General features: G+C 45.8%; 1 protein-coding gene across 1 annotated transcript; it reads right to left on the bottom strand.

Moving 5' to 3' along the window:
• Positions 1 to 32,944: 32,944 nt before the first annotated feature.
• On the bottom strand, positions 32,945 to 56,433 carry LOC123441545 (protein trichome birefringence-like 38). The gene is made up of 5 exons (XM_045117933.1): positions 56,218 to 56,433; positions 35,519 to 36,205; positions 34,141 to 34,316; positions 33,874 to 34,032; positions 32,945 to 33,534 (listed from the first exon to the last, which is right to left on the bottom strand). The coding sequence occupies exons 1-5, from the start codon at positions 56,431 to 56,433 to the stop codon at positions 33,231 to 33,233; spliced, it is 1,542 nt and encodes a 513-aa protein (XP_044973868.1). The 3' UTR covers positions 32,945 to 33,230.
• Positions 56,434 to 72,089: the final 15,656 nt, after the last annotated feature.

Here is a 72,089-nt window from a genome sequence, read left to right as displayed (position 1 = left end):
TGGTTATTATCATATTTCCTTGTTCATGATAATCGTCTATTATTCATGCTATAATTGTATTAACAGGAAACAGTAATACATGTTTGAATAAATAGATCACAATGTGTCCCTAGCAAGCCTTTAGTTGGCTAGCTCGTTAGTCAATAGATGATCATGGTTTCCTGGTCATGGGCATTAGATGTCATTGATAACGGGATCACATCATTGGGAGAATGATGTGATGGACAAGACCCAATCCTAAGCGTAGCACTAGATCGTATTGTTCGTATGCTAAAGCTTTTCTAATGTCAAGTGTCTTTTCCTTCGATCGTGAGATTGTGCAACTCCCGGATAACGTAGGAGTGCTTTGGGTGTATCAAACGTCACAACGTAACTGGGTGACTATAAAGGTGCACTACGGGTACCTCTGAAAGTATCTGTTGGGTTGGTACAAATCGAGATCGGGATTTGTCACTCCGTGTGACGGAGAGGCATCTCTGGGCCCACTCGGTAGAACATCATCATGAGCTCAATGTGACTAAGGAGTTAGTCACACGATGACGTGCTACGGAACGAATAAACAGACTTACCGGTAACGAAATTGAACAAGGTATAGTTATACCGACGATTGAATCTTGGGCAAGTCTATACCGACGGACAAAGGGAATTGTATACGGGATTGATTGAATCCTTGACATCGTGGTTCATCCGATGAGATCATCGTGGAGCAAGTGGGAGACACCATGGGTATCCAGACCCCGCTGATGGTTATTGGCCGGAGAGGTGTCTCGGTCATGTCTACATGTCTCCTGAACCCGTAGGGTCTACACACTTAAGGTTTGATGACACTAGGGTTATAGGGAATTGTTATACGAGGTTATCGAAAGTTGTTCGGAGTCCCGGATGAGATCCCAGAGGTCACTAGGAGCTCCGGAATGGTCCGGAGGTAAAGATTGATATATAGGATGGATGGTTTCGGACATCGGAAGTGTTTCGGGTGTCACCGGTAACGTACCGGGACCACCGGAGGTGGCCCCGGGGGTCCACCGGAAGGGGACAACGACCTCGGGAGGCTAGATGGGCCAAGTGCGGGAGGGAACCAACCCCTAGGTGGGCTGGTGCACCCCCCACTCAGCCCATGGCGCAGGAAGAAGGGAGAGGGGGGGACCCTAGGTGGGCACTTTTAGGCTTTTGGAGAGACAGTTTTCCCTCTCCCTCAGCGCAGCCCTGCTCTTCTTTCTCCTCCTCTCTGTCCGTGCTTGGCGAAGCCCTGCCGGGAGACCTCGTCTCTCCATCGACACCATTCCGTCGTGTTGCCGGAGATCTTCCCCAACCTCTCCCTCCTCCTTGCTGGATCAAGGTGCGGGAGACGTCACCGGGCTGCACGTGTGTTGAACGCGGAGGTGCCGTAGTTCGGCACTAGATTGGAATCACACCGCGATCTGAATCCCCGCGAGTATGACTCCATCAACCGTGTTATAGTAACGCTTCCACTTAGCGATATTGAAAGGTATGAAGATGCACTCACCTCTCTCTCATTGCTGGTCTCTCCATAGGAAGATCTGAATATGCGTAGGAATTTTTTTGAATTTATGCTTCGTTACCTAACAGTGGCATCCGTGCCAGGTTTTCTATGCGTAGATCCTATGCACGAGTAGAACACAAAAGGTTGTGGGAGATGATTTTTCAATTTCTTGCCGCTAATAGTCTTATTCTTTTCCGGCGGTATTGTGGGATGAAGCGGCCCGGACCGACATTACACGTACGCTTACATGAGACTGGTTCCACCGACAGACATGCACACCGTGCATAAAGGTGGCTAGCGGGTGTCTGTCTCTCCTACTCTAGTCGGATTGGATTTGATGAAAAGGGTCCTTATGAAGGGTAAATAGCTTTGGCATATCATCGTTGTGGCTGTCACGTAGGTAAGGAATCGTTCTTGCTAGAAACCCAAATCAGCCACGTAAAACTTGCAACAACAATTAGAGGACGTCTAACTTGTTTTTGCAGGGTTTGACTTGTGATGTGATATGGCCAAAGTTGTGATGTTGCATGTATGATGTATGAGATGATCATGTTATTGTAGTAGGTTTCACGACTTGCATGTCGATGAGTATGACAACCGGCAGGGCCATAGGAGTTGTCTTAATTTATTGTATGAGATGCAACGCCATGTGCTTACTACTTTTACTTCATTGCTAATGGTTAGCCATAGTAGTAGTGATAGTAGTAGTTGGCGTGACGACTTCACGGAGACTCGATGATGGAGATCATGATGATGGAGATTATGGTGTCACGCCGGTGACGATGATGATCATGCGATGCCTGAAGATGGAGATCGAAAGAGCAAAGATGATAATGGCCATATCATGTCACTATATGATTGCATTGTGATGTTTATCATGTTTTTCATCTTATTGCTTAGAACGACGGTAGCATAATAAGATGATCCCTCTTAAAATTTCGAGAACGTATTCCCCATAATGTGCACCGTTGCGAAGGATCGTTGTCTCGAAGCACCACGTGATGATCGGTTGTGATAGATTCTAATGTTCGCATACAACGTGTGTAAGCGAGATTTACACACGCGAAACACCTAGGTTGACTCGACGAGCTTAGCATGTACAGACATGACCTCGTATACAAGAGACCGAAAGGTCAAACATGAGTCGTATGGTTGAATACGATCAGCATGAAGTTGCTCACCATGGTGACTAATCCGTCTCACGTGATGATCGAACATGGGTTAGTCAACATGGATCATGTATCACTTAGATGACTAGAGGGATGTTGATTTAAGTGGGAGTTCATACTTAATTTGATTAAATGAACTTAATTGTCATGAACTTAGTCTAAAAGTTGTCTTTATAAATATTGTAGATGGCCAACGTCAACCTCAATTTCAAAGCATTCCTAGAGAAAAACAAGCTGAAAGATGATGGTAGCAACTATGCGGACTGGGTTCGCAACTTGAAGCTCATCCTTGAAGCAGCTAAAAAGGCTTATGTCCTTGATGCGCCGCTAGGTGACCCTCCCGCTCCCGTAGCAACCCAGGACATTCTGAACGTCTGGCAAACGCGGAGTGATGACTACTCTCTGGTTAGGTGTGGCATGTTATACAGTTTAGAAACGGGGCTCCAAAGGCGTTTTGAGCAACAGGTGCATATGAGATGTTCCAAGAGCTGAAGCTAGTTTTTCAAGCTCATCCCCATGTCGAGAGATATGAAGTCTTCGAGAAGTTCTTTAGCTATAAGATGGAGGAGAGCAATTCTGTTAGTGAGCACATACTCAAAATGTCTGGGTTACACGGTCGTCTAACTTCACTTGGAGTCGAACTTCCGGATGATGCTATAATTGACAGAATCCTCCAGTCTCTCCCACCAAGCTACAAAGGTTTTGTGCTGAACTACAACATGCAAGGGATGGAGAAGACCATTCCCGAGTTGTACTCGATGCTCAAGTCTGCAGAAGTAGAAATCAAGAAAGAGCATCAAGTGTTGATGGTCAACAAGACCACTAGTTTCTAGAAGGGCAAGGGTAAGAAGAACTTCAAGAAAGACGGAAAAGCCGTTGCCGCGCTCGGTAAGCAGAATGCCGGGAAGAAGAAAAAGAATGGACCCAAGCCTGAGACTGAGTGCTTCTATTGCAAGGGAAAGGGTCACTGGAAGCGAAACTGCCCCAAATACTTAGCGGACAAGAAGGTCGGCAACGTTAAAGGTATATGTGATATACATGTTATTGATGTGTACCTTACCAGCGCTCGTAGTAGCTCCTGGGTATTTGATACCGGTGCTGTTGCTCACATTTGCAATTCAAAGCAGGAACGGCGGAATAAGCGGAGACTGGCCAAGGACGAGGTGACGATGCGCATTGGGAATGGCTCCAAGGTCGATGTGATCGCCGTCGGCACGCTACCTCTACATCTACCGTCGGGATTAGTTTTAAACCTTAATAATTGTTATTTAGTACCAGCTTTGAGCATGAATATTGTATCAGGGTCTTGCTTAATGTGAGACGGCTACTCATTTAAGTCAGAGAATAATGGTTGTTCTATTTATATGAGTGATATGTTTTATGGTCATGCTCCGCTGGTGAATGGTTTATTCCTGATGAATCCCGATCATGATGTTACGCATATTCATACTGTGAGTACCAAAAGATGTAAAGTTGATAATGATAGTCCCACATACTTGTGGCACTGCCGCCTTGGTCATATCGGCGTTAAGCGTATGAAGAAGCTCCATACTGATGGACTATTAGAGTCTCTTGACTTTGAATCATTTGACACATGCGAACCGTGCCTCATGTGCAAGATGACTAAGACTCCATTCTCACGAATAATGGAGAGAGCAACCGACTTATTGGAAATAATACATATTGATGTGTGTGGTCCAATGAACGTTGAAGCTCGCAGTGGCTATCGTTATGTTCTCACTCTCACCGATGATTTGAGTAGGTATGGGTATATCTACTTGATGAAGCAAAAATCTGAGACGTTTGAAAAGTTCAAGGAATTTCAGAGTGAGGTTGAGAATCAACGTGACAGAAAAATTAAATGTCTACGATCTAATCGTGGAGGAGAATATTTGAGTCACGAGTTTGGCACACACCTAAGGAAGTGTGGAATCGTTTCACAACTCACTCCTCCTGGCACACCGCAACGCAACGGAGTGTCTGAACATCGTAATCGCACTTTATTAGATATGGTACGATCTATGATGTCTCTTACCGACTTACCGCTATCATTTTGGGGATATGCATTAGAAACTACAGCATTCACTTTAAATAGGGCACCGTCTAAATCCGTTGAGACAACACCGTATGAACTATGGATAGCAAGAAACCTAAGTTGTCGTTTCTTAAAGTTTGGGGCTGCGATGCTTATGTGAAGAAACTTCAACCAGAAAATCTCGAACCCAAAGCGGAGAAATGCGTATTCATAGGATACCCTAAGGAAACTATTGGGTATACCTTCTATCTTAGATCCGAAGGTAAAACCTTTGTTGCCAAGAATGGATCCTTTCTTGAGAAAGAGTTTCTCTCGAAAGAAGTAAGTGGGAGGAAGGTGGAACTTGATGAGGTAATTACACCCCCTCTCGAACAGGATAGTAGCGCAGCACGGGAAGTTGTTCATGTGGCGCCTACACCAACTGAAGAGGAAGTTAATGATAATGATCATGAAGCTTCGGATCAAGTTACTACTGAGCCGCGAAGGTCCACAAGGGTACGCTCCGCACCAGAGTGGTATGACAACCCTGTAATGGAAATCACGTTGTTAGACAACGGTGAACCTTCGAACTATGAAAAAGCGGTGGCGGGCCCGGATTCTAACAAATGGCTTGAAGCTATGAAATCCGAGATAGGATCCATGTATGAGAACAAAGTATGGACTTTGGTGGACTTGCCCGATGACCGGCGAGCCATAGAAAATAAATGGATCTTCAACAAGAAGACTGATGCAAACGGTAATGTAACCGTTTATAAAGCTCGACTTGTCGCAAAGGGTTTTCGACAAATTCAAGGAATTGACTACGAAGAGACTTTCTCTCCCATAGCGAAGCTGAAATCAGTCCGAATCATGTTAGCAATTGACGCCTTTTATGATTATGAAATTTGGCAAATGGACGTCAAAACATCGTTCATTAACGGGAACCTTAAGGAAGAGTTGTATATGATGCAACCAGAAGGTTTTGTCGACCCTAAGGGTGCTAAAAGAGTGTGCAAGCTCCAGCGCTCCATCTATGGGCTGGTGCAAGCATCTCGGAGTTGGAACATTCGCTTTAATGAGGTGATTAAAGCGTTTGGGTTCATACAGGTTTATGGAGAAGCCTGTCTGTACAAGAAAGTGAGTGGGAGCTCTGTAGCTTTCCTCATACTGTATGTGGATGACCTATTATTGATGGGGAATAATATATAGATGTTGGAGAGCATAAAGGCATATTTGAACAACAGTTTTTCAATGAAGGACCTTGGAGAAGCTGCATACATATTAGGCATCAAGATCTATAGAGATAGATCGAGACGCCTCATAGGTCTTTCACAAAGTACATACCTTGACAAGATATTGAAGAAGTTCAATATGGAAAACTCAAAGAAAGGGTTCTTGCCAGTTTTGCAAGGTATGAGATTGAGTAAGACTCAGTCGCCGACCATGGCAGCAGATAGAGAGAAGAAGAGTTATGTCCCCTACGCTTCAGCCGTAGGCTCTCTTATGTATGCCATGCTGTGTACCAGACCTGATATAAACCTTGCCATAAGTTTGGTAGGGAGGTACCAAAGTGATCCCGGTATGGAACACTGGACAACGGTCAAGAATATCCTTAAGTACCTGAAAAGGACTAAGGAAATGTTTCTCGTTTATGGAGGTGATGAAGAGCTTGTCGTAAAGGGTTACGTCGATGCTAGCTTCAACACAGATCCGGATGACTCTAAGTCACAGACCGGATACGTATATGTTTTGAATGGTGGGGTAGTGAGCTGGTGCAGCAGCAAGCAAGAAGTCGTGGCAGCATCTATATGCGAAGCGGAGTACATAGCTGCTTCAGAAGCGGCTCATGAAGGAATTTGGATGAAGGAGCTCATCACCGACCTTGGAGTGGTTCCAAGCGCGTCGGGTCCAATGACACTCTTCTGTGATAACACTGGGGCCATTGCCATAGCCAAGGAGCCCAGGTTTCACCGGAAGACGAAGCACATCAAACACCGCTACAACTCCATCCAGGACCATGTCCAGAGTGGAGTAATAGAGATTTGTAAAGTACACACGGATCTGAATGTTGCAGACCCGTTGACTAAACCTCTTCCATGAGCAAAACATGATCAACACCATAATGCTATGGGTGTTCGATACATCACAATGTAGCTAGATTATTGACTCTAGTGCAAGTGGGATACTGTTGGAAATATGCCCTAGAGGAAATAATAAAATGGTTATTATCATATTTCCTTGTTCATGATAATCGTCTATTGTTCATGCTATAATTGTATTAATAGGAAATAGTAATACATGTGTGAATAAATAGATCACAATGTGTCCTTAGCAAGCCTCTAGTTGGCTAGCTCGTTAGTCAATAGATGATCATGGTTTCCTGGTCATGGGCATTAGATGTCATTGATAATGGGATCACATCATTGGGAGAATGATGTGATGGACAAGACCCAATCCTAAGCGTAGCACTAGATCGTATTGTTCGTATGCTAAAGCTTTTCTAATGTCAAGTGTATTTTCCTTCGACCGTGAGATTGTGCAACTCCCGGATACCGTAGGAGTGCTTTGGGTGTATCAAACGTCACAACATAACTGGGTGACTATAAAGGTGCACTACGGGTACCTCTAAAAGTGTCTATTGGGTTGGTACAAATCGTGATCGGGATTTGTCACTCCATGTGACGGAGAGGTATCTCTGGGCCCACTCGGTAGAACATCATCATGTGCTCAATGTGACTAAGGAGTTAGTCACACGATGACGTGCTACGGAATGAGTAAAGAGACTTACCGGTAACGAGATTGAACAAGGTATAGGTATACCGACGATCGAATCTCGGGCAATTTCTATACCGGCAGACAAAGGGAATTGTATACGGGATTGATTGAATCCTTGACATCGTGGTTCATCCGATGAGATCATCATGGAGCAAGTGGGAGCCACCAGGGTATCCAGACCCCGCTGATGGTTATTGGCCGGAGAGGTGTCTCAGTCATGTCTACATGTCTCCCGAACCCGTAGGGTCTACACACTTAAGGTTTGATGACACTAGGGTTATAGGGAATTGTTATACGAGGTTATAGAAAGTTGTTCGGTGTCCCGGATGAGATCCTGGACGTCAGGAGGAGCTTCGGAATGGTCCGAAGGTAAAGATTGATATATAGGACGGATGGTTTCCGACACCAGAAGTGTTTCGGGTGTCACCGGTAACGTACCGGGACCACCGGAGGTGGCCCCGGGGGTCCACCGGAAGGGGACAACGACCCCGGGAGGCTAGATGGGCCAAGTGCGAGAGGGAACCAGCCCCTAGGTGGGCTGCTCCACCCCCCACTCAGCCCATGGTGCAGGAAGAAGGGAGAGGGGGGGGACCCTAGCGCAGATGGGCCTAAGGCCCACCCGAAGGGTGCGCCACCCCTCCTCCCCCCTTGGCCGTCGCACCTCCCCCCATCTAAGGCTGTCGCCCCTCCCAGGAGAGGGAAACCCTCAAGGGGGCGTAGCCCCTCCCTCCCCCTATATATAGTGGGCACTTTTAGGCTTTTGGAGAGACAGTTTTCCCTCTCCCTCGGCGCAGCCCTGCTCTTCTTTCTCCTCCTCTTTGCCGGTGCTTGGCGAAGCCCTGCCGGGAGACCTCGTCTCTCCATCGACACCACGCCGTCGTGCTATGGGAGATCTTCCCCAACCTCTCCCTCCTCCTTGCTGGATCAAGGTGCGGGAGACGTCACTGGGCTTCACGTGTGTTGAACGCGGAGGTGCCGTAGTTCGGCACTAGATCTGAATCACACCGCGATCTGAATCGCCGCGAGTACGACTCCATCAACCGCGTTCTAGTACGCTTCCGCTTAGCGATCTTCAAAGGTATGAAGATGCACTCACCCCTCTCTCGTTGATGGTCTCTCCATAGGAAGATCTGAATATGCGTAGGAATTTTTTGAATTTATGCTACGTTACCCAACACTATTCACACTGATGATACTGCTATTAAGCACCTCATGGAGAAGAAAGACGCTAAACCTAGACTTATCAGATGGGTTCTTTTGCTACAAGAATTTGATTTGCACGTTGTCGACAGAAAGGGTGCTGATAACCTAGTAGCAGATAACTTGTCTAGGTTGGAGAACGTTCTTGATGACCCACAACCTATTGATGATAGCTTTACCGATGAGCAATTGAATGTCATCAATGCTTCACGTAGTGCATCGTGGTACAAGAATTTGATTTGCACGTTGTCGACAGAAATGGTGCTGATAACCCAGTAGCAGATAACTTGTCTAGGTTGGAGAACGTTCTTGATGACCCACAACCTATTGATGATAGCTTTACCGATGAGCAATTGAATGTCATCAATGCTTCACGTAGTGCATCGTGGTATGCTGATTATGTAAACTATATCGTTGCCAAATACATACCACCTAGTTTCACGTACCAGCAAAAGAAGAAATTCTTCTTTAACTTGAGACACTACTTTTGGGATGATCCTCACCTTTATAAGGAAGGAGTAGATGGTGTTATTAGACGTTGTGTACGTGGACATGAACAGGGACAAATCCTACGGAAGTGTCACTCCGAGGCCTACGGAGGACACCATGCGGGAGATAGAACTGCACACAAGGTATTGCAATCAGGTTTCTATTGGCCCACTCTCTTCAAGGATGCCCGTAAGTTTGTCTTGTCTTGTGACAAATGTCAAAGAATAGGTAATATTAGCAAACGTCAGGAAATGCCTATGAACTATACACTTGTCGTTGAACCATTTGATGTTTGGGGCTTTGATTATATGGGACCTTTTCCCAAATCCAACGGGTATACTCACATCCTAGTTGCTGTTGATTACGACACTAAGTGGGTAGAAGCTATCCCCACTGGTAGTGCTGATCACAACACCTCTATCAGGATGCTGAAAGAAGTTATCTTCCCTAGATTTGGAGTCCGTAGATATCTAATGACCGACGGTGGTTCACACTTCATTCATGGTGCTTTCCGTAAGACGCTTGCAAAGTACGATGTCAACCATAGAATTGCGTCTCCCTATCACCCACAGTCCAGTGGTCAAGTAGAGCTAAGTAATAGAGAGATTAAACTGATTCTGCAAAGGACTGTCAACAGGTCTAGAAAGAATTGGTCTAAGAAGCTCGATGATGCACTCTGGGCTTATAGAACTGCCTATAATAATCCCATGGGCATGTCTTCGTACAAAATGGTGTACGGTAAAGCATGTCATTTACCTCTTGAGATAGAACATAAAGCTTATTGGGCAATCAAAGAGCTCAACTTTGATTTCAAACTTGCCGGTGAGAAGAGGTTATTTGATATTAGCTCGCTTGATGAGTGGAGAACTCAGGCATATGAGAATGCCAAGCTGTTCAAAGAGAAGGTTAAGAGGTGGCATGATAAGAGGATACAAAAGCGTGAGTTCAATGTAGGTTATTATGTCTTGCTATATAACTCTCGTTTAAGATTCTTTGCAGGCAAGCTTCTCTCTAAATGGGAAGGTCCCTATGTTGTTGAGGAAGTATATCGTTCCGGTGCTATCAAGATCAACAACACGGAAGGTAATTGTCCGAGAGTTGTAAATGGGCAGAGAATCAAGCATTATATCTCAGGTACTCCCGTAAATGTTGAAAGCAATATTATCAACACCATAACTCCGGAAGAATACCTAAGGGATATTTATCAGCCTCTTTCAGACTGTGAAAACAAAGAGGTATTTGATTCGGTAAGAAAACAGAGTCCAAAACTTTTCCAGTAGGAATTTTTCTCCGTTTTGGAATATTTGAAAAAATACAAAAAATGTAAGTAGTCCAGAAAGTGCGCGAGGAGGCGACAAGCCAGCACGGCGCGGACCCACCCCCTGGCCGCGCCTTGAGGGCTTGTGGCCACCTCGTGTGCCTCTAGGACTCTGTTTTTGTGCGGGGTACTCCTTCTGGTCTAGAAAAAATGATTATATATACTCCCGTTTGGTCTGTCCCCTGCATCACGCAGATTTCTTGTGTTTTTCGTTTCGGGCCTGTTTTCTGCCGCAGATTTAGAGCAAGATGTCGTCTCAGGAATCTGTGGGGGAGAACAATCTCCCTCAGGTTTATGGAGAAGTAAGTGCTGATATGAAAAGGATGGAGGTCATGGAGTCTAAGGAAAGGCTACCTAAAGAAACCAAGGGCAAAACCAAGGAGAAGAATCAGGCGTGGGACAAAGTGCAATCTGTGCTCAACAGGGAAGAAATTGAAGAAGTGGATTTCCTCCAACCCTACCTCCACCTACTATCTCCATCCTTGATTGAACTCTTGAGGTTTTGTGAAACAACTCGTGCTCGCAATACTTGTCTCACTCGTGAAGTTGTTTTCCTGGAAAAACATATCGCAGATCTCCAAGGTATAAATCAAAGATTAATGGCCCTCTTGGAAGCAAAGATTGCAACAACTGCACCATCACCACCAAAGGAAGACAACTGAGCATTGGTATGGCAATCCAGTTGGCTTGTGCCAAGATTGGGGGAGTTTCCCCAGTATCGTATCAACATCACATCTTTTGCCTTTACCTTTGTTTTAGTTTTCCTTTTCAGTTTTCTCTTTCTCTAGTAGATTAAAAGTCTTAGTGTTTTAGTCTTGAGTTTTTCTTTGTGTCACCCCCGATGTATTCGAGCTCGTGAGCCATATAATAAAGAGTGTCTTAGTTGAAGGGCATTGCCTCTTGCCATGATCAAAAGAGTGAGAATAGAACAAAAGCATGAAAGATCATGTAATGATCTTATGGGAAGTGATGGCTTAACATATAAAAAGAATGAGGATTGAAACTTGTTGAGGGTAGGCAAACGTAGACCTTGGTCATGGTTGCAATTAATAGGAAGTGATAAAGAAGGAGAGGTTCACATATAAATATATCATCTCTGACACCTTCTATGATTGTGAACACTCGCTAAACTATTGCATGCCTAGAAGTAGATGTTGGACAAGGAAGACAGCACAATGAATTGTGTTTGCTTCGCTCCGAACAATGTTATATGATTATAGATCCCTTAGCATGTGACGATTGCTTCCACCTCATATTAGCCAAAACTCCCGCACCAAGTAGAGATACTACTTGTGCATCCATAAACTATCAAACCAGTTTTGCCATGAGTGTCCACCATACCTACCTATGGATTGAATAAGATCCCTCAAGTAAGTTGTCATCGGTGCAAGCAATAAAAATTGCTCTCTAATATGTATGATCTATTAGTGTGTGGAAAATAAGTTTTGTACGAACCTATGATGAGGAAGACATAAAAGCGACATACTTTATAATAAAGTTCTTTATCACAGGAGGCACTATAAAGTGACGTTCCTCCGCACTAAGAGGACACGCATCCAAACCTCAAAAGCGCATGACAACCCCTGCTTCCCTTTGCGAAGGGCCTATCTTGTACCTTTACTTTTTGCCCTTGAAAGAGTCATGGTGATCTTCACCAATTCCTTATGTCGTCTTTATTTTGGCTAACGTCATATGCTCGGGAAAGATCTATATTCATATGTCAACCTGGAGGTAAGTATTCATGAATTATTATTGTTTACATTACCCTTGAGGTAAGTAGTTGGGAGGCAAAACTATAAGCCCCTATCTTTCTCTGTGTCTAGCTGAAACTTTAATCTCATGAGTACCACGTGATTTGTAGCAATTGTAGAGAACGAAAGAATGATTGAGCATGTAGATTTTCTTTACAAGCTCTTGTTTGACTCTTTCTGATGTTGTGATAAATTGCAATTGCTTCAATGACTAAAGGCTATCGGTTGTTACTTCTCGGTAAGGTTCTTGATCCATGCTTTACTTTGTGAAGGAATTATCACTTTAGCATGAGAGATTATATGTTGGTATTGCTGTTGTGATCATGATCATGATGCATGCATGTTCGTATCTTGTTTTGTCGACACCTCTCTCCCTAAACATGTGGACATATTTATTGAGCTAGGCTTTCGCTTGAGGACAAGCGAGGTCTAAGCTTGCGGGAGTTGAGACGTCCATTTTGCATCATGTTTTCATGTTGATATTTATTGCTTCTTGGGATGTTATTTCACTTCACGGTACAATTCTTATGCCTTTTCTCTCTTATTTTGCAAGGTTTACATGAAGAGGGAGAATGCCGGCAACTGGAATTCTGGCCTGAAAGTGCAGCAAAGTTGAGATACCTATTCTGCGCAACTCCAAATGTCGTAAAAATCAACGAGGATTTTTCCGGATTTATAAAAAATACTGGGCCGAAGAAGCGCCAGAGGGGCGCCAGCAGGCGGCCACAAGCCTGCACGGCGCGGCCACCCCCTAGGCCGCGCCATGAGGGATTGTGGGCAGCCTGCTGGCCCACTGGCCCCCCCTCTTCTGCTATATGAACGTTTTCGTCCAGGAAAAAAATCAGGGAGGAGCTTTTTCGTGGATTCACCGCCGCCACGAGGCGGAACTTGAGCAGAACCAATCTAGAGCTCCGACAGGACGATCCTACCGGGGAAACTTCCCTCCCGGAGGGGGAAATCGTCGCCATCGTCATCACCAACACTCCACTCATCGGAGGGGACTCGTCACCTTCAACATCTTCATTAGCACCATCTCATCTCCAAACCCTAGTTCATCACTTGTAACCAATCTCCGTCTGGCGACTCCGATTGGTACTTGTAAGGTTGCTAGTAGTGTTGATTACTCTTTATAGTTGATGCTAGTTGGATTACTTGGTGGAAGAGTTTATGTTCAGATCTTTGATGCTACTCATTACACCTCTGATCATGATTATGATTATGCTTTTTGAGTAGTTACTTTTGTTCCTGAGGACATGGGATAAGTCATGCTAATAATAGTCATGTGAATTTGGTATTCGTTCGGTATTTTGATATGTTGTATGTTGTTTTTCATCTAGTGGTGTTATGTGAACGTCGACTACATAACACTTCACCATTATTTGGGCCTAGAGGAAGGCATTGGGAAGTAGTAAGTAGATGATGGGTTGCTAGAGAGACAGAAGCTCAAACCCTAGTTTATGCGTTGCTTCCTAAGGGGCTGATTTGGATCCACTAGTTTAATGCTATGGTTAGACTTTGTCTTAATTCTTCTTTCGTAGTTGTGGATTCTTGCGAGAGGGGTTAATCATAAGTGGGATGCTTGTCCAAGTAAGGGCAGTACCCAAGCGCCGGTCCACCCACATATCAAACTATCAAAGTAACGAACGTGAATCATATGAACATGATGAAAACTAGCATGACAAAAAATCTCGTGTGTCCTCGGTAGCGTTTTTCCTCCTATAAGACTTTTTCCAGGCTTGTCCCTTGCTACAAAAGGGATTGGTCCACTTTGCTGCACCGTTTCTACTTTTCTTACTTGTTGCTTGCTACGAATCATCTCACCACACAATCACTTGTTACCGACAATTTCAGTGCGTGCAGATTTTACCTTGTTGAAAGCCACTTGTCAGATCCTTCTGCTCCTCGTTGAGTTCGACACTCTTACTTATCGAAAGGACTGCGATTGATCCCCTATACTTGTGGGTCATCATGATGCAACGCCGCGGGCACAAAGGTGGTTGGGAGTGGGAGATCATGGAAGAGAGAGGGAGGGGATAAGGTGGGTGTTTTTTTTGCCCCATGTAGAGCGGGTTAGATCATGGACGACAGGATAAACTGTCACGAAGTATATATATATATATATATATATATATATATATATATATATATATATATATATATATATATGCATTTATCACTTGTAACTCTAAGTTTAGAATTAATTATGTTAATATATAAAATATTTGGTTTGTCAAAGATTAAGTACAAAGTGATGCAATTGACTTTACACCATCGTGCAAGAACATATCATTTGTCATAAGGCATTTTAAATCATCATTTGATAACAAGCCATCTTCAATGTCATGATAAAAACATGCCAAATCAGTATAAAATATGAGCCAAATTAGTTGAATACAAAAATCAATATAACCAAGGAATGATCAATAATAACACTGAGAAGTACCTTTTGCGAGAACATTCAAAACTTCGTGTGAGTCACTCTTCAACATAAATATAATTTCCGCGAGCATGCTTAGAAAAATATTGTCATGATATATACATATGTTTGTTCAAAAAAAACTGAAATCAAATGTGCCATGGCACTGAAATATCATAGTACGACCCAATTTTGTTTTTTTCTATACATGGACACAAAACAAGCTCTCATGAGAGATAACGAAACAAATGTCACAATAGAAAATATAACTATAAGAGCAACTTCGACGTGCGGACCCATTTCATCCGCGTGCGTTCGTTTGGGTCACGGCTGACAAAAGTGACGGCCCAACGCGTCGACCCAAACTCAAATCTCGTCCGCCTCGCATCCACGCAGACCAATTACCGGCCTAAAATTGCGTTTGAAATGCGCCGGCAGGGAAGCGGCGCGTGCCTTCTCATGTCCGCGCCCATCCACACGTGGCGTTCAGTCAAAGCCAGCAACGTCTTTATTATCAACGACCGCCCATCGCGGTCCCACGCATCAGCGACCCACTAGCATCCTTTTTAATCCAAGTTTGCAGGGTGGATGTGGGCCCATCCTCCTCTAGAAGCCGCCGTCGTTCACATCTAACCACCCGCTGCTCCCCGACCGGCGGCAAACCCTAGCCAACACCATGGGGTTCTTCTCCGTGAAAGAGAAGGGAAAGTCCCCTGCCGTCCCTATCTGTGAGCCGGCGGCTTCTCGTTCGCCTCGCCAACTAGTCAGCGTACTAGTGCAACAGGCGAGGTGGCACTGGGACCATCGCGTGCGCCTTCTTTGCCCCGATGTTATGTTGTTGCACGACTGACATTTGGATCCGAAGAGGATCCCAGTGGCAGCGGTACCGTGGTCGGCTCGGGTGCATGCGGAGGAGGTGAGGCGTCGGCGGGAGCAACTGACGCTAGAGCATCAGCGTAACCCCGTCTACACTGCCGACTCCCCCAACTGGCACGCCTAGTTCGCGTGGGAGCACGAGGAACAACGTCGGCATGACATCGGCTAGGTGGTGGCTGAGCCGCCGTCACCCCTCGTCGTGCAGAAAGAAGACCAGGAGACGGAGGCGACGTACCAGAACGCCCCGGCGACCATCCTGCGTGCGAGCGAAGAGGAGGCGCGCCTAAACGAGGAAGAGGAGGTAGAGGACTACCAGAAGCAGCTCGTGGAAGCCATTGCGCTGCTGCTGGCGATTGCGTCCTACCCCACCCCCCTCGAGCCGGTGGATTGAGCTGCTCGAGCGCGAGGCTGAAGCCGAGAAGGAGGAGCGCCACGATGTCCAGCGAGCGCCGGTGCAACCACGAGCGGATGACGTCGCCGCGTGGCCCAGCGCCGACGCTCGTCAACCTCACCGGCCCATCAACGACGACGAGGAGGAGCCTAGGACAACGCGTCTTTTTAGTTTATTTAATTTTCCGTTTAATGTAATGTGGACTATCGCGAGCCTTCTAGACCGGCATTAATATTTAATTAATGTTTTTTGCATTTTTAAAAATGTTTTTTTTTTCTGTTTTTTTGTGCCACGTATAAAATGGATCGCTGGCCGCGTTGGACGCAAACCCCGACCCAATTCAAAAAACAGACACGTATGTCCACCGGGCTAACCCAAACGAACAAAAAGCGAACAAAATCGACGTCCATTTAGATCGATGCGTTGGAGTTGCTCTTATATATCATGACAAACTGTATCGAAATAAAAGCATCACAATTCACAAAGGGAGTGTTTGTTTACAGGGACTTTTTAGTGTAGGGACTAAAAAAGTCTCTTTTAGTCCCATCTAAATCAAACAGGAGGAATTTTAGGGACCAAAAATGGTCATTTGGGACTAAAGAAATAAGTCCCTAAGGTAGAGTTTTTTAAGACTTTTTGGAACTTTTTCCATCAGTGCCCCTGCTTTTAGCATATCATTTAATAACCTCTAGTCCATTACTAGGGGTAATATGGTCTTTTAGCATGTCATTTAATAACCTCTAGTCCATGTTTAGTCCCTAGAAGCAAAAGGTAGGGACTAGGAACCTTTTAGTTGAGACTAAAAAAAGTCATGAGACTTTTTAAACAAACAGGGCCAAAGTACTTATTATCCTAACCATGATACATCAGTAATTACAAGCACCAAGAAAAAAAGGTAACTTCCACCTTTCCACACATGTCAAGCGTGTAGTTCAGACTGTTGGGTGTTGCTCTCTCCTTAACCACACATGTCTGAAAGTTTGAAGAAAATACGGAGTACTGATACGTCCATTTTGCATCATGCTTTCATGTTGATATTTATCGCTTTATGGACTGTTATTATGCTTTGTGGTACCATACTTATGCCTTTTCTCTCTTATTTTGCAAGGTTTATTTGAAGAGGGAGAATACCGGTAGCTGGAATTCTAGACTGGAAAAGGAGCAAAAGTCTGAGTCCTCTATTCTGCGGAACTCCAAATGCCCTGAAAATCAACGTGGAATTTTTTGGGAATATATAAAAAATACTGGGCGAAAGAAGTGCCACAGGGGAGCTGCCAGGGTCCCACAAGCCTGGTGGCCGCGGCCTGCTCCCCTGGCCGCGGCTACAGGGCTTGTGGGTACCCTGGTGGCCCACTGGCCCCCTCTTCTGCTATATGAAGGGTTTTGTCCGGAAAAAAATCAGGGCGGAGCTTTTTCGAGGAGGCGCCGCCGCCACGAGGCGGAACTTGAGCAGAACCAATCTAGAGCTCCGACAGGACGATCCTGCCGGGGAAACTTCCCTCCCGGAGGGGGAAATCATCGCCATCGTCATCACAAACAGTCCTCTCATCGGAGGGGACTCGTCTCCATCAACATCTTCATCAGCACCATTTCATCTCCAAACCCTAGTTCATCACTTGTAACCAATCTCCGTCTCGCGACTCCGATTGGTACTTGTAAGGTTGCTAGTAGTGTTGATTACTCTTTGTAGTTGATGCTAGTTGGATTACTTGGTGGAAGAGTTTATGTTCAGATCCTTGATGCTACTCATTACACCTCTGATCATGATTATGATTATGTTTTGTGAGTAGTTACTTTTGTTCCTAAGGACATGAGATAAGTCATGCTAATAATAGTCATGTGAATTTGGTATTCGTTCGGTATTTTGATATGTTGTATGTTGTTTTTCCTCTAGTGGTGTTATGTGAACGTCGACTACATAACACTTCACCATTATTTGGGACTAGAGGAAGGCATTGGGGAGTAGTAAGTAGATGATGGGTTGCTGGAGTGACAGAAGCTTAAACCCCAGTCTATGCGTTGCTTCGTAAGGGGCTGATTTGGATCCACTAGTTTACTGCTATGGTTAGACGTTGTCTTAATTCTTCTTTCGTAGTTGCGGATTCTTGCGAGAGGGGTTAATCATAAGTGGGATTCTTGTCCAAGTAAGGGCAGTACCCAAGCTCTGGTCCACCCACATGTCAAACTATCAAAGTAACGAACGCGAATCATATGGACATGATGAAACTAGCATGACAGAAATTCCCGTGTGTCCTCGGGAGCGTTTTTCCTCCTATAAGACTTTGTTCAGGCTTGTCCCTTGCTACAAAATGGATTGGGCCACTTTGCTGCACCATTGCTACTACTTGTTACTTGTTACTTTTCACCTGCTACGTTTCACCTCACTACACCATCACTTGTTACCGCTACTTTCAGTGCTTGCAGTTATTACCTTGCTGAGAATCGTTTATCAGAGCCTTCTGCTCCTCGTTGGGTTCGACACTCTTACTTATCGAAAGGACTACGATTGATCCCCTATATTTCTGGGTCATCAAGACTCTTTTCTGGCGCCGTTGCCAGGGAGGGAAGCGCCTTTGGTAAGTGGAATTTGGTAAGGGAACATTTATATACTGTGCTGAAATTTATTGTCACTTGTCACTGTGGAAACTGATCCTTTGAGGAATCTATTCGTGGTATCTTCACCACGAATGGAAGCACAAGGAGTTGCTCGTCAACCTAAGGTACCTACTGAAAATATCTTTTATGAAATTCCTTCGGGTATGCTTGAGATACTGCTGGTAATCCTTTTACAGGAGATGGATCATCACATTCAGACTTGCATCTAATCTATGTAGATGAAGTTTGTGGTTTATTTAAGCTTGCAGGTTTGCCCGAGGATGAGGTAAAGAAGAAAGTCTTTCCTTTATCTTTCAAGGATAAGGCGTTGACATGGTATAGGCTATGTGATGATACTCGATCATGGGACTACAATCGGTTGAAATTGGAATTTCATCAAAAGTTTTATCCTATGCATTTAGTACATCATGATCGGAATTATATTTATAACTTTTGGCCTCGTGACAGGGAAAGCATAGCTCAAGCTTGGGGGAGGCTTAAATCAATGCTATATTCATGCCCCAATCATGAGCTCTCGAGAGAAATTATCACTCAAAACTTTTATGCTCGGCTTTCTGATGAAGATCGTACCATGCTAGACACTTCTTGTACCGGCTCTTTTATGAAGAAGGATATTGACCACAAGTGGAATTTATTGTAAATAATCAAACGTAACTCTGAAGATTGGGAGCTTGAAGAAGGTAAGGAGTCAGGTATGAATTTCCAGTTTGATTGCGTTAAATCTTTTGTTGAAACAAGCACTTCTAGAGATTTTAGCGCTAAGTATGGACTTGACTCTGAGATAGTAGCTTCTATATGTGAATCTTTTGCTGCTCATATTGATCTTCCCAAAGAGAAGTGGTTTAAGTATCATCCTCCTGTAGAAGTCAACATAGTTAAACCCAATCTAGTTGAAGAGAAATTCATTGCCTATAATGATCCTATTGTTCCTTGTGCCTACACTAAGAAACCACCTTACCCTGCTAGGAAAAAGGATTATTTTAAAGCTTCAACTGTGATACGTAGGGGTTACATTAGACCACTTGCACCCCGTGAGGAAATTAGAGTTGAACCTAGTGTTGCTATTATCAAAGATATCTTAGCCGAAGAGATAGACGAGCATGTTATCAAATTCTTTGAGGACTCCCCTAGAATTGCTAAACCTCACGCGAAAGACAAATACGGACCTGTAGTTGGCCTGCCCGTTGTTTCTGTCAAGATAGGAGATCACTGTTATCATGGTTTATGTGATATGGGTGCTAGTGTTGGTGCAATACCCCGGTCCCTATATGATGAAATCAAAGATGAGATTGCACCTACTGAGTTAGAACCCATTGATGTCACTATTACGCTAGCTAATAGAGACACTATCTGCCCTGTGGGAATTCTGAGAGATGTAGAAGTCCTGTGTGGTAAGATGAAGTATCCTACTGATTTCCTCGTCCTTGCTACTGCACAAGATAGCTTTTGTCCTATCATATTTGGTAGACCCTTTCTCAACACTGTCAATGCTGATATTGATTGCATTAAACAGACTGTCTCTGTTAGTTTCGAGGGTGTGTCTCATGAATTTAACTCTCCAAGTTTGGAAGACAACCCCATGAAAAAGAGTCGTCTGGTAGGGATGAAATCATTGCTCTTGCCTCTATTGTCGTGCCTCCTACGGATCCTTTAGAGCAATATCTGCTTGAGCATGAAAATGATATGCATATGGATGAAAGAGATGAGATAGATAAAATTGTTTTAGAACAATATCCTATTCTTAAGAATAATCTGCCTGTTGAACTGCTTGGGGATCCTCCCCCACCAAAGGGTGATCCTGTGTTCGAGCTAAAACAGTTACCAGATACACTTAAGTATGCCTATCTTGATGAGAAGGAGATATATCATGTTATAATTAGTGCTCACCTCTCGAATCACGAAGAGAAGAAGTTATTAAAAACTTTGAGGAAGCACCGTGCTACTATTGGATATACTCTTGATGATCTTAAGGGTATTAGTCCCACTCTATGTCAGCACAAGATTAAAACCGATCCTGATTTTAAGCCAGCCACTGATCATCAACGAAGGTTAAATCCTAGGATGAAAGAGGTCGTGAGAAAAGAAATATTAAAGCTTCTGGAAGCAGGAATCATTTATCCTGTTGCTCATAGTGATTGGGTAAGTCCAGTACATTGCGTACCTAAGAAGGGAGGTATCACCGTCGTTCCTAATGATAAGAATGAACTAATCCCACAGAGGATTATTACTAGCTATAGGATGGTGATAGACTTCCGGAAACTGAACAAGGCAACCAGGAAAGACCATTATCCTTTGTCGTTTATCGACCAAATGCTAGAAAGGCTATCTAAACACACACACTTCTGCTTTCTAGACGATTATTCAGGTTTCTTGCAAGTACCTGTTGCACAATCTGATCAGGAGAAAACCACTTTCACCTGCCCCTTCGGTACCTTTGCTTATAGACGTATGCCTTTTGGCTTATGCAATGCACCTACCACCTTTCAAAGATGTATGATGGCTATATTCTCTGACTTTTGTGAAAAGATTGTTGAGGTTTTCATGGATGATTTCTCCGTTTACGGTTCTTCCTTTGACGATTGCCTCAGCAACCTTGATCGAGTCTTACAGAGATGCAAAGATACCAACCGCGTCTTGAACTGGGAGAAGTGCCACTTCATGGTTAATGAAGGCATCGTCTTAGGACACAAAATTTCTGAGAAAGGCATTGAAGTTTATAAGGCTAAGGTTGATGCAATTGAGAAAATGCCTTGCCCCACAGATATCAGAGGTATACGAAGTTTCCTAGGTCATGCTGGTTTCTATAGAAGGTTCATTAAAGACTTTTCTAAGATTTCTAGGCCTCTTACCAACCTCTTGCAGAAGGATGTTCCTTTTGTTTTTGATGAGGATTGTGAGGAAGCTTTCGAAATACTTAAGAAGGCCTTGATAACCGCCCCTATTGTTCAACCACCTGATTCGAACTTGCCCTTTGAAATCATGTGCGATGCTAGTGATTATGCTATTGGTGTTGTTCTAGGACAAAGAGTTGACAAGAAGTTGAATGTCATTCACTACGCTAGTAAAACTCTAGACAGTGCCCAAAGAAACTATGCCACTACGGAGAAGGAATTTTTAGCAGTCGTGTTTGCATGTGAAAAGTTCAGATCTTATATAGTTGACTCCAAAGTCATTATTCACTCTGATCATTCTGCTATTAAGTACCTTATGGAGAAGATGGACGCTAAGCCTAGGCTAATCAGATGGGTTCTCCTGCTACAGGAATTTGATTTGCACGTTGTTGACCGAAAGGGTGCTGATAACCCTGTAGCAGATAACTTGTCGAGGCTAGAGAATGTCCTTGATGACCGACGACCTATTTATGACAGCTTTCCCGATGAGCAATTGAATGTCATCCGCACTTCACATAGTGCACCGTGGTATGCTGATTACGCAAACTATATCGTAGCCAAATACATAATACCCAGTTTCACCTACCAGCAAAAGAATAAATTCTTCTTTGATTTGAGACACTACTTTTGGGATGATCCTCACCTTTATAAGTAAGGAGTAGATGGTGTTATTAGACATTGTGTTCCTGAACATGAACAGGGACAGATCCTGCAGAAGTGTCATTCCGAAGCCTACGGAGGACACCATGCTGGAGATAGAACTGCTCATAAGGTATTGCAATCAGGTTTCTATTGGCCCACTCTCTTCAAGGATGCACGTAAGTTTGTCTTGTCTTGTGACGAATGTCAAAGAATAGGGAACATCAGTAAACGTCAGGAAATGCCTATGAACTATTCGCTTGTCATTGAACCATTTGATGTCTGGGGCTTTGATTATATGGGACCCTTCCCGAGTTCCAATGGGTATACTCACATCTTAGTTGCTGTTGATTACATCACTAAGTGGGTAGAAGCTATCCCCACTAGAAATGCTCATCACCACACCTCTATTAAGATGCTTAAAGAAGTCATTTTCCCAAGATTTGGAGTCTCTAGATATCTGATGACTGATGGCGGTTCACACTTCATTCATGGTGTTTTCCGCAAGATGCTCGCTAAGTATGATGTCAACCATAGAGTTGCATCTCCTTATCATCCTCGGTCTAGTGGTCAAGTGGATTTGAGTAATAGGGAGATCAAAATTGATCTTACAAAAGACTGTCAATAGATCTCGAAAGAATTGGTCTAGCAAACTTGACGATGCACTATGGGCTTATAGGACTGCTTATAAGAATCCCATGGGCATGTCGCCGTATAAAATGGTTTACGGTAAGGCCTGTCATTTACCTCTTGATCTAGAACACAAAGCTTATTGGGCAATCAAAGAGCTCAACTTCGATTTCAAACTTGCCGGTGAGAAGTGGTTGTTTGATATCAGCTCATTAGATGAATGGAGGGCCCAGGCATATGAGAATGCCAAGTTGTTCAAGGAAAAGGTTAAGAGATGGCACGATAAAAGAATACAAAAACATGAGTTCAATGTAGGTGATTATGTCCTGCTATACAATTCTCACTTAAGATTCTTCGCAGACAAGCTTCTCTCTAAATGGGAAGGTCCCTACGTTGTCGAGGAAGTATATCGTTCCGGTGCCATCAAAATGAATAACACGGAAGGTAATTTTCTGAGAGTGGTAAATGGGCAAAGAATCAAGCATTATATCTCTAGTACTCCCATAAATGTTGAGACCAATATCATCAATATCATAACTCCAGAGGAGTACATAAGGGATGTTTATCAGCCTGTTTCAGACCCTGAAAACGAAGAGGTATGTGTTTCGGTAAGTAATTGGACTCCAAAACTTTTCCAGTAGGAATTTTTCTCCGTTTTGGAATTTTTGGAAAAATAGAAAAATAAAAAGCAGTCCGGAGAGCGCACGAGGCGGCCACAAGCTTGGTAGTCGCGGCCTCCCCCCTGGCCGCGGCTACAGGGCTTGTGGGCACCTCGTGCGCCTCCCGGACTCCGTTTTCTTGCAGAGCACTCCTTCTGGTCCAAAAAAATCATTATATATACGCCCAAGGGTTTTGATCTCCGTATCACGTAGTTTTCCTCTGTTTTCGTTTTGAGCATGTTTCTGCTGCAGATCTAGACTGTTATGGCTTCCCCAAAAGCTCCGAAGGACAAGGTCTTTGAGAAGGTTATCAATCCTTACCTCGCGGAAGTGTTGTAGCACCCTCAATCTATCAAGATGAGTGAGGGGATGTTGCACATCTGTGATGTTGAGGGGCCTAAGAAGACCGGAAGCATGGAGACGAGGCTCGAAGCAATGGAGCAACAAGTCTTCAAGTGCCAAGGGATGGTGGAGAGTGGACTCAATGCCAACCGCATGATGATCACAAAGTTCACCAACAAGCACAAGATGGATGCCAATGACATTGGGAAGCACCTCTCCAGGCTCTATGACAGGTTTGATCAACTCGAGGGCCAAATCTATGACCTCCAGAACCAAAACTATGAGTATGAGTATAGATTTAAATCAATACCGTTGGCTGCAGATTTGAGGATTCCGGCGACTCGTTCATCCTGCCATGATGGAGCACCTATGCCTTGGAGGACGGAGGATCATACTCATGTTGCAACTCCACCACCATCACCACCAAAGGAAGACAACTAAGCATTGCTATGGGCAACTCCCTTGGCTTATGCGAAGCTTGGGGGAGTTGCCCTGGTATCGTATCACCTTTATATCTTTTGCTTTTACCTTTGTTTTAGTTCTTTCTTTTTCAGTTTTTACTTTCTTCTCTTACTGGTACAAGTCTTTAGTGTTTAGTTTGAGTCTTTTGCCTTGTATCTCCCCCGATGTATTCGAGCTTGCGAGCTATATAATAAAGAGTATCTTAGTCAAGGGCTTTGTTTTGTGCCGTGATCAAAAGTATGAAAAGAACGACAGAATGAAAGATCATGAGATGATCTTATGGAAAGTGATAGCTTCACATATAAAAAGTATGATGATTGAAACTTGTTGAGAATAGACCAACATAGACCCCAGTCATTGTTGCAATTAATAAGAAGTAATAAAGAAAGAGAGGTTCACATATAAATATATCATCTTAGACACCTTTTACAATTGTGAGCACTCACCAAACTATTACATGCTTAGAAGTAGATGTTGGACAAGGAAGACAACATAATGAATTGTGTTTGCTTGACTCCAAACAATGTTATATGTTTAGAGATCCCTTAGCATGTGACGATTGCTTCCATCTCATATTAGCCAAAACTCCCGCACCAAGTAGAGATACTACTTGTGCATCCATAAACCTTCAAACCAGTCTTCCCATGAGTGTCCACCATACCTACCTATGGATTGAATAAGATCCCTCAAGTAAGTTGTCACCGGTGCAAGCAATAAAAATTGCTCTCTAATATGTATGATCTATTAGTGTGTGGTAAATAAGCTTTATACGAACCTGTGATGAGGAAGACATAAAAGCGACACACTGCATAATAAAGTTCTTTATCACAGGAGGCAATATAAAGTGACGTTCCTCCGCACTAAGAGGACACGCATCCAAACCTCAAAAGCGCATGACAACCTCTGCTTACCTCTACGAAGGGCCTATATTGTACCTTTACTTTTGCCCTTGTGAAAGTCATGGTGATCAACACCAATTCCCTATTCCATCTTCATCATGGTGAACGTCATATGCTAGGGAAAGATCTATATTCTTATATCAACTTGGAGATGAGTACTTATGCTTTATTATTGTTGACTTTACCCTTGAGGTAAATGGTTGGGAGGCAAAATTATAAGCCCCTATATTTCTCTGTGTCCAACTGAAACTTTGATGCCATGAGTACCACATGAGTTGTAACAATTGTGGAAAACAAAAGAGATGATTGAGTATGTGTATTTTCTTTACAAGCTCTTATTTGACTCTTTCTGATGTTATGATAAATTGCAATTGCTTCAATGACTATGGATTGTTGTTGGCTACTTCTCGGTAAGGTTTTGGATTCATACTTTGCTTTGTGAAGGAACTGTCACTTTCCCAAACGAATCTTTATGATGTATTGCCGTTCTATGTGTGATCATGATGCCCTCATGTCCGTATTATGTTTTATCGACACCTTCATCCCTAAATATGTGGACATGTTTATGGATCTTGGTTTTCGCTTGAGGACAAGCGAGGTCAAAGCTTGGGGTAGTTGATACGTCCATTTTTCATGATGCTTTCATGTTGATATTTATCTCTTTATGGACTGTTATTATGCTTTGTGGCACCATACTTATGCCTTTTCTCTCTTATTTTGCAAGGTTTATTTGAAGAGGGAGAATACCGGCAGCTGGAATTCTGGACTGGAAAAGGAGCAAGTCTGAGTCCTCTATTCTGCGCAACTCCAAATGCCCTGAAAATCAACATGGAATTTTTTGGGAATATAAAAAATACTGGGCGAAAGAAGTGCCAGAGGGGAGCTGCCACGGGCCCACAAGCCTGGTGGCTGCGGCCTGCCCCCTGGTCACGGATACAGGGCTTGTGGGCACCCTGGTGGCCCACTGGCCCCCTCTTATGCTATATGAAGGGTTTCGTCCGGAAAAAATCAGGGCGGAGCTTTTTCGAGGAGGCGCCGCCGCCACGAGGCGGAACTTGAGCAGAACCAATCTAGAGCTCCGGCAGGACGATCCTGCCGGGGAAACTTCCCTCCCGGAGGGGGAAATCGTCGCCATCGTCATCACCAACACTCCTCTCATCGGAGGGGACTCGTCTCCATCAACATATTCATTAGCACCATCTCATCTCCAAACCCTAGTTCATCACTTGTAACCAATCTCCGTCTCGCGACTCTGATTGGTACTTGTAAGGTTGCTAGTAGTGTTGATTAATCTCTGTAGTTGATGCTAGTTGGATTACTTGGTGGAAGAGTTTATGTTCAGATCCTTGATGCTACTCATTACACCTCTGATCATGATTATGATTATGCTTTGTGAGTAGTTACTTTTGTTCCTGAGAACATGGGATAAGTCATGCTAATAATAGTCATGTGAATTTGGTATTCGTTCGGTATTTTGATATGTTGTATGTTGTTTTTCCTCTAGTGGTGTTATGTGAACGTCGACTACATAACACTTCACCATTATTTGGGCCTAGAGGAAGGCATTGGGGAGTAGTAAGTAGATGATGGGTTGCTAGAGTGACAGAAGCTTAAACCCCAGTCTATGCGTTGCTTCGTAAGGGGCTGATTTGGATCCACTAGTTTAATCCTATGGTTAGACGTTGTCTTAATTCTTCTTTCGTAGTTGCAGATGCTTGCAAGAGGGTTTAATCATAATTGGGATGCTTGTCCAAGTAAGGGCAGTACCCAAGCGCCGATCCACCCACATGTCAAACTATCAAAGTAACGAACGCGAATCATATGAACATGATGAAACTAGCATGACAGAAATTCCCGTGTGTCCTCGGGAGCGTTTTTCCTCCTATAAGACTTTGTTCAGGCTTGTCCCTTGCTACAAAAGGGATTGGGCCACTTTGCTGCACCATTGCTACTACTTGTTACTTGTTACTTTTCACCTGCTACGTTTCACCTCACTACACCATCACTTGTTACCGCTACTTTCAGTGCTTGCAGTTATTACCTTGCTGAGAACCATTTATCAGAGCCTTTTGCTCCTCGTTGGGTTCGACACTCTTACTTATCGAAAGGACTACGATTGATCCCCTATACTTGTGGGTCTTCAAGTACTCCCTCTCCAGCTACCATAAACATCGGTACAAACCTGAAACAATTTTTTGCTTCGCTTCTTGTAGGAAATATAACAAACATTTTAGAGGGTAGAAAAAACACGAGAGTGCTTGCTGCAATCGTCAGTCTATCACGGCAGGCGCTGGTGCGCTGGTGACAATGGCAGAAGGTCACATCAGGTTAGCAGGAGTGCATGAGGTGGGCGAGGGCAGCGGCGAGCAGGCAGCCATGGCGGCGGCTAGTAAGAGCAAGTACAATAAGGTACAGTCAGCAGGCTGTAAGGATTAAAATACTATATTTTTTCTAACTTGGATGAAAGAGAAGAGGAAATAGAAGGGAAGCGGGCTCTTCGTGAAGAGCTAGCTCTAGCACGTGCTCCTAGGTGCTTTGTGAGAATGAAAGGTAGGCCATATATAATAAAAGTAGTACTCTTTTATAACTAACTATTGTACAAGCTAGCTATAAGATGGGCTATAAGATGGCTTATAGCCAGTAGTTGGCTATACTATTAAGCATGCTCTAAGTCGTCGAGATCTCTAGTGCAGGTAGCACACGGTGGAGCATGCAGTGGACACAGACCAAGGTGGCGATGAACACAAATCTGGCCAGACCCAACACCTTTTCGTTGCACGTGTCTCCTTCGTCCAAGATGGCACCGTAGGAGCGTCTAGTGGTACCAGGAGTGGGGATGGTGGTGGGGCTGCCTCAGGATGATTTATCTTTTGTGGGAGGAGAGGCGGGGATTGATTCCATGGGAGGAGAGGTGGGGGCTGATTCCCCGCTGAAACCCAGCGGTTTTGGAAGGGATCGGACGGGATTTAACCCTGGTCGGGCTTAACCGAAGACAGTTAACAAGCTCACAGGGATTTAATCCCGGTTGGGGCAAAACCCCGAGGTTTGACCGGGTTTCGGCTTCGATCCCGGCGGGGGTGGACGTAACCGAACGAAGCCTCGGGAGGCGCCATGGTCGCAAGAGAGATTGAAAGGCACCGACGGCTGTGGCATGTGAGCTCGGCGCAGTGGAAAAGATGACGGCAGGGAACAAGTGGGCGGTGACTCATCTATCTCAGAAAACCTCGAAAACACAACGATACTAAGTATGGCGGTATCTCGGAACACTCTGCATCAGTACTAGGATGCCAGGTTTATCTCGCCACTATTCGTATTGAACCAATTTCGAACATCCTCCATTCTAAGATACTAAGAAATCTGAATGATAACGATGTGCTCAAGAATCCCCTCGAGCTTAACTCCCCGAAATAAAATCAACACAACAAGAGGCACCAAGTCAAAACTTCGTCACATCGACATCATATAGATTTCAAAAATATTCGAATGATCCTAATTTTTTTGAATGAGAAGAGAAGTAGAATTAAAATTATTACGTCAAAATTCCTCACCATAGCATATAAGTGGAGAAAAAGAATCCTATTCTCCAGCATATCACTAGACTCAAAGCAGTTTTTCAAGATCGGTGGCCGACCGACGGCATGTAACTTTCATTTTTATGTTGGGTAATATAAAATTATTATATTTGAAATGAAGATTGACATAATAATTTTAATTCTAGGTATGAAAATTACTCATGTCGGTCAAGCTTATATTTGAACTCCCACTCGTAATCTTCGACACAGAGGGGCGCGACGGCCTGTGCAGAGCCCACAGAGTGCTAAAGTTAAATTCTTTTCTTAGTTAGCCATTCAAGATCGTATCTGGACCGCCGTAGATTGGTCAAACGAGGTTGGTCAAATTATAGCCTTTGCACATTATGCAAGAAAAAGAGCAACAAACGGGTAGGTATCTATACTAAAAGTATCGATTTACTGTCAGGCTATGAAATTTAGTCATCAAGAAGCTTGGGCTGCACTACAAGGACACTTCTATATAGCACTTGGAGGGCACCATGGAGTCTTGGTGGGATCACCCGACTGGCTGTCCGTTCCAAAGCGGAAGGTCGTGGCCTCATTCACCATGCTCGTCTCTTGGGCAATTTGAAATGAACAAAACACTTGAGTCTTCCGAACAAGAGTGCTCCGCCGACGATTCTACTCAACATCATCGTAGAAGAAAGCTTTGGAGCATCGTGGGGGCTAAAACACCAGGGACACTCATTGAATGCGAGTAATTGTTGTGGTTGTAACAAATTCTAAACTATCTTCCTAATTAATGAATGAGACAAATCTTATGCATCCATTTCAAATAACAAAGTCTCTACTAAACAGATAGTAAATAAGGACGATTGTCACGTCCAAGATGCGATCATTGTTGGGGAATGTCGCATGGGAAACAAAAAAATTCCTACGCGCACGAAGACCTATCATGGCGATGTCCATCTACGAGAAGAGATTTGGATCTACGTACCCTTGTAGATCGCACAGCGGGAAGCGTTAAGAAATGCGGTTGATGTAGTGGAACGTCCTCATGTCCCTTGATCCGCCCCACGAACCGTCCCACGAACCGTCCCGCGATCCGTCCCACGATCCGCTCCAATCTAGTGCCGAACGGAGGGCACCTCCGCGTTCAGCACACGTACAGCTCGACGATGATCTCGGCCTTCTTGATCCAGCAAGCAAGACGGAGAAGTAGATGAGTTCTCCGGCAGCGTGACGGCGCTCCGGTGGTGGTGAAGGATCTACTCCTGCAGGGTTTCACCCGAGCTCCGCAGAAATACGATCTAGAGGAAAAACCGTGGTGTTTGTGGTCGGGCTGCCGTGGCAAAAGTTGTCTCAAATCAGCCCTAGACCTTCACTATATATAGGAGGAGGGGTGGGGAGGCTTGCCGTGGCAAAAGTTGTCTCAAGGAGGTGGAGGAGTCCACCTCCAATCCTAGTCCAACTAGGATTGGAAGGTGGAGTCCTTCCCTTCCTTCCCACCTTTTTTCCTTTTTCTCTTTGATTTCCTATCTCCTGCGCATAGGGCTTGTTGGGCTGGCCCACCAGCCCACTAAGGGCTGGTGCGGCACCCCTAGGGCCTATGGGCTTCCCTGGGTGGGTTGGCCCCCTCCCGGTGAACATCTAGAACCCATTCGTCACTCCCGGTACATTCCCGGTAATGCCCGAAAACCTTCCGGCAATCAAATGAGGTCATCCTATATATCAATCTTCGTCTCCGGACTATTGTGGAAACCCTCGTGATGTCCGTGATCTCATACAGGACTCCGAACAACATTCGGTAGCAACACATATAACTCAACTATACTAAAACATCGCCGAACCTTAAGTGTGCAGACCTTGCGGGTTCGAGAACTATGCAGACATGCCCCGAGGTACTCCTCGGTCAATATCCAATAGCGGGACTTGGATTCCCATATTGGATCCTACATATTCTCCGAATAACTTATCGGATGAACCTCAGTGTCAAGTATTCATATAATCCCGTATGTCATTCCCTTTGTCCTTCGGTATGTTACTTGCCCGAGATTCGATCCTCGGTATCCGCATACCTATTTCAATCTCGTTACCGGCAAGTCTCTTTACTCGTTCCGTAATACAAGATACCGTGACTTACACTTAGTCACATTTCTTGCAAGGCTTGTGTGTGATGTTGTATTACCGAGTGGGCCCCAAGATACCTCTCCGTCACACGGAGTGACAAATCCCAGTCTTGATCCATACTAACTCATTGGACACCTTCGGAGATACCTGTAGAACACCTTTATAGTCACCCAGTTACGTTGCGACGTTTGATGCACACAAAGTATTCCTCCGGTGCCAGTGAGTTATATGATCTCATGGTTATAGGAACAAATACTTGACACGCAGAAAACAATAGCAATAAAACGACATGATCTACGTTCATAGTTTGGGTCTTGTCCATCACATGATTCTCCTAATGATGTGATCCCGTTATCAAGTGACAACACTTGCCTATGGCCAGGAAACCTTGACCATCTTTGATCAACGAACTAGTCAACTAGAGGTTCACTAGGGACAGTGTGTTGTCTATGTATCCACACATGTATTTGAGTTTCCAATCAATACAATTCTAGCATGGATAATAAACGATTATTATGAACAAGTAAATATAATAATAACTAATTTATTATTGGCTCTAGGGCATATTTCCAACAATCATATCCTCATTTTGGCGCGAGGGCCTCGACATGGATAGAAACGCATCTCGTCGTTTTGCAAGAATGGATATCGTTATAAATACATGTACTGAAAAGATGAGTATATGAAATTGGCTTACACTCGTCACAAGCTACATCAAGATCACAATAGTACAATAATATACAATCATCATGTAGAAGAGCAGACTCCGATTACGGACGAAAACAAATGATAAAAGAACGACGTCCATCTTTGCTGTCCGAGGCTGTCAGCCTGAAAGCCATCCTAGATTAATGATGAAGAAGAAGAAACTCCAAATAGAACAATCAGCGCGCTCACATCAAAGTATTGCTTTACCTGTACCTACAACTGGTGTTGTAGTAATCTGTGAGCCACGGGGACTTAGCAATTTCATTTCCAAAGGTATCAAGACTAGCAAAACTTAATGGATGAGGTATGGTTAAGTGGTGAGGCTGCAGCAAGTGACAAACAATTTATTTGATGTGACTAACTTACGAGTACAAGAATAAGAGAGGGATGATCTACGCACATCGGATGTGAACTAATGATGATCAACTGAATGATCCTGAACACCTACTTACTCCACACATAACCCCACCTTGTCCATTTCCGGACATGGAACTCACGAAAAGAGACAGTCACGGTTACGCATACAATTTATATATTTTATTTACTTCAAATTTTCAAGAACCGGATGTCAAACAAAATTTCCACGTTGCCACATAATCGTGGGCACGGCTTTCCGAAAGATTTAACCCTGCAAGGATGCTCCAACTAGTCCATCATAAATTACTAAAAGCCGCATAGAAAGCCTCGACCACGAAACTTGTTTTCTTAGAAAAGGAGGTCAAATTTTTAGAAAAGGAGGTCAAACCACCGGCCTCTGCATCAATCGATGCATGCGGCCATCTTATTAATTATTCCACAAAGGTCTAACAAGAGTATACATCAATTCATCCAAAGCCACCACTCACACCTACAACTCGATAATATGGAGTGCTCTCACTCCACATATCTAAGACGGGTGTTGTTTCCAATCCATCCACATAACGTATCAGGGAACAACATCCGGTGCAGCACACCTAAAACGCACACCTCACGCACACGTTTTACCAGTCACCATCATCCTCGAACGAGTCACCCATCTTCAGGAAAGAGATCCGCATCATCCTTGCCAGTCCAATCACCCGTCGACGCCACCACGGCGCCCAACGGCGCCACCGCCCTGCGCTCAACCGTCCGGCTGCGAAGACTCCGGGAGATCTGCCATGCGTAGCACCTGCCAACCAGGCATGACTCAGCGTAGCACCTGTCGGCCAGGCATGACTTGACAGCTCCACCGAATTTCCGTGCAAGACGAAGCCGCTCCACCTCCTGCCTCAGTCCACCAGCGCTGCTCCACGAACGATGCTCCCAAGAGAGAAACGGCACCGCAGTACCGCCATCGTCTGATCTGAAAGACCAGATCCTAGGGTTTTCCTCGAAGCAGAGCCCACCACCAACAACCGTTCAGGACCCACACAGTGCCCACCACCACTTCAGGAAGGTCACGACGTCAAGGACGCCGCCGCCGCCCACCGGAGTTAGGATTTTCACCCGTGATCTCCTCGGATTCCTTAGTGAAAAAAAACCTCAACTCTGAGATAACCCAAAGCATCACCGAAATCCCAATGCACAAGATATCCCGAATCACGGATGAGCTTACGGCTAACATTCCAAATGCACATGAGGTGCCGGAGCTCCCCGCTTTAAATCTTATATATATATATATTTATAAGTACAAATCACTTAACAATCACGCCCTCCTTGACTATTGGCACCATGCTATATCTATTTTTGTTTCAACTGTGATAATCCTCTATGCCTTTGTTGCAGCAAAAAGAAAGTATCTTCCCAATCCTATAAACCAATGCGCTATCTTCAAATATGGTCTGATTGTTGACCTATTCTACACACATCCGAACGAATTTAACCATCTTGGCCGGTGAGCGCAGCGTAGAAAAGGATGTTCCAGGTGTCCGGCAGGCCGGCGATGCACCAGTGGGTGCAGTCCTGGCCGAAGACGCCGCCGTACTTGCCGGGGTGGGCGTCCTTCCTCAGCTGCGACATGTAGGTGAAGTCCAGCAGGTACACCGGCTTCGCCATGTTTGCGAGGGCGTTTCTGATGACCGCCTGCTGCGGGATCGGGCCGCCGGGATACGGCCCCGTGCTGTTCAGCAGCTCCGTCTCCCCCATGCACGATCTCCTCGGCGAGGCGCCCCATTCTTGCCCCCTGCACCATTGCAGTCACATAGAAACGTTACAGAATTACACCCTCAAATGCTATGATGCCATCAGAGATAGATAGATAGATATGGATGCGACAGGAGCGTGTGAAATTTATTTTCAGGACAAGTTGGTGTGGCTGTGGTTCGGTGGTTCAATGGTAGCAGTCAAGGGCCAAGGCACGGCCCCCCTGTCCCGAACAGCACAGTTGTCTGTCTTTTTTTGTGTGTGCAAGGGGGAGAAGAGGATCCATGAGATGTGGGCTACATAGTGCGCACATGGCTTCGAAGGATTCACTTGGCAAAATCATCGAGATTGTGGAGTAACAAGGTACAAGGCAGATTACCTGTAGTGAGAGGGAGAGATGCCCTGGAAGAAGACTTTGGTGCTGGTCTGCACGAGGTTGGCGTCCACCCATCCGGCCCAGGTGTTGAGCGCCTTGGTGAAGGCCGCCGTCCGGTCCATGTCCTTCATCACCTGGCTTCCCTCCTGCATATAGTCCCAGCTGCAGCAACGACACACACGCGCGCCGTGCGAGTTCAGAGTTGAGTCAGTCATAACCTGCCTGAAAAAACGCAGCCCGGAGAAACAGACGACGCAATGCCGGTCTTACGGTTGATCCTTGCCGGAGCGCGGCCACCAGTGCCAGGAGTCGAAGACGAGCACGTCGGCGCCGAGCCAGTTGCGGCCCTCGTCGATCTTGTCGAGCTTGAGCACGCGGCCGGCCTTCTCGCTCACGATGTCCACCAGGTAGTGCGACAGGTAGTACACCAGCGTCACATTGTAGTCCTGCGTGCAGCACACCGTCAGCTTCAGCCTTCAGCTAGCGAGGCAACGATCAATCCCAAGCACCGTGCGTGCGTGCAGCAGTAGAGCAAGCGCAATAAGAGAACCGCACAGGACGGACAACCGTCCGGCACAGCTAGAACTTCTCATCAGTAGCCTATACTAATAAGCATGTTAACAATGTATAAAAACAGCAGCACGATCACCACCGAACTGCACGTGCGTCTCCTTAACTCCTTGTGTGTGTCGGCGCTCAATGACGCCAACCAAGAGCCCAGATCATGTTGTACTCGTCGAAGCTGGCCACCAGCAAAAGGCCAACAAGGTACACTGTGAGATCAAATTTTCTGGCCCTGACGATCTGACACAGGCACGCAAAACGCGTAGCAGCAGCAACAGGGCAAGCAACAAGAACAGGTGATGGACTCAAGTGAACAGAGTCAGTCGTAGCGCAATATAGAATCATGGAAATGGGGGGAGCACCCACCACGAGCATGTCACGCTAGGTCTCTACTGAACAGGGTTAAGCCATAGTAGATCGCACCACCCCAACAGCACCAGCACCGGCAAGCACACGGCAGTGAGCAGACAGCCCATTCAGGCCAGCTCACTTTGGGGCACTTGCCATGCCCGGCTCATTTAGATTACGTTCAGATTCTGTTCTTATTCAATAGTGAGCTAGGAAAGACATGGGAAGAAACCGCATGTTAAGCAGAGAGAATAATTTGCCGCGAGAGAAGAAGAAAAAAGGACAAGACAGCAGAGTAAAAAGAAGGAAGAGAAACAGAGAGAGAATATAATCTGGCTTGGACAGAAAAAACAGAGAAAAGAAGAAACGAAAAGAAGAGCACATGCGGCAAGCCACCGTCAGCAAGTGCAGACATTCGCACGTTACCAACAAAGTCGAGACGAGACGAGACGAAACGACCTCACGGCGACCCGAATTTGGTTAGCCGTTTTCCAGTCCTGTTGACTTGCGTATCGCCATGCAGCGCACCACGAAATGTATGCGGTCCAGCCGTCGGGCCGCAGCGCACCCGATCGACGCGGGGCGGCTCATCACCTCATCATGCCCGCATCACATCGCATCGCCCATGCCCCAACTCCACCCGCCAACTTTTTTACCGGACAATCTTACTCGCAAGAAAGGAAACCGACGAGCACAGAGAAGGAAGGAAGGAAGGAAGGCGTCGATCGGCACATACATCGAACGTGACGGTGGTCGCCGGGTCGACCCTCCCGGAGCGCGGCGAGACGGTGGCCCGGGCGTCGGGCGCCGCGGCGTGGATCATGCACAGGAGCGACTCGTACTGGTTCAGCGCCAGCGAGTCGCCCACGAACATCACCTTCTTGCCGCCCCACATCCTCAGCAGCGCCGCCCCGTCGAACCTGGGCGGGGAGCAGGGCGGGCTGGGCTGCCACCGGTACTTGAGGAACTGCGTGTCGGGGCGGCCGAACCGGCGGCAGTCGAACTCGCCGCGGACGAAGGGGCAGCTCGCCGAGTCGTAGAGCGGGTACGACTCGTCGGCCACCCAGGTGCCGGCGAACATGTCGCACGAGCCGGAGGACAAAGACGCCGGCCGGTGCTGGTTCTTCCGGGAGATGGTCAGCGCCGCCGCCGCGGTGCACGCCGCCAGGAGCAGCGCCACGATGGACGCGGCGGTCACCGTGCGGCGCTTCATGTCGATCGCTCCTCCTGCCGGCCGAGGAGGAGGCGGGCGATGAGGGCGCGCCGGGGAGGTTCTTGTGACGGCCGAGGAGTGGGAAGCGTGAAGGAGAGGGAGGGTATATGTAGGTGGAAGCGGAAGGCATCCGGGCAGTGCTGGCAGATACGTACGCTCGTTAATGGTAGGTGCTGCTGTTTTTCCATGGATGGATCGACGGACGGACCACTAATGGCGTGGATGGATGCTACTAATACGTTTTGGTTGCAATACCTAACTATGAGTCTTGGTTTAACCATAGATAGAGGCAGTGCCAGTTTGGTTCATCGAGTAACGCTAGTTTTGGCCTAGTGCAAATGCCATTGATAAGCCTAGTGCAAATGCCATTTGTAACGTTGCAAACAGAGAGATAAACAAGGTAAGTATTAAATGGGTACATATCCTTTCATTTCCAGATTCTTGCCTTGCCAAACCAACCAGCTTGCTGCCATTTTGAATCCAAGACTCAAAGATGAAGGGATGGCAGATGGCACAAACAAAACGGAACGGTATAAACTCGACGTATCGGGTGGGGGGAAATCTTAGGCCGACGAATGTAATCATCCTCTCTTCCCACACGTTATTCCAAGTTTCGTCCGTCTCAAAACTGTTCACAGTCCATCATTCCTTAATCCTGACCAAGATGGAGATTCGTTCCCTTTCTCCCAAGGACAAATAATACTAATAGTACTGTATGCGCTTTATCTGAAAGTCACCTTTCACTGCTCATGCTTTATCTATCCTTGATTCCTTGGTCCTGCCTCGAGATGCAACTGTCAGCCGCTCCATCGCTGGAAATTAAAGGAGCAAACAAGATTAGGTGACAGATGAGCATGAGAATCCAGGCACAGACCACCTAGATGGAGAACATGCAGACCGTCAGGTCAGCAGTGGGAAGCGCGCAAGGGGAATCGACATGTTCATCTCGATCCGATGCAGCAGCAGTTCGACCACGTGCGTGCAAACTGTACGGCATGTTCATGTCAGATCACGAAATTATCGGTCGATGATACGCTCTGCTGTCTCGGTTCGTACAATACAAATACGTATACGTATGGTCCCACAAGGCCAGAACGCAGAGGGTTGTTAACTAACGAACGAAAACTTGCATCACAAGCGTTAATTAACACCCTTTCCAGTATGAAATAACCCAAGGGGTCTACATGCTGTTAGAACTTAGAAGCTTCAGAAAAAGCCGGTTCCACTAATTAGTTGCCAAGTACAAAGCGATGGAGTGATTCCAACACAGAAACATCGTTGCGTGTGACTTTGATTCCGGCCGCACGGGACAAGGTAACTTCTGGTCGCACTCCCTTCACATCGATTTGACAGTAGCTCGTTCGTAACTGTCGGACAATCACGGGCGCAATCAAGCATCAATCGGCTGTGCTGCAGCCGTGGAGCGAAACGAAATACCAATCGGTTATGCTCATGCTCATGCTGGGGGCGCGGATTCTGCATATTTTTAGGACATTAGCCGGTAATTAGCTTTCGATGTAGTACTCTACTTGCCTTTGGGGCAAAGGTCTTAGACTGGACGCCTCGAACCGCATAATATTCATGCACATAATCATGGCGGGCAATCTCGTGCTACTTGATTAGCGGCAGCAGCTACTACTACTTAACCTTCTTTCAGCGATGGTTCAGCTAACGGTTCGTGCGGTGCGCTAAGCAGGCGGAGCTTCGAGTGGTCACCCAAGGCCGAACACACCGGCGTTCAGAGCTGTCTCGTTCGTCCAAAGTAGGAGTGGAGTGGACGTTTCTGCGTACATCCATTTTCAGTAGGGCATAGGGCCCATATGTTGCACACCATCTACCTATCTATCTCGGCCGTGCCCACATATGTGGGCCGACTTTGCGTTGAAGCCGTGTGTCCAAGAATCGTTTCTTTTCAGCTGGACCGATGGCGCCAACCTTGTCATCATCAATCGATCGGAGGTTCTCCCTCAACAAAAAAAACCTATCGATCGGAGGGGCCACGGCACTCATCAGGTTTAGCTGTTTTAAACATATTACAGTTGATGACGTTCATATATACGAACATACATTCATTTTATTAATAAGAAAGTTAACTTTCTGTCGACAGGGATTTTGCAAAAGATCCACATTGTTTGGATGTTGTATGTTTCGAATCCAACAACGTGTTAATGTCCTAACTAATCATTCATTTTTTTTCTACTCGCTAATAGCGTCCATGAACAGAGAAAATGCATGCAGAGCACGCGTTGATCACCATTCCATGCATGCATGCAAACTAATAGACAAAAAGAATGACATGAACAAAAGATTCTTCATATTTCAAAGCTTTAAAACGTTTTGTAGATTAAACAATCGCTCGGATTCAAAATCCATTTTCACATAAAAAAATCGCCTCGACCGTATCTTCGAAACTAGATCACATGTTGGTATGTTTCGATGATTTTTTTCTGATCAAAAGTTACCACATCTTGACTACATAAATTATCATGCGTGCAATACGTAACTTATCATGGTCTTTACGCTAACAACTCGTTTGGTACCTAGGCTTTCATTTCATTTGGTGAAAATGAAATGAAAACACATTCCAGCATATATTTCATTTGGTGGGATTTGGTTTCCAACTCCAAATTTCATGTTTGGCTGCCATATGGATTTCCGAAATGAAATGAATGTTATATGTTGTTTGGCTGACAGTTTAAATTACAAATAATCAACATGCACATTTCAGTCTGTACATCAAGCACATTTACATTATGTTTTTTCATAATGATCAAGATAAAAAGGAAATGATCAAGATAAAAAGGATATGAACAATATCAGTTTCACGCATTCAAATATGTCAAAATATATTCATCTCAAGTGCAGACAAGAATAGTGACAAGATCTCCTAAGGATCATTAAAGGCTAAAACTTGTGTTTGTCAAAAACCAAGATCTTCGTGTTGGGAAACGTCGCATTGAAAACAAAAAATTTCCTACGCGCACGAAGACCTATCATGATGATGTCCATCTACGAGAGGGGATTTCCGATCTACGTACCCTTGTAGATCGCACAACAGAAGCGTTAAGAAACGCGGTTGATGTAGTGGAACGTCCTCACGTCCCTCGATCCGTCCCGCGAACCGTCCCACGAACCGTCCCGCGATCCGTCCCACGATCCGCTCCGATCTAGTGCCGAACGGACGGCACCTCCGCTCCGATCTCGTGGCTAGTCAACTTGCATTTTTAAATAATTTTGACAACTTGATTTCTCGCACACGAGTCCACTAACACCACAACAATACACCATCGTGGAATCATTCCGTCTCCATACGTAAATGCCGTCCGCGACACTCACGCTTATCTTGACAATTTTATGAGTAGCCATTTAAGTTATCTATGAACAACATACGTCTCCAAGTAGTCCATATCCGCGGACGCGGCTATTCGAATAGATCATAACCCTGCAGGGGTGTACTTCGTCACACACGCTCTCGCCACTTATCGCCATGTGCACGTCATGCACCTCGGCAACCTTCAAGCGGAAGCCCAGCGAGGGAGTCGGCCACGACCGTTAACCACACTAGTACCTAGTCCAGGTTTATCGCCTATCTGAGAGTAACCCGTATGGAAGTCCGGCCGAGGTTTCCGCCACGGCCTCAAACGATGTGCGCAGGGTTCCCAAGCCCACCATCCGGGTGCCACTTGGTACACCGTGCCACTGCCTACCGCATCACAACCCACCTCTCAGGTCAGCACCATGCACGGCCTCCAGCATGACTATAAACACCAGAAACTACTTGCAACTCCTGGACCGAGTACTAAGCGATTAATAAGTCGAGAGGGTCAATTAAGTATCCCAACGTGTGGTAGTATCTAGTCTTGGATTACATACACGGAACTCAGTTCCTAAGGACGGTTCCAATGAAACAACCCGCCATGTACTCCTACACAGCCTTTCACCGGTACCTTTACCAAATCAGGTTCAACAGACAACCTTTGCTTACCGAACACATTCTCACAATTCTGTTCATCTCCCAGATGACATACCATACACAACTCTAAGCATAGCATGCATAGCAGGATAAGGCACATCATGGCTCAAGCAACTACCAGGTATGCTAGGTTGCAAGGTTCAGCTATTTACTGTGACAAGGATAGGTCATGCAAAGGAAGTGGGTTCAACTAACGTGGCAAAAGCATTTGAAGCATTTCATCCTAATGCAATAAGTAAGTGCAGGAGCAAGAACATGGGATTTATCGGGATGATCAAAATGGTTGCTTGCCTTGTTGCTCAGAGGAGTGACAATATCCGCCAGACGGATATTCGGTGGAATCCGGGGGAGCGGAGCCAACCGAAAGGAATGACAACAACCAATATCAAACATATGCAATCAAGATGATGCATGAGCATGCCATGAGAATGTAATATGGTAAACTATTATAGCTAACATGTATTAGGTTTGAAGTTGAATTGAATCAAATTCAAATACCACTTCAAACGAGGTATTCTCGGATACCATTTTAATTGATTCGACCTGATGCTCAGATCAACTTGATGTTAACATGCATGGGATGACATGTTAGGTTGCTGGTTTGTAATTAGGACAGTGTTTGATCATGTCATTTATAGTGAAATTTAAATAATTTCTAAATTCCATCTACAAAGTAATTATAAGAATTAACTTATTCATTAATCTACATGTTTGGGTTCCATAACATTTTCAAACATGTTTGAAAATGACATATTCAGATTCCTTGAATTTTTTTGATACTTTTTCATATATAAATTATTTTCATTGGAGTTACAGATTAATTTCTATGAATTTTAGAAGTTTTAAACATTTCTGGAATTATTTTTATACTGGAAAACCCCTTTATTGCGTCAGCCTGACATGAGCAGGTCAACTGACCTGATCAGGTCAAACCTGACAGGGGGGACCCACTGGTCAGTGTCTCAGGGGCTAATCCCGCGCTGACCAGCCCCTAACTGAGCTTGACTTGGCCTTGGGCCCACTGTCAGTGAGTGTTTAGGCTTTAAACTTCTGGGTTAGGCTGGCCACGTCGGCCCCCACCAGAATATGGCCGGCGGCGACCACGGGCGCGGCGGAGGGCTCGCCGGAGAGAGCTAAACGGCGCTACGGCCGTCGGTTTTGGGCGCAGAATAGTGCTACGGGCAGCTAGTGAAACGCCGCATCTAAAGGGACTAGAGCTGGACCCGGTGGTCACCGGAGTTCACGCCGGCGACGAGGTCAGCGACGGCTGCGGCTCGGGCATCGACGGAAGTGCCGATGCAGGGGACTAGAGAGCTGGGAGAGAGGCCCTACGCCATCTACAGAGCTCGAGGAGCACATTCCTGAGCTCGGCCTTGCGAGCTGAGTACCACAACGACGGCAATGACATGGCCGGCGACGAGGTCCTTCGGGCTCCGGCGGCTAACGTGGTTAACAGAGGGGGAAAGCCTCGGGAAGAGGGGGAATAGGAAGAGGAGCTCACGGCGGATCTTGTGAGGCTGCCGGCAGGGTCGGGGAGGACGAGGAGACGACGGATCGACGACGACCGGAGCTTCGGGGGGAGAGAGATCCGAGAGGGGGAAAGGGGATCGAGCTTAGGGGAGAGGATAGAGCCATGGGGAGGAGGATAAGAAGGCGCAGGCGTCGTGCTGGCGCTCCTGGAGGCCTCCAGCAGCGGGCAGGCAGGCAGGAGGTGGCCGGGCTCGGCCGCCGTGCTCATCTTCTCCCGTGCCTACTGGCAGGAGGAGGAAGATGACCGGGGAGCCCCTGGTGGGCTGGGCCGGCAACAGGTAAGGCCTTTCCTCTTCCTTTCTCTTTTCTTTTCTGTTTTGTTTCTGTTTTGACAACTATTTGTTTGCTATTTATTTCAGCTCCCAAAATAGTTTGTAAAAACTATTTTGAACACACCAAAATATTAGTTGGAATGTATCCAATCATTCCTAAAGTTTTCAACATTTTTGAAAATTTAAAGTTTCTGATTTCAAATTTTAAACTTGGAACCAGTAGCTTTTTGCATTTATTTAAAATGCTTAAAGTATCAAGAAAATGGTTTTCTTCAATGCTTATTTACTTCCATGAATTATCAGAAAGATTGAACTTTTCTTGAGGCCATTTTGGGTTCATTGATTTTAACTAGTTTGAATTTTCCTTTATTTTGAGAAGTGGCTAGGGTTTTAGAATTTTCCTTCACCACTTGCTTTGTTCTTGTAGAAAAATTTCCTAGATGCAATGCAAAGAAAACATGAGCACAAAGCTAACTTGATTAAGGTGTCAGGGATGTGACAACTCACCCCCACTCAAAAGAATCTCGTCCCGAGATTTAGAAGTCGTCGGGAATAACGCATGATACTCAAGTCGGAGACGATCCTCTCTTTCCCAAGTTGCCTCCTTTTCAGAATGATTTGACCATTGAACTTTAAGAAACTTGAGGTTTCGACGTCGAGTGGTACGCTCAGCTTGATCAAGAATACGCACGGGGTATTCTCGGTATGAAAGGTTATCCTGGAGATCAAGCGTTTCGTGGTCCACTTCACGGATAGGATCCGAAAAGCAACGCCTGAGTTGCGAGACGTGCAAGACATCATGAACCTTGGAAAGATGCGAAGGAAGTTCCAACTGGTAGGCAACTTCTCCTCGTTTGGCAAGAATGCGAAAAGGACCAATGTAACGAGGAGCCAACTTGCCCTTGATGCCGAATCGATGGGTACCCTTCAAAGGTGTAACCCAAAGGTAAGCCTTCTCGTCAACTTCAAAGGTCACAACCTTTTGATGACGATCATATTGGCTCTTTTGACGAGACTGGGCTGTTTTCAACTTTTCACGAATAATGAGAACCTGCTCTTCTGCATCCTGGATCATATCCGGGCCAAAGAGTTGCCTCTCTCCGGTTTCTGACCAATTAAGAGGTGTTCGACATCTTCGTCCATAGAGAACTTCAAAAGGAGCTTTGCCCAAGCTTGATTGATAACTATTGTTATAAGCGAATTCGGCGAATGGAAGGAACTTCTCCCAATTCATACCGAATGATATAACACAAGCTCAGAGCATATCTTCTAGGATTTGATTCACTCTTTCTACTTGACCACTTGATTGGGGATGGAAAACAGTGCTAAAAGACAAGTGAGCCCCATGGCATTCTGAAAACTTTCCCACAAGCGAGAAGTAAAGATACTCCCACGGTCCGAGTTAATCTCCAGGGGAACACCATGAAGAGACACTATTCGAGAGATATATAACTCTGCTAGCTGGCTAGCTGTTATACTCTCACGAACGGGAAGAAAATGAGCTACTTTGGAAAGACGGTCAATGACCACAAAGATAGCATTATTTCCTTTCTTGGTCTTGGGAAATCCGGTAATGAAATCCATGCTAACTTTATCCCATTTCCATTCAGGAATAGCTAGAGGTTGAAGGGTGCCAACATGCGTTTGATGTTCTGCCTTAACTCGACGACAAACGTCGCAGTTAGGAACGAACTCAGCAATTTCTCTCTTCATCCTAGTCCACCAGAACCTCTGGCGTAGGTCCTGATACATCTTAGTACTACCGGGATGAATCGTGAGAGGAGAATCATGAGCCTCCTTAAGGATCAATTGCCGCAGACGTTTGCTCTTGGGAACCACTAAACGGTTCTGAAAGAACACAACACCTTTCTCATTGATGGAGAAATCCCTAGCATTACCGCTAGCAATATTCTCCTTGATCCGGGATATACCCTTATCATAAGCCTGCAAGGCTATGATTTGATCCCTAAGAGTAGGCTTCGCCACCAGGGTAGAAAGGAATCCTTGAGGAACAATATGAAGATTCAACTTCCGAAATTCCTCATAGAGATGTGGTTGACCTTGTTGTAGCATCAAATTGTTACAATAAGATTTACGACTTAGTGCATCGGCCATAACATTGGCCTTCCCCGGGGTGTAAGTTATCCCTAAGTCGTAATCTGAGATCAACTCAACCCACCGTCTTTGCCTGAGATTCAAATCCGGCTGGGTGAAGATATATTTCAGACTTTGGTGATCAGTGAATATTTCGCAACGGTTACCCAGAAGGTAATGTCGCCAGGTTTTTAGTGCATGGACCACAGCTGCAAGCTCAAGGTCATGTGTGGGATAATTATCCTCATGTGGACGCAACTGTCGAGATGCGTATGCGAGCACATGACGATCTTGCATGAGAATGCAACCTAATCCTTGTCGCGAGGCGTCGCAATAGATAACAAAGTCCTTAGAAAAATCTGGTGGTAGCAACACAGGTGCGGAAGTCAGGCGTCTTTTCAGTTCCTGAAAACTATGCTCACACTGTGGTGTCCACTCAAACTTTTTATCCTTCTTGAGGAGTTCAGTTAGAGGCTTTGCAACCTTGGAGAAATTCTCGACAAAGCGGCGACAATAGCTCGCTAGACCAAGAAAACTCCTAACTTGCTTAACCGATTCAGGTTGAGTCCAATCAAGGACAGCTTGAACTCTCTCGGGATTGACAACAATACCCTTACCAGAGATTACGTGACCTAGATAGGTCACTTCTGGTAACCAAAATTCACATTTTGAAAACTTGGCATAAAGGCGATGCTCTCGAAGTTTCATCAATACTAGCCTTAGATGCTCGGCATGTTCTTGTTCGTTTTTCGAGTAGATGAAAATATCATCGAGGTATACCACGACGAATTTATCCAAATACTCCATGAAGATTGAATTCATCAAACGAGAGAAGGTGGCTGGGGCATTGGTTAAACCGAAGGACATGACGGTGTACTCGTATTGGCCATAACGAGTAACAGAAGCTGTTTTTGGAATGTCCCCGTTCTTGATCTTGATTTGATGGTATCCCAACCTCAAATCCATTTTGGAGAAGACTGAGGACCCAGCGAGCTGATCGTACATGTCGTTGATCCTGGGGAGAGGATACTTGTTCTTGATGGTGACCAGATTAACTGGTCGGTAATCTACAACCATCCGATCCGTTCCGTCTTTCTTCTTGACGAAGAGGACGGGGCAAGCCCAAGGAGAAGAGCTAGGGCGAATGAAACCTTTATTGAAGGCCTCATCTAGTTGCTTCTTAAGTTCGGCTAGCTCCAGGGGTGCCATCTTATATGGTCTTCTGGCTATTGGGACAGTTCCCGGAACAAGATCTATCACAAACTCTACATCTCTGTCAGGTGGAATTCCTGGCAGTTCCTCTGGAAAGACATCCGGAAAGTCACGAACTACCGGAATGTCTTCAAGTTCTGGAAGAGGGTTGGCATTTAGGGAATAAAGTTGGCATTTGGCAACTCGAGTAGAGACATTTACTATCTCACCCGAGGGATGGGTAAGCTGGACATTTCTAGAATGAGTATCAATCTTGGCATAGTGAGCTGACATCCAGTCCATACCCAAGATGATATTAATATCCGAAGATTTCAAGGCTATCAATGAGGCTAGAAAAACTAGCCTATCTACTAGAATTTCATTGTCATAGGTTATCCTAGAGGTTTGCCAGTTACTACCAGGAGTTTGGACAACCAATGGAATTGGCATATCACAAAAAGACATGTTATGCAACTGTGCATAACTTTCTGAAATGAAGGAATGAGAAGACCCAGTGTCAAAGAGAATAGACGCTGGGTGATGATTAACAAGAAGCATACCCAGTATGACGTCGGGATCCTCTGCAGCTTCTTCTGCTGACACATAGTTCACATGGCCACGTGCAGGAGTTGGCTTCACATAGTAAGCTTTGCCCGACTTGCCTTGCCCGACGGACTTTCGGGTTGCTTGGCACCCACATTTTGAGGACACTCACGGGAATAGTGCCCTGGTTCTCCACACTTGTGGCATATCACTTGGTTGGCACGTGGTGCAGCATTGCTAGCTGGACCACCATAAGTTTTTGCTGGAGGGTTGGTCTGATTCGTCTGAGGCGCCACGTAGGATGGCCTCGGAGTGTATCTTGGCGGCAGAGAACTGTTCGGAACCCAGAGCCTGCATTTTGGGAACGCGGAACCAGAAGACGAGCCAAAGTCACGGGAGTGCTTCCTTGTGGCTTCAAAGTCAGTATGACCAGTCTCGGCACTGATCGCCTTGTTGACCAGGGCTTGAAAGCTTGCACACTCGTGGAGGCGCAGATCACGATGAAGCTCAGGGCTCAGACCCTTACTGAATCTTGCTTGCTTCTTGGCGTCAGTAGACACCTCCTCTGTTGCATAGCGGGCGAGGTTACCGAACTCGCGGCTATAGGCATCCACGGTCATCTTGTCATGAGTGAAGGCACAAAACTCCTCTCTCCTTCTGTCCATCAAGCCCTCTGGAATATGGTGCAGACGAAAGGCTGCACTGAAGTCTGCCCATGTGGCTGCTGGTTCAGCAGGACGCATAGCTTCAAAGTTCTCCCACCATAGATTGGCGGGTCCTTCCAGGAAATACGCCGCAAAGGTCACCTTGTCGGCCTCAGAAACATTCGCAGAGCGAATCTTGCGTGAGATGCTGCACAACCAGTCATCAGCGTCGAGGGGATCGACGGAGTGATGAAACTTTGGAGGATTCAGCTTCACAAAGTCGTTGAGGGACACTGCAGCATTCCTAGGCTGACGAGCCGTATTCTGCTCAATACGCTCTAACAGTCGGTTGGTCTCCCTTTTGTTTCTCTCTGCCTCAAGCATAACTTCCGCCAGAGAGGGCGGGTGAGGCAGGTCTTCCTCCGACGCTTGACTACCCTCGCCTTGCTCATGAGCAAGGGCACGGTTCAACCCGGTGAACACCATCCTGACAAACAAACTCACAGCTTAGACCAATATCATATCAATACTAGCTATGGATTGAGAATGTACTAAACACACGGAATGCGGAAATGAATATCCGAACAACATGGTAACAAGCAACTGCTATATATACACCATGGTTCATACACACCCTTACATAGTTCAGTACAACCTTATCCGGAGAGCAAACTACTGAAATTATGAAACTACTCATCAGAGGCTTACAAGATTCCTGTACATTATTTATCTAGGCCTCCGGAATTCATTTCACATCACAGGCATACTTCACAAGTCACGCAGGACTGTGAACGTACGGCTACTACCAGACTATCCTTCCGCTCATAGCTCAGGCATCCGCATAGAACATCTCATAGAGATTACCTCCATGACCTGGAAGCTCAACCTGCGGATCAGGAAACACTCTAGCCTGAGATCCCTGGGATCCATAAGGACACGGATGTGGCCTTGGTCCCCTGACTGGTGGTAAGAGGGGGCCCCGAAGAGGGGTGACTCCTCCTATAGCTGGCCAGTCAACGTGGGCCGAAAGATGGGTCCTAACAGGGTTCATCATATCCATATCTCCATACCCTGTCTGGACTACCGGTGCCAGCAGCGTCAAAGCCGTCCACAGACGGGCACGGGTAGCATAAAGCTCCATGCGGAGAGCACGAGCATCCGTGTCTCTGTTCTCTAGCATCTCAACAGTGGACTGCAGTAGTGGATCCTCCATAGAAGAATCAAAATAGACTCCACTGAGGTATCCCTCTTCACCAGGCTGAGAGGCCGGAACATAGCAGAACTCTGAATTCTGCAGCAGTGCATGTCTCGCTCTCATAATGGCCAGCATTGAATAGGCAACATCTTGTACTGCCATGTCAACAGTGACTCCCAACCCATAGGACCAATGGATTGGCTCCTCAGCTCCAGGGTAGTCTGGAAATACCCTAACAGTGCAGATATACTGGCTCTGGTTGAAGTCTCGGTACTGTTCCTCCACTGTGTACTCGGGGTACCAGTGGTAACCGCACACCGACATCACCCTGACCAGCATGGCCGTATGACCCGGCACATCAATGCACCTGGTCAGACGTACCACCTGACGAGAAGGACGGCCAGGCATCTGTAAATAGAGAGTAATGCGAAAGCATTAGAGCTCCGAATGCAAAATTGGGTAGCATAACGGCTGTAAATGCTCAATTTTTTTTGAGACAACCCAAAATGGAATAGCGTAACCACTCAACTATCAAGTTCAACTCTCTGATCATCAAACTTACTTCCTTTTTCCTAGGAATGAAAGAAACCCAAGTATCTCTTGACCCGTAGTCCTATAATCTACCGATCAGAAACACGAGCCTAGAAGAAGATGAGTAACCTTGTCCTTAATTCCCACAGAAAAGACGAGGATGACCAGAATAGAATAACTTGAGGAGAGAACAAGAGTCTTACGTTCCCTTCCACAAACAATTCCCTTATATCTAACTAAAGCAATTCTAGACTCAACTTCAACCAGTTTGGCTTAGTAATCCTACATTCAGTCAGGCTCTAATACCAACGCTGTCGGGACCCCGATCCTAAGCCATAGGAATCCAGCCTGTAACACATCACATCCCTTTGCGATCTCACACACGGTTAACCCCACGGCTGCAGCCTTACCTTAGCCGGGACCGTTTGCGTCTTTTGACTCACGCATGCAATTGTGTCGCTAGCATTCCAATGTCAAAGAACCCGGATCGACAAGTCTAGTCATAAACCAAAGTGGCAGTACCGCACAGGAACATGCATACATGACCCAACAAAGCAGGTGTCGGTCACCAGCAAATGTAGACGAGTCGTAGCAAGCTACAAGGACTCCATTACATCGCGGACATTTCCCCAAAGGGGACAGACACAGCAGCTAAGAAGGACACATGCCAGTCAACCAATGTGTTCGGAGCAGTAGCGAGCTACCATGGCTCGTTGGATCACAAAGGGGCATTTCCTTGTAAGGAGTGCTACTAAAGTTCACGGCTAGGTAATTGAACCCCATACATATCAAGTATGACACACGCACGCATGGCATACCGATATGTATAGATACATCGATGGCATCACAACATAACCATAAACATACAAGCTTTATCTAAGAGGCTCGGAAGAGCCACACACATACACTACAGGAATCACCTTCTTTGCCGTCTGCCATCACAGACGGCAAAGACAATATCCCTGACGGCAAAGACAATACCACAGACGGCAAAGATTGTCACGGCCGACAAAATTTCCGCGTCAGCCTACGACGGCATAGGACCTTCTCTGCTGTCTGCCCGCGTAAGGCGGACGACAAAGCTCTTTGCCGCCAGCTTTCCTCAGGAGCTGTCGGCAAAGCTCTTGAGACGGCAGCCGACACGCGTTGCCTCCGTTAGGGGTTAACGGAGCCTTTGCCGTCTGCCTCCCCGTCAATCTTTGCCTTATGCCTCCCCGTCCATCTTTGCCGTCTGCCTTCTCCTCCCCTCCCCTCCCCCTCCATCTTTGTCGTCTGCCTCCACGTCCATCTTTGCCATCTGCCGGGTCCTCCCCTCCCCCCTCTCTCCACTCTTTGCCGTCTGCCTCCTCCTCTATTCCCTCTTCTTTGCCGTCTGCCCCTGGAGGCTGACGTCAAAGAGACTATATGGCCAGCTGCTACTGCCCAGATTGCACAGCTGGGCGCCACGTGGCACCTTTGCCGTCGGTCAGCTGACGGCAAAGGCCTTTGCCGTCAGCTGGCAGACGGCAAAGAGCCTATATTGTCACATTTTTGTTTCTTTTTTCTATTTCACAGCACATATACATATAATTCATAGCACATATATGATAAATAGGTCACAACACATATATGATATACATATAAAGCTCATCAATGCCATTTGTTCATCAACGTACATCACATATATCAAAAGAACCAACACATACAAAGTTTCATCCATATATACATACATATAGTTGCACATATATTGTTCATCCATATATACATATACATATAGTTCCACATTGTTCATCAACTCAAATAAAAATGGAAACTAAAGCACTCCAACGTCAGCTTCCATGCATGTAGTACATCCAATCTGCAAAATGGGAATAAGAAAGTCAGAAGAAGAAGAACAACAACATATATATGACAAATAAGATAAATTGAAGAAGAAAGAGAAGAAGCAAGAAGAGAACAAGGAGAAGAAAAACAAGAAGGAGGAGGAGGAGGAGGAGGAGGAGGAGGAGGGGAAGGGGAAGGAGAAGGAGAAGGAGGAGGAGAAGAAGAAAAAAGAAGAGAAGAAGAAGGAGAAGAAGCAGGAGAAGAAGGAGAGAAGAAGAAGGAGAAGAAGGAGGGCTCCTTCTCCTTCTTCTCCTCCTTCTCCTTCTTCTTCTCTTCTTCTCCTCCTCCTTCTTCTTCTTGTCCTTCTCCTTCTCTTCTTCTTCTTCTTCTTCTTCTTCTTCTTCTTCTTCTTCTTCTTCTTCTTCTTCTTCTTCCTTCTCCTTCTTTTTGAGCTAAATGGGCTAATTATGTCATTTTAGAGGAAAACAAGCTAAGTATATAATATTCATGAGCTAACCAAGGTTCTTATGCCATTTTGAGCTTATTATGGTATTTTTGGAGCTAAATGGGCTAATTATGTCATTGTTGGGTTAATTAAAGCAAGGATAATATGAAAGAGGAGAAGAAAGAGGAGGAGGAGGAGAAGAAGAAGAAATCAAGAAGAAGGAGGAGGAGGAGGAGAAGGAGGAGGAGGAGAAGGACTAGAAGGTCCTTGGCCTCCTCCTCCTCCTCCTCCTCCTTCTCCTTCTTCTCTTCGTCTTCTTCTCTTCTTCTTCTTCTATCTTTTCATTTTGCCTATTTCTTCTCCTCTTCTCCTCTTGTTGGAGCTAAATTACCTAATTATGTCTTTTTTGAGCTAAATGTTCCAATTATGTCATTTTAGTGGAAAACAAGCTAAGTATATAATATTCATGAGCTAACCAAGGTTCTTGTGCCATTTTGAGCTTATTATGGTATTTTGGAGATAAATGGGCTAATTATGTCATTGTTGGGTTAATTAAAGCAAGGATAATATGAAAGAGGAGAAGAAAGAGGAGGAGGAGGAGAAGAAGAAGAAATCAAGAAGGAGGAGGAGGAGGAGGAGAAGGAGGAGGAGGAGAAGGATAGAAGGTCCTTGGCCTTCTCCTCCTCCTCCTCCTCCTCCTCCTCCTTCTCCTTCTTCTCTTCTTCTTCTTCTTCTTCTTCTTCTTCTTCTTCTTCTTCTTCTTCTTCTTTCTTTTCATTTTGCCTATTTCTTCTCCTATTCTCCTCTTGTTGGAGATAAATTACCTAATTATGTCTTTTTTGAGCTAAATGGGCTAATTATCCCATTTTAGAGGAAAACAAGCTAAGTATATAATATTAATGAGCTAACCAAGGTTCTTATGCCATTTTGAGCTTATTATGGTATTTTGGAGCTAAATGGACTAATTATGTCATTGTTGGGGAAATTAAAGCAAGGATAATATGAAAGAGGAGAAGAAAGAGGGGGAGGAGGAGAAGAAGAAGAAATCAAGGAGGAGAAGGAGGAGAAGGAGGAGGAGGAGAAGGACTAGAAGGTCCTTGGCCTTCTCCTCCTTCTCCTCCTCCTCCTCCTCCTCCTCCTCCTCCTTCTCCTCCTTCTCCTTCTTCTGTTCTTCTTCTTCTTTCTTTTCATTTTTCCTATTTCTTCTCCTCTTGTTGGAGATAAATTACCTAATTATGTCTTCTTGGAGCTAAACGGGCTAATTATCTCATTTTAAAGGAAAACAAGCTAAGTTTGGAGGAGAAACTTACCGTAGTGGTCATCAAGGAGGAGAAACACCACGGTTGCTCGCGCCGGCTTCGTTTGGAGACGGTTGCCCTGGAGAAGGGTCGTGCGATGCCGCTCCGGAGTTATTCTGCAGAAAAGATATTTTGCAATGTCTCAGTTAGCATGATGACACTCAATTATTAATACTAGTTTATAATGAAACTCACCGTGCCAATCGAAGAGAAGACGGGCATCGGCGGAGGGACTTGACCGCTCTTCTCGCACAGACCGTGAAGAGTGGGTCGTATTAGTTAGTATTGAAACAGTCATTGCACACATGATTTGGCTAATGTGAAAAAAAACATACCACAAAAAGCTCGTACAGGGCCCGTTGACCCGCCTCATTCCGGGCCCTCTCCTCCTCAAGCAATCGTGTCGTGGTCTTGTCCCTCTCATCAAGAGCGGCCTGAAGAGCAGTCTGGCTTGCCAATCTCTCTTTCTCAAGAGCAGCCTGGTTTGCCGCTCTCTCTTTCTAAAGAGCAGCCTGAAAAACCATTCCTCGTTACCACAGTAATGATCTATGGTGACACACATAATGAAATGGATGAAAGTGTTCTTAGTCCGTACAACTAACCTCGATGGCAAGTTCGACTGGCCGTGGACGAGGCGTTATCTCAGGACATCTGCTCGACTGGCGCGCCTTGATCTCCGGAAGAGTGAGTAGACAACGTATTATCCCATATCCAATGGCTATCGAGCCATGGGGCCTCCCGCCACCAGATATCATCACCAGCTCTGGATCCAAAGGTTCCTGGCTAGGGTTAAAGTCATCCCCTTTCGTAGCCTTCTCCACGTCCCCGTATGCCACGAGCTTCTGGTGGGATGGTATGTTGGTGAAGTTACCGGGATCATCCAGGTCAGACTCAGAGAATGCCTTCGCCTTCTTGTACGAGGCAGTATGGGCCATGCCATAAAGGTCGTACAAGTGTGGCATCTCAGTCTTATTGTGATGCGCCTAAAAGAGAGGAACAAAATATTAGCATCAAGAATGAATTGCATGAATCATGAAGCAAATCACATACCCAGTTTCGTCCAAACTGAAGTAAGTTGGCGCTGCCTTGATGGTGTGGCACACCAACCATTTGGCTACGCTGATCCTTCGCATTCTCGTGGACGGCTCACCAGCTGCCTGTGCACCACTCATCAACCAACGCCTCCCAACAATCCATCTTATCCGCACACCCTCTCGGGGGCACCTGTAAGTTATTAGAAAGAATTTTCAGCGCTACGCCTATGAATGAAATCAAGAAAACTACGTAGAAGGACTTAAGAATAGGTAATTACCTTCATGTATTGCTCCTTCTTCAGAAACTTTCCGCGGCAATCCTTCTTCTCCTTCTTAATACCACGCTGGCGTAGTAATCTCGAATAGCCTGCGGCCGAGCCTCGTGGCGCAAGTTCTGTAGTAACCACCTACACTCGACCTCGAGAACCCTGGCCGCCTCCTCCTCATATCCATCCTCACACCTATAGAAGGCCTGCAATCAAACGTGAAAACACCGATTAGTACAATAATTAGGTATATTGTTAATTTTAGATTCTGTAAAAGGATAATTTACCCAAAAGCTCTTGATCACCATCTCGGCCCTCGTGTGGCACAAGACACCATCTATAATCTCCTCCGGCGGGGCCTGCGCAGCCTGGTAGTGCTCCCAAGTAAATCCTAGTGTAGGAACCTGACCCTCACCAGGCAACGTGACAAACCCCGGGAAATTTGTCCGGCAAAGCACACCAAGGACGGAGTTCGGCCTGCGGACTCCAAGAGGGTGTACCCATCCCCTGCAGTATGGTAAGGTGTGACACCCTCGATTTAATCGTACGCTAACCATACACGCAAATGCGTACGATCAAACCCAAGGACTCACGGGAGGATATCACAACACAACTCTAGACACAATTGAAAATAACATCAGCTTCATATTACAAGCCAGGGGCCTCGAGGGCTAGAATACGAAAGCTCGATAAACACACGAGTCAGCGGAAGCAACAAATATCTGCGTACAGACATAAAATATGGGGTGCCTTAGAGAAGGCTAGCACAAAAGATACAACGATCGAACGAGGCGAGGCCTCCTGCCTGGGAACCTCCTAACTACTCCTGATCATCAGCGGCCTCCACGTAGTAGTAGGCACCGTCGGGGTAGCAGTCGTCGGCGGCGGGGACCTCCATCTCCTGGGCTCCATCATCTGGTCGCAGCAAACAGATCAAGGGGACAAGGGGGGAGCAAAGCAGCGGTGAGTACTCATCCAAAGTACTCGCAAGTCTTACATCAGAACTATTCTAATTATGCATCAGTATCAAAGAAGGGGGGGTTATATGTGGACTGACTGCGGCAATGCGAGAATAGAGAGAGAAGGCCTAGTCCTATCAAAGACTAGCATCTTCAGGGGCTTGCAGCAATAGACGAGAGTAGAACAGGGGTAAAACATAAATAGTCATATTGTTACAGCAATATTAAAGTGAGGTCACGCCTAAAGATCCTCCCTCGACTCCCTACGAGGAAGCAATCCCGAGGCAACCTAATTCCAGTTAAGTAACAATTGTAGTTGTAAAAGATCGGGGCACAACTCCAAGTCGTCCTGTAACCGTGGACACGGCTATCCGAATAGTTAATTTTCATCCCTGCAGGGGTGCACCACATGTCCCGTCACGCTCGATAACACTCTGGCCGGACATACTTTTCTGGGTCCTGTCCGGCCTCGGAATATCGACACGTCGCAGCCCCACCTAAGACTAATCAGAGAGGCCAGCCCGCCGGTCTAACTCCTAAGCACAAAGGGTTCGTGGGCCCAGTTCCCCTTCACGCTCCTGCACGTGGCGTGGGCGGCCGACGTCAGTCCTAGCATCCCTTAATCACAAGCGCGATGCATCTCGGGACCACTCGGGCACGCGCCGCTACATTGCTGGCATCTGAAAAGCTTCGGCTGATACCGCGACGCCGAGTACCCATAATTCTTCCCGCGTAGCCGGTTAGTGCGAAAAGGTCTCCGACCAACCCAGATCAAATACCCAAATCCATTAGCATTTTAATTAGGCCATCAACACAGTCTCACGGGAATCCACCCGTCTTACAACTAATCACCAAAGATCCCAGTAACATGGTCGAGTAACTGTGTGGTTGTAACATCGGGGGGAATCCGAGGTATCACCCTCGTTGGATTCCGAACGATGTACCCGTCAAGGTGGGCTTAGAGGAATCACCCTCGGGGGTCCCACACTTGAGGGGTTGCACGACAGAGGCGTCGTCGGGAATGGTGAAAGAGGAATCACCCTCGATAACCACGACCGACTAGCTATACTACGGAGATATCATCAGGAGTACTTAGCGAGGTGTCACCCTCGGTACTCGATAGTATCTCTGTAGAGTCGTACAACTAAGGGGGGGGGTGTATGTGATGTGTCGGGTCTGGCTCGTCGATGAGGGATCGAGATTTGAAAACAAGCGGGGCAACTGAACTACGGGGTCAGAGGGGATGACTGCTCCACCTATACTAAGCAGATTAAAGTATAGGACTGAAAGTAGCAGTTCATCAAAAATAGGCTATGCATCAGATATAGGAGCTAACTACAACAGTAGCAAAATACTAATGCAAGCAGTAGGAAGAAAGACATAGGCGATATAGGAATGATCAAGGGGGGGTTTGCTTGCCTTGCTGCTCTGCGGCAAAGGACTGATCGGCAGGGTCGTAGATGTACCCGGCAGCAACGTCAGCCTTGGAGTCTACCGGTAAGAAGAGTGGGAAGAAACAATAAATAATAGCACTGATGCAACACAAAGCATGACATGACAAGATGCAGGCTAGACATGAGCTAACGCAGCAACATCCGTCATAGACGGGTCGGAAGAATATCTGACGATATTTTCCGGGTCTCGGGCTACTACCGGTTATACTGGAAACGATGGAAAAGTTCCATGTTTGCTATGCTAGGGACGCGTGACAGACGAACGAGCCGTGTATCCGGGTTCGTCTCGTTTTGCTGTTCAACTTTCATGTTGAAAAAAATTTGATCTGACTTACGGATTATTTAATATTAATTTTTAAAGTTTTATTTAATAATTAGGAATTAAAAACAGATTTAATTATTTTAATAAAATCCTATTATAACATCATCGCGATGTCATGTTGACATCAACAGTTGACTGGTCAACTGACCTGCGGGTCCCGAACGTCATAGGCACAAGTTTTATTTAAGATTAAATATTAATTAATCAGATTAATTTAGTGGGGGAACCACGTGTCATACTCTTATTCTGCTAATTAATTAATTTAACTAGTATATCTATTTATTTATTTAATAAAAACATTAACATTATTTTTATTATTATTATCTTTAGGGACATGGGCCCCGCATGTCATCGGGACAACGAGCACACAAACACTACACGCACACACATACACAACACACAAACTCACACATCCAGTAATATCTATTATACCTATATACATGCATAAATTCATACATACATAATTTTTTATATACATACAAATGCATTTTATTATTAACTTTCTCTCCTCTGCATCTCTCTGTACAACTCTCCCTGCTCCTCTCTCAACAAAGAGGAGGAAGGTGACAACCTCATCTCCGCCTGCACGACCCTAACGGCGTCGGAATGCGGCGACGTTCGTCGGAATGGATCCGAAGGGCAGAGAGGAGAAGAGGGGTTGTTCTCACCGAGCCCGTAGAGGTGCAAAGCGGGCTCGAGGGAGGGCGATGGCCGACGTGGTGTTGCAGCCCGGCGAGGCCGATCCGGCGGTGGGGCGGTGTAGTGGAGGCGGGGCGGCCTGGCAAGGAGCAGGCACCGGAGGGAGCTCGGTCGGCGGTGCAGGGGCCGGCCGGCGCAATCTTCGGCCCGGGGCGAGCGGAGGGAGGCCGAGGCGGGGCCGCCATGGCCGGCGAGGCGGAGGGCCGAGGTGGTCGGGGCTCCTGCCGGCGGGGTGGAGGCCGAGGGGGGGGGGGGCTCGCCGGCGGGAGGAGGAGGCCGTGAGGGGGGGGGGGGCGCCGGGGGAGGAGGAGGGTCGTGGGGGGAGAGGGGCTCTGGTGCAGATGGTCTCGTGAGAGAGAGGGAGACCAGGGCGAGTGGGGGGTAGGTGGCGATCTGGGGGAGGGAACGAGAGGGAGAGAACGAGGGACGTGGGGGGGGAGGAACCGGGACGGTTGGTGGGAGTGGGGGGTTGGCGGCGGGAGGGGAGGAGGTGGAGAGGAGGGCTGGTGGGGAGCGAGGGTCTCGCCAGGGGGAGTGCTAGGGTTCCCAGCGGGACTGATGGGTGGCCTCGCCGGCTGGGCCACTAGGCCCAGTTGGGCCAGGTGGGGGGGGGTTCGGTTGTTTGCCTTTTTTTTATCATTTGTTTTTCTTTCTTTTACTTTCTGACATTCTATCATTATTATTTTCTTATATATTTATATCTTTCTGTTCTAACTATATAGGACTTTTAATACAATTAAAAATGTCCGATTCGTTTTTATAACATATTAGGGAATTTCAACAACTCTCCCGACATTTTTACTTAACATCACGAAACGTTTCTTGTTCAACTTTATTCGTAAATTTTGAACTCGACTGGTTTTTCGACTAACACGAGGTCCACGATAGAATTTATGATGACGTGGCTTCACTAGCGTGGGATTACTATCGCTTGACTACAGGAGTTACTGTAGCACCAATCCAAGGATGTCACAACTCTCCCCCACTAACAAGAATTCTCGTCCCGAGAATTAAGGGGTAGAAGGCAAGAGTTCAAGGTATTCATCACGAAGATGATTCTCGCGTTCCCAAGTGGCTTCAGCTCTAGAATGATTTGACCACTGCACCTTAAGGAACTTGGTGACTTTGCGACGAGTCTTACGTTCGGCTTGGTCGAGAATGCGGACCGGATGCTTCTTATAAGAGATGTCTTGTTGCAGCTCAAGCATACCATGATCCACTGCTCGAATAGGATCCTTGAAGCAGCAACGGAGCTGAGGAACACGGAAGTCATCGTGAACCTGAGAAAGGTTCGCCGGCAGTTCCAATTGATAAGCCACTCTTCCATGCGTTTCGAGGACAGTGAAAGGACCAATATAGCGAGGAGCTAACTTGCCCTTGATTACAAAACGGTGTGCGCCTCTCATTGGGGTGACACGAAGATGTGTTTCCGCCAGGTTGATAGACCATATCCTGAGGATGACGGTCATACTAACTTTTCTGACGAGACTGAGCAGCCTTCAGATTCACATGAATAATGCGGACTTGATCTCTAGTATGTTGAATAATATCCAGACCGAAGAGTGATCGGTCCATTGAACGGTGGCTCGAGAATTTCATACTAAACCAAGTGTAAAGGATAACTAGAAGTCAAAGATGTACAGGAGAGCCAGGTTTCAATCCTGTGGAACTTTGGGTTATGTGTCCACCAGGTGGGCCGAGAGTAGGCAGAGGGGTGACATACTATACGGTCTTGGTAGCAAGACATGTCAGAGGGTAACCTGTCAGTAATGTTGGTAACAACGTCAGTACCAAGGGCGGGGAACGAATAGAACCATTTTCCTGCTCGTTGAAACGAGGCGGACCAATAGGCAAGGCTCTCGTCCACCGGTGGCTACCGGAATGTTATCCATAATAGTAGTAGGGTCTTACCGACAGAGTCGTAAACCAAGAATTTTACCTAAGCACGGAATTAACACTGCTTAGATAAGTTATGCCACAATAAAAATCAAACAGACCAATGGGAGGGAAAATGTGTTCACACACACACAAGTATTAGAGTATACCATTCCCGAGGAAATCATAGAGTATGGTATACATGATAGGTCATCCAGCACATAACCATCTTGGTAAAGAGACAAGAAGAATCAACATGTTTATCCATACCATGCGGTTTGGACAATTTAGCATCGCGCTTCCAATGTTCCTGTTGAAATTTAAATTACCACATCCGTGCTTTGGGGTAGTATCGACATGGTCATCAGATAAAGGTTGGACTTATGGGTATACAAGAGGAATCAGGAGGGACAACTTACAAAGCTAAGTCATACAATTTCCTCATGGTAGAATGGCGAACCTTACATATGGAAGGATTTATAACAATAGGTCCTCCGACCCAGTGTGCCAGACAAGACATCACTGTACCGGTTTTCCTAAAGACCAAAGTTATAATTATTGGGAAATGTTCCAACCATCATATCTGCCAGAGAATTAGATCTGATTGGTGCCGGGACACCTCACACTCAAGATGACTGAGAAGAAAAATGAAGACGCAAGATTCTCATGATATGAACTACACAAGCAATTCTTGAATCAAGAGTTTTATTTAATACATATGAACACAATGTCAAGACATTCGTGCCCACATAGAATTTGTACGTCAAAACGCAACTGGGTTCTCATTTGGACACCATCATCGAGGGTAACAAGGCTCCATGTGTAAGTATGGATTAGCTCTTATGAAAGAACTTCTTTTCCTTGATCAAATCAATCAGTAGCTTGACGTGCTAAGAGAAATTATATGGAGTGAGGATAGCAAATCTTCAAAACATATAACACTTCGCACATGCGTGAATGATTTGGTATTTCACGAGAGGAAGCGAAACAAAACTTTCCATATTCAGGCGGAAAGAGTGCACGTGAACTTTGGGAAATACACTCCTACTATCCACATATTCTTCATGAGCTAGGCACAAGGATAATGATTTCAAGAGCTTCATCGTGGTACATAGAGAAGTTGAGGGTGTGGCTGATAGGCTCAACAGCAATCCCTCAAGGTTTTACCAGTGTTGAACTTCCAAAATTTATAATAATAAGGAGATAACATTTGTCAAATCAAATGGTATAATGTCGTATGCTCGAGGGAACAACAACAATTAAACATTGGTCGAAGGGTGCACTCGGAAATACGGGTTGAGTAGCACAACCAATGCTAAAATGATGAGTCAACACCCAACACACCAAGAAGGAAACAATCAGTTGTTAACCTCAAGGGGATAGGGTTGACAGAAGTATGGGAATCACACATCAGAGTTCATTTGTCGGTATACCGGTTAGAAACAACACGAGACCAAGAAATGAATGGTGATGGCAAGAAGTATTACTATATCAAGAATTCTTAATACGCGTGCAATTTTCACGATATTCTTGACATACCAGATAGTAATACTCCAAGGTAGAAGATAACATAAGATGGATAGTGAGTAACACAAAGGACAACACAAAACATGAACACGTTTGTGTTGGAGGGAAAGCAACACGGGTGTCGATGACAATACAAATCATCGAGGGAAAGGGATGGTATTTCTCAACATGCATTCAATTGATACCCTCCAAGAGCTTCGAAAACTGATGGTGATCACGACACATTTGTCGAGAAATTTCATGAAGATGTAATCGTTTAGCGACGACATCAAGCAAGGGAATGATGAAGCAAGAGGTTGTCGGAAACACAGATAAGACTGCTCGCTTAGAATTGAAATTGCCTTTCAAGACAACCAACATGAGGTGGAAAGCTCGATGCAAGCTTAACGCACAGTTGGTATTGTGTTCCAGGGATGAAGGGTATAGATAGCAAGGTCGAGCTACAACATGACGATGATGATGTAGCTTAACAGCTTGGAATGACATGATCGAGTACAAACTCGTAAACAAGGAAGATTACTAAAAATTGTTGAATCGTAATGCGTACTCGATTCAGTTATCGATGTACTCACGTGTCCAACAACTCAAACACGAGGCAACTGGAATTAAGAAAGATATCATAGTTGATGAGGAGCTCACAAGAAGTTCCATAGCTCCGCGATATCCTTGAGCTACAAGGAATAATACTCGGAGGTAGAGCAACTTTAATGTTTGGACCGGCGTGTTGATCTGAAGAGGACAAGTACTTTAATACGTCTGAGAATGAAGTCAAGGTAGGAAAACATGGTCGGAACCATGATTGTAAAGGACAAGATCACAGATACCAGATTTAAATTATATAATGAATGATTATTGATACGAGAAGTTTCTACGATAGGATCAACGTTGTTTCCATGGGCATGAACACAGAGTTCAAGGTCAACTCCCACTTCATCAATGCATCACCTGCCATTTATTCCTCGCCTTTGATCAGGTTGTAGCTTTGAAAGAATAACCGGCATAACACCAGAAGAGTAAGACTCGAGAAAACTCTTCGGGTCATATTGATTTAGGAAGGCATAGGTTCAACCCATCGGGGTATCTTAGGAACATATACCATACACTCCAAGAGCAACTAACACATGCTTGAAGGGCATGGCTGACAAATCGTATGGTACAACTTATCAAAGGGAGAAGACACAATTTACCAATGGCATCATGTGTGAGGGGAAGCAATCACAAGAATTTTCTAAAGCAAAGGATGTCGTCGGATAATAACTCGGAATGAGTCTGACAATCCACAAATGATCTGATGTGAGTAACGATACTCAATCACAGGGATATAGGATGCAATGCATCGTGTTAATAGAACATCTGAAAAATATCGATACTTAATTACCAAAGGAATTATGATTTCCAGGTTGGCGTATCATAATCAGATGCTCCAATCAAATACAAGTAGGTTGAATGGACTTAGATGGACAACCCACCAAAAATTGATTTGTCGAGAACCAACTCGGTCTGGAAGGACGTTTGAGCCGGTAGATAATTTATGAGTCACAACAGATGATCGTGTGCATTCACAAAAAGGTAGAATCAATAAAATCACAGGAAAATCACAAAGGATTTTAATGAATGCTGCTAGACATATGGATTTAACCATAATGCAAGCAGGTGAGAAAGGTCATGAACATGTGGCTACGGAGGATTTCGGAAGACCGAATAGTAATTCAGAGAGCTATCGGAACCCATGACAACTGATGACGGACAAATCCTTGATAAGGTAATTCGTTGCATCTCGTAATAACAAGAACAATTGGAGAAGAAAGTATGAACGACATATGTATGTAGTCATCCATAGTGGTAGTCGGAGGAAAGGAAATCGCAAGAGCGATAGGCACTAGTTCTCGAGATAAAATCAGAGAGTAACTTCGGAGTCTTCTGATCGATCAAGCCATCGTCTGAAATACGAGACTCCCTGGGAGGAAATATTTACGCGAACCTAATGTTAGAGTTAGTAAAATCTTTGACCCGAAAGAGAAGAGAAAGTAGAGCCCAGAGTATAGTGAAGGAGTAAAAGATACTAATACCACCCAATTGAGATGTGGGCCCGTAAGCCACAACATCAGTGTTAGTAAAGTTTTTCAAACACTAGACTCAACTTCGGCCAAGGAGTTGGAAAGGGGGCTACCTACAGGCAGTTGGCTCTGATACCAACTTGTGACGCCCTCGATTTAATCGTACGCTAACCATACACGCAAATGCGTACGGTCAAACCCAAGGACTCACGGGAGGATATCACAACACAACTCTAGACACAAATGAAAATAACATCAGCTTCATATTACAAGCTAGGGGCCTCGAGGGCTAGAATACGAAAGCTCGATAAACACACAAGTCAGCGGAAGCAACAAATATCTGCGTACAGACATAAAACATGGGGTGCCTTAGAGAAGGCTAGCACAAAAGATATAACGATCGAACGAGGCGAGGCCTCCTGCCTGGGAACCTCCTAACTACTCCTGATCATCAGCGACCTCCATGTAGTAGTAGGCACCATCGGGGTAGCAGTCGTTGGCGGCGGGGACCACCATCTCCTGGGCTCCATCATCTGGTCGCAGCAAACGGATCAAGGGGACAAGGGGGGGAGAAAAGCAGCGGTGAGTACTCATCCAAAGTACTCGCAAGTCTTACATCAGAACTATTCTAATTATGCATCAGTATCAAAGAAGGGGGGGGTTATATGTGGACCGACTGCGGCAATGCGAGAATAGAGAGAGAAGGCCTAGTCCTATCGAAGACTAGCATCTTCAGGGGCTTGCAGCAATAGACGAGAATAGAACAGGGGTAAAACATAAATAGTCATATTGTTACAGCAATATTAAAGTGAGGTCACGCCTAAAGATCCTCCCTCGACTCCCTGCGAGGAAGCAATCCCGAGGCAAACTAATTCTAGTTAAGTAACAATTGTAGTTGTAAAAGATCGGGGCACAACTCCAAGTCGTCCTGTAACCGTGGACACGGCTATCCGAATAGTTAATTTTCATCCCTGCAGGGGTGCACCACATGTCCCGTCACGCTCGATAACACTCTGGCCGGACATACTTTTCTAGGTCCTGTCCGGCCTCGGAATATCGACACGTCGCAGCCCCACCTAAGACTAATCAGAGAGGCCAGCCCGCCGGTCTAACTCCTAAGCACAAAGGGTTCGTGGGCCCAGTTCCCCTTCACGCTCCTACACATGGCGTGGGCGGCCGACGTCACTCCTAGCATCCCTTAATCACAAGTGGGATGCATCTCGGGACCACTCGGGCGCGCGCCGCTACATTGCTCGCATCTGAAAAGCTTCGGCTGATACCGCGACGCCGAGCACCCATAATTCTTCCCGCGTAGCCGGTTAGTGCGAAAAGGTCTCCGACCAACCCAGATCAAATACCCAAATCCATTAGCATTTTAATTAGGCCATCAACACAGTCTCACGGGAATCCACCCGTCTTACAACTAATCACCAAAGATCCCAGTAACATGGTCGAGTAACTGTGTGGTTGTAACATCGGGGGGAATCCGAGGTATCACCCTCGTTGGATTCCGAACGATGTACCCGTCAAGGTGGGCTTAGAGGAATCACCCTCGGGGGTCCCACACTTGAGGGGTTGCATGACAGAGGCGTCGTCGGGAATGGTGAAAGAGGAATCACCCTCGATAACCACGACCGACTAGCTATACTACGGAGATATCATCAGGAGTACTTAGCGAGGTGTCACCCTCGGTACTCGATAGTATCTCTGCAGCGTCGTACAACTAAGGGGGGTGTATGTGATGTGTCGGGTCTGGCTCGTCGATCAGGGATCGAGATTTCAAAACAAGCGGGGCAACTGAACTACGGGGTCAGAGGGGATGACTGCTCCACCTATACTAAGCAGATTAAAGTATAGGACTGAAAGTAGCAGTTCATCAAAAATAGGCTATGCATCAGATATAGGAGCTAACTACAACAGTAGCAAAATACTAATGCAAGCAGTAGGAAGAAAGACATAGGCGATATAGGAATGATCAAGGGGGGGGGGGGGTTTGCCTGCCTTGCTGCTCTGCGGCAAAGGACTGATCGGCAGGGTCGTAGATGTACCCGGCAGCAGCGTCAGTCTCGGGGTCTACCGGTAAGAAGAGGGGGAAGAAACAATAAATAATAGCACCGATGCAACACAAAGCATGACATGGCAAGATGTAGGCTAGACATGAGCTAACGCAGCAACATCCGTCATAGACGGGTCGGAAGAATATCTGACGATATTTTCCGGGTCTCGGGCTACTACCGGTTATACTGGAAACGATGGAAAAGTTCCATGTTTGCTATGCTAGGGACGCGTGACAGACGAACGGGCCGCTTATCCGGGTTCGTCTCGTTTTGCTGTTCAACTTTCATGTTGAAATTTTTTTGATCTGACTTACGGATTATTTAATATTAATTTTTAAAGTTTTATTTAATAATTAGGAATTAAAACAGATTTAATTATTTTAATAAAATCCTATTATAACATCATCGCGATGTCATGCTGACATCAACAGTTGACTAGTCAACTGACCTGCGGGTCCCGAACGTCATAGGCACAAGTTTTATTTAAGATTAAATATTAATTAATCAGATTAATTTAGTGGGGGAACCACGTGTCATACTCTCATTCTGCTAATTAATTAATTTAACTAATATATCTATTTATTTATTTAATAAAAACATTAACATTATTATTATTATTATTATCTTTAGGGACATGGGCCCCGCATGTCATCGGGACAACGAGCACACAAACACTACACGCACACACATACACAACACACAAACTCACACATCCAGTAATATCTATTATACCTATATACATGCATAAATTCATACATACATAATTTTTTATATACATACATATGCATTTTATTATTAACTTTCTCTCCTCTGCATCTCTCTGTACAACTCTCCCTGCTCCTCTCTCAACAAAGAGGAGGAAGGTGACAACCTCATCTCCACCTGCACGATCCTGACAGCGTCGGAATGCGGCGACGTTCGTCGGAATGGATACGGAGGGCAGAGAGGAGAAGAGGGGTTGTTCTCACCGAGCCTGTAGAGCTGCAAAGCGGGCTCGAGGGAGGGCGATGGCCGACGTGGTGTTGCAGCCCGGCGAGGCCGATCCGGTGTGGGGCGGTGTAGTGGAGGCGGGGCGACCTGGCAAGGAGGAGGCACCGGAGGGAGATCGGTCGGCGGTGCAGGCGCCGGCTGGCGCAGTCTTCGGCCCGGGGCGAGCGGAGGGAGGCCGAGGCGGGGCCGCCATGGCCAGCGAGGCGGAGGGCCGAGGTGGTCGGGGCTCCTGCCGGTGGGGTGGAGGCCGAGGGGGGGGGGGGGGCTCGCCGGCGGGAGGAGGAGGCCGTGAGGGGGGGCCGCCGGGGGAGGAGGAGGGTCGTGGGGGGAGAGGGGCTCTGGTGCAGATGGTCTCGTGAGAGAGAGGGAGACCAGGGCGAGTGGGGGGTAGGTGGCGATCTGGGGGAGGGAACGAGAGGGAGAGAACGAGGGACGTGGGGGGGGGGGAGGAACCGGGACGGTTGGTGGGAGTGCGGGGTTGGCGGCGGGAGGGGAGGAGGTGGAGAGGAGGGCTGGTGGGGAGCGAGGGTCTCGCCAGGGGGAGTGCTAGGGTTCCCAGCGGGACTGATGGGTGGCCTAGCCGGCTAGGCCACTAGGCCCAGTTGGGCCAGGTGGGGGGGGGGTTGGGTTGTTTGCCTTTTTTTTATCATTTGTTTTTCTTTCTTTTACTTTCTGACATTCTATCATTATTATTTTCTTATATATTTATATCTTTCTGTTCTAACTATATAGGTTTTTTAATACAATTAAAAATGTCCGATTCGTTTTTATAACATATTAGGGAATTTCAACAACTCTCCCGACATTTTTACTTAATATAACGAAACGTTTCTCCTTCAATTTTATTCGTAAATTTCGAACTCGACTGGTTTTTCGACTAACACGAGGTCCACGATAGAATTTATGATGACGTGGCTTCACTAGCGTGGGATTACTGTCGCTTGACTACAGGAGTTACTGTAGCACCAATCCGAGGATGTCACATAAGGTCAGCGCATTAGATATTTGAACAAACTTGAAGACAAAAGCTAAAAAAGGGTAAATGTACTTACCTATCTCCTTGAGGTTTAATCACCGGCCTTTGCTCGTGGGTAGCCGGGGCGACCGGGAGACGTGTTCTACCACGCTTGTACACGGTGGCCCCGTCCGCCTGCACATCGCCCTCACTATCTGTAAGCTCATCCTCGCCATCCCCGCCCACTGAGCCACCCGGACCCTCGGTCCAATCCGGCAAGTCGGTACGATCCGGCCAAGGCTCCCATCCGGGCGCCTCCAGAACCGTAGTCTCCTCCGGCTGCTCCTGGGCCGAATGCACCTCGACCCGAGGCTGCTCCTGGACCGGAGTCTCATGGGACGAATGCCCGTGAACACCAGGCTCCTGGACCGGAGTCCCCGTAGCCTCCTCCGCAAACGGGTCGACCATACTAGTCCTATGCTCGGGTGAATGAGCTGGTGGTGGTGGCGAGGACGGCTCAACAGTCCTCCTGGATCTTCCGCGGCCACCACCTCTCCCTGTACCCTTCCCCTTCCTCCCTACCCGACCAGCACCTCTCCCAGTGGGCAATGCCGCCGACGAAGAAGAACCCCCGGCTGGTGTCGAAAGACTGTCTGCCAAGGCTCTACGGAGAGATAGGGGTGGAAGGGAAGTACCACCCCTCGTGCGGGGCGCCTCGGAAGAACCCGTCGAGCGCTCTGGACCCGCGCCCACCATCTTTCAACACCTGCCACGATAAAGATTAAAAGAAATTAGTACAACATAAAAAATTGAATGACTGACATGAATAATAATATGTACATGAATAATAAAGATTAAAATATATATATTTTAAGTTGTGAATCTTACAAACTAATAATCATCATCAAGAAATGTATCATCATCATCACTATCACGCATGTCTTCATGAATGACGTGATCATCGGGTTCAACAGCGTGAAGTTGTGAAAGTCCTTCCTTTAATCGTTGAAGCATTGACAGGTCATCCGCATCAGTAACCTCTAAGAGTTCCAGGTCTTCTGGTTCCGGCTCAGGGCTGGAGTTGGATTCATTGTCGCTGTCTACTTCCATGTTCTTGGACGAAGCACGGCGATTCTTGAAACGTTTCTTGGAAAGACGTGCTTCTTGGAAGAATTCTCCATCATATGTGTCTGGGTTAATGTGAGGTTCATAATCCTGTTCATTTGGGAGAGGTGGTCTGACATGTGGCGGCACTTCATAAACAACATACCAACCTTCCAGATTCTTATCCGTTTGGCATGCCCACGGTAGATAGAAAACTTGGGTCGCCTGTTGAGCCGTAATATAGACATCGGGAACATCTAAATGGGTGTTTGGATTGATTTCGACTAGTCCTATATGTTCATGAGTCCTTCTAGTCTTTTTCGGCTGGAACCAATAACATTTGAAGACTACGTCGTTCGGTGGGTTTCACCATAGAATTGAAGTTCATAAATTGCTTCAACTCTTCCATAATACTCGATAACACCTTCGCCGATAGCAGAGACACCACAATTTGTAGATTTCCGGTCGGGCATAGATAGCTCTTTGCAGAAGGTACGAAAGAGATACCCGTTGATGTTGTATTTCTCAAATGAACGGACCTTATAGTCAAAACCATTAGCGACTTGTCTCAATTCGGCGTCCATAGACTCTGAATTAGCCTACAAGTTTAATACGAAACGGTTGTTGCATTAGCCGCAAGTTAGACCAAGAATGAAATGGTCCATTATTGATAATTACCGTTTGTTTGAACCAAGAGATGAAACCGGGATAGCCGCCTCCTGTATTTGACAGAAGCTCATACTCTTCGACGGAATCATTTTCGATCACCGCTCCATCCGAGAATTTGACGACGTAACGGCTGTTTGAAATATCCGGGAATAAGAGCAATTCAAATGAATTAGAAGTTACGGAAAATGTGCCGAGAACTCACTCGATGTACGGCCGCACTTCTGTTAGGTTGTTGAAGATATACAACGAAATGTTCCGCCATTCTTCGATATCCAACGTTATTGGTTTCGAAGCACCGGCTGGTGCGAGCTTCCCTTTGAATAGGCTGAGGTTGGACCCACCTTTTTTAGGGTCTCCATCATTGTGCCGAGGCTTCGGATTATGCAAATGATGATTTTTGGCTTCGTAGTGTGCTGTCACAAAGTTTGCCACCTCTTCAGTAATGAATGCCTCAGCCATCGATGCTTCAATTCTACTCTTATTTTTACATTTAGCTCGAAGGGTCTTCTGCATCCTCTCAGTTGCATAGCACCAACGATCTTGCACGGGCCCACCCAATCTTGCCTCGGTCGGTAGATGTAAAATCAAATGCTGCATTGGATTAAAGAAGCCCGGTGGAAAGATCTTCTCTAACTTGTACAACAACTCCGGTGCAAACTCCTCCATGTCTTCTACCACGCCAGGCGACAATTCTTTCGCACAAAGAACACAGAAGAAATAGCTCAGCTCCGCCAGTACTAGCCATTCATCCTCAGGAATAAAACCACGCAACATCACCGGCATTACCCGCTCTAGCCATATGTGCCAATCATGACACTTGAGACCAAAGATTTTTATTTTTTCAAGAATCGCTCCCCTCTTTAGATTCGCTGCATACCCATCGGGGAACATCAAGTGCATTTTGACCCACAAGATAATTTCCCTCATAGCTGGCCTTCCAAGATTGAACCAGGCCTTTGGCTTCGACCACTTCTGCTTTCCTTTGCCTTCTCGCATGTTTTGTAACGGTCTATGACATAGTGTCTCTTGATCGACTCTAGCCTTAATATTATCCTTTGTCTTCCCATCTATGTCGAACAATGTACCAAAAATAGCCTCTTCGATATTCTTTTCAGTGTGCATCATGTCGATATTGTGTGGAAGAAGGAGGTCTTTGAAGTAAGGCAGATCCCAGAAGCATGGCTTGTGAGTCCACGCATGTTTTGAATTATACCCCTTGAAATACCCTGGACGCTCTGGATCAGGCTCGAGGGCGTTTAACTGATCCAGGATCTGTTGGCCTGTGAACGCAGGTGGTCCCAAGTTTTTAACAACTTTACCTTTGGTAAAGTACTTCTTGTCTTTTCTGAACTGATGGTCAGGATCCAGGAACTGTCTATGCAAGTCAAAGCAAGAATACTTCCGACACTCCTGCAACCAATGAAACTGAAGAGCTGCCTTGCATTGGGGGCATGGGAACCTTCCATGCACACACCATCCAGAGAATAGCGCATACGCTGGCAAGTCATGCATAGAGTACATGTACCACACATGCATTTTGAAGTTTTCTTTTCTAGCGGCATCGTATGTCTTGACTCCATTTTCCCAAGCTTCTTCCAATTCATCCTTAAGCGGTTGCAGGTACACATTCATATTCTTCGCCGGATAATTGGGCCCTGGAATTATCAACGTCAAAATATGTTCTTTCTTTGCATAATCTGCCCGGGGGGGGGGGGAGATTGAGTGGAATGACAAATACAGGCCAACAACTGTATTGGGTTGCCGTCATGCCGAAGGGATTAAAACCATCCGTGGCAGCGCAGACTCGAGGATTCCTTGGATCTGCCGCTTTATCCTGATGCAATCCATCGAAATGTTTCCACGCTTCCCCATCCGATGTGTGTACCATCATCTTATTCCCATCCGCATCTAGTTCGGTTCTTTTGCCCAATTTGTGCCATGTCATCTGTCTGGCTGTCTCTTCGACCATGAAAAGACGTTGAAGTCTTGGTACGATTGGCATATACCGAAGAACACTAACTGCGGTTTTGGTCTGCCTCTTCTCACCCATACCGTTGTCTACCACAAGATACCTGCAAGACTCGCAATTGGGACAATAGTCCAAGTGTGCATACTCCTTCCTAAATAAGACACATCCTTTCTCACATGCATCTATCTTCTCATAGGGCATCTTAAGTACACGAAGTATTTTGTCCGACTGGTACAGGTTTGTAGGCATGACATGGCCTTTGGGTAGGAAACGTCTAAATAGTGTCATCATCGCGTCGTAGCATTCTCTTCCCAAGTTGAACCGAGCCTTCAGAGCCATTACTTGTGCAATTGCATCCAGCTGATAGAGCTCAGTGTGCTCATGGAGAGGACGTTTTGAAGAATCCAACATTTGATAAAAGGCCTTTGTAGATTCCTCCATCTCATCTTCCGAATCCCGAGCATCATCAAAGTCTTGCACCATGTCTTTGATCCCAGTACCATGCTCGTCCGTGCGGCGACGGACCACCTCAGCTCTTGTGCGTTGTATAGACTCACCATGAAATGTCCACACCGTATAATTAGGCTTAAAACCCCTCCTCTGCACGTGTTTAATCATTACAGCCTGTGTCGTCTTTTTATAGTTGTCGCATCCAGGACATGGGCAATAGTTTCTTTCCTGGCCATTTGCAAATGCGGCTTTCACAAATTCCTTTGTTTTTAAAAACCATTCTTTCGTTATCTCTTTCTGACTAGGGTGACCGGTATACATCCACGCACGATCACTCATCTTGCGTTTCTACTAAAGACAGAAGAAATATATTTATATATAATTTAGCATTTATATTCATCGGTTAATCAGGTTTGCCATTTTTATTACGTCCAGGCAACCTACACACTAATAGGTAAAGGTAGGTCCTAATCCCACCTGAGTATGTGTAGATTGGGTTCATTTTCCCATGCTCTGCTCCGGATCCAACGCAAAATTTCGGCAGCACCTCCCCGCTGTTCTCCTGATACACGTCTCCGCAATAAACAGAGAGGATGTGCATCCGGAGAACAACAGGGAGGCACTGACGAAATTCCGCATCGGATCCAGAGCACAGCACACGGGAAAACGAACCCAATCTACACATACTCGGGCTGTCCATGGATAATGTTGGACAATTCGAAAGGATGACGGTTATAAATATGCAAATACATGCATATTTATAGATGTCACCCTTTCGAACGGGAGACGCATACTTGTCACGCATACTGATAAATTAATTGAATTACCTAAATCTAGAAAGTTTCATCCGGAAACGGAGCCACAGTAAATGAAGGGGCGGGGAGGAGATGAAATTTGTACTGACCCACGAATGCAGGGGCGGAGCTCGTTAAAGTTTGAGAAAATAAAAATATAAGTCATAAGACCAGAAAAACGCATTTTATGTATATTTTACACTATTTTTTTGTGTTTATAATTTTACATGACATAAAATATTTTTATGGCGTCTATGCATTTTCTTACGATCTCTTTTACATCTGAAATAAGACAAAATTTACGGAATGTAAAATTACGGTGCATTGATATGAAAATAGAGGGGCTGAAGACTAGCTATTCCTCTTACTATCGGGTGTAGTTACCCCCCTTTTGTTTGGTATGTTATATATAGTATCTATCATATTGGAGAGCATGTATGCGTACTATGTAGTGTATAAGAATATTTAGATGGTCTATATACTACTCTTTAGGTAGTGTGTACCATATTTTTAGCATACTCATTTTTACGTACAAATATGTACGTATTTCATGATATTATAAAAAACTATGGATTAACTATACTTTTTTCATGTAATATACTTTGTAATATCTTATATATAGTATGTGAAAATACTCAAAGTGATAAATTAGTAGTATGAGACATGGGAGTAACTATACCCGGTAGTAGGACGTACTTCCCTATATATCTATATATATATGTGTGTGTGTGTCTATATATATATATGTATATATATATATATGTATATATATATATATATATATATATATATATATATATATATATAAACACCCTTAAGAGTCTTATTTAATAACAACTTCCACCCCGTGCCCCTCCATCCACTTCAACACTACGTTCGTACCCGAAACCGACCCAAACGAACTTCGTAGCCCCATGGACCGACCCACATTCCTCCCACGCACGAGGCCCTGGTTGATGGGGATATATACCTAGGGTAGGGTCATAGGCCTAACCAACATGTCCTACCCAAGGACACAACATTAAGGACTTAAAGATTTCAAGGAAGATTCTGACTGGCTCGTCATGGGTCACTCGGTAGAGCATCCACTCGGAGATTTTCTTCTTCCACTCGACGGAAGACTTCCACTCGGAGGAATTAGAAGCTAGTCGACCGCAGAAGTTCAGAAGTCACTCCAGGGACGCCAAAGAGCAGGTATTCGACTGGTCATCATAAGTAACATTTATTATGTTTGTTATCAGTAACGCACGCCTTTGTCTTCATTACTCGAACCCTTGGTTGCCTGGGCCTTGATGAGGGGTAGTGCACTCTATATAAGCCACCCCTCGCCTCTGGCACAAGGGTGCGCACCCCGTGTAATACACACTCCACACGACAAGAGCTCCTGAGCACTG

Source organism: Hordeum vulgare, chromosome 3H, assembly GCF_904849725.1.
Source record: "Hordeum vulgare subsp. vulgare chromosome 3H, MorexV3_pseudomolecules_assembly, whole genome shotgun sequence".
NCBI classification, from domain to species: Eukaryota; Viridiplantae; Streptophyta; class Magnoliopsida; order Poales; family Poaceae; genus Hordeum; species Hordeum vulgare.
Note: the sequence above shows the minus strand (reverse complement) of the source record. Positions and strands in the feature narration are given on the sequence as shown.

Bases quoted from the DNA above. Each gene is read 5' to 3' on its own strand.
- LOC123441545 (XM_045117933.1), bottom strand. From the start codon at position 56,433: ATGGCGGCCCCGCCTCGGCCTCCCTCCGCTCGCCCCGGGCCGAAGATT. The intron at 36,206-56,217 runs GTGAGAACAACC...CCACGCCATTAG, and splicing joins TTTGCACCTCTACGGGCTCG to TGGTCCGTCCGTCGATCCAT. The intron at 34,033-34,140 runs GTAAGACCGGCA...TCGTTGCTGCAG, and splicing joins CGCTCCGGCAAGGATCAACC to CTGGGACTATATGCAGGAGG.